Source organism: Manis pentadactyla, chromosome 3, assembly GCF_030020395.1.
Source record: "Manis pentadactyla isolate mManPen7 chromosome 3, mManPen7.hap1, whole genome shotgun sequence".
Lineage (NCBI taxonomy): Eukaryota > Metazoa > Chordata > Mammalia > Pholidota > Manidae > Manis > Manis pentadactyla.
Genome location: NC_080021.1, coordinates 209,372,847 through 209,444,935, shown reverse-complemented (window position 1 = coordinate 209,444,935; position 72,089 = coordinate 209,372,847). Strand labels below are relative to the sequence as shown.

The following is a 72,089-nucleotide window of genomic DNA, read 5'->3' as shown; positions in this document are numbered from 1 at the left end:
GGCAGTCTGAGAGACTTCCTAACAGCAAGAGGGTTGCTAAAGAAACAAGGATTGCACAGAACTTACCACACAGGAGAAAGGACATGTGGGCAAAATTTTCTGGGCACACTCTGCCCAGCAGGGTGGGAACTTTCAGGAGCTTCAGGCACTCCATTCCCCTGGGTGGCTATGCAGCTCCAAGGTCCCCCACCATGATACACAGCCTGCTGCACCTTCCTTTCAGCCAGCCCACACCAGCTCACAAACTGGTAGCCCCTGCCCCGGAGTCAAGCCAACCAAAGGGAAGCCCTGCCTACAACAGGTATAAACGGAAAGCATAGAGGCTTACATCTGTGTGTTTGGCCCACTGGTTCTGGCAGTAGAGAGAGGCATAGCAGCCAGGAGGCAGGAAACAGCACTTGACTCCCCCCAGGCACCAGCACCGCTCCCCTGTGATCCCCGACATCACTCCAGGGGCTGAGCAGCTCCAGAGAGTAGAGCTTATAGGCACTAGAGGGTGCCACATACAAATATGAAATGTCAAAGAACTTAGTTGAAACCAAAATCCCACAAACACCAGAACAAGGGTCAAGTGAAACTGAACTCATCAATCTTCCTGAAAGATATTTCCAAATAAAAATCATAAATATGCTCATGGAGGTGGAAAAATATTCAAGAGCTCAGGGAAGAATTCTGGATAGAGATTCAGTGATTACAGAATACAATATCAGAAACGAAACATGCAATGGAGGGATTCAAAAGCAGATTGGATATAGTGGAGGAGATGGTAAATGGAACTGAAATTAGAGAAGAGGAATACAAAGAAACTGAGACGCAGAGAGAAAAAAGGATCTCTAGGAATGAAAGAATATTGAGAGAACTGTGCAACAAATCCAAACAGAACAATATTTGCATTATAGGGGTACCAGAAGAAGAAGAGAGAGAAAAGGGATAGAAAGTGTCTTTGAGGAGGTAATTGCTGAAAACTTCCCCAATCTGGGGAAGGAGACTCCCAGGCCATGGAGGCTCACAGATCTTCCAACACAAGGAACCCAAGGAGGACAACACCAAGACATATAATAATTAAAATGGCAAAGATCAAGGATAAGGACAGACTATTAAAAGCAGCCAGAGAGAGAAAAAAGATCACATACAAAGGACAACCCACCAAGCTATCACCAGACTTCTAAATAGAAACCTTACAGGCCAGAAGAGAATGGCACGATATATTTAATGCAATGAAGCAGGAGGGCCTCTAACCAAGAATACTCTACCCGGTAAGATTACCATTTAAATTTGAAGGAGGGATTACACAATTTCCAGGTAAGCAAAAGCTGAGAGAATTTGCAAACCAACTCTACAGTATATTTTGGAGGGACTGCTATAGATGGAAGTGTTCCTAAGGCTAAACAGCTGCCACCACGTAAAATAACACCACAGTAAAGAAAGTAGAATAATTAATTATTAAGCAGATGCAAAATGAAATCATCTACCCCCAAAGTCAGTTAAGGGATAGACAAAAAGTACACAATATGATACCTAATACGTAAAGAATGGAGGAGGAAGAAAAAGGAGGGGAAAAAGGGAACCTTTAAATTGTGTTTGTAACAGCATACTAAGTGAGTTAAGTTAGACTCTTAGATAGTAAGGAAATTAACCTTGAACTGTTGGTAACCATGAATCTAAAGCCTGCAATGGCAATAAGCACATACCTATGGATAATCACCCTAAATGTAAGTGGTCTTAATGCACCAATCAAAAGATATAGAGTCACTGAATGGAAAAAAAAAAAAGACTTGTCGATATGCCACCTACAAGAGACTCACTTCAAACTCAAAGACATACACAGAGTAAAAGTGAAGGGATGGAAAAAGATATTTCATGCAACTAATAGGGAGAAACAAGCAGGAGTTGCACTACTTGTATCAGACAAAATAGACTTCAAAACAAAGAAAGTAACAAGAGACAAAGAAGGACATTACATAATGATAAAGGGTTCGGGCCAACAAAAGGATATAACCATTATAAATATCTATGCACCCAACACAGCAGTACCAACATATATGAAACAAATACTAACAGAATCAAAGGGTGAAATAAAATGCAGTGCATTCATTTCAGGAGACTTCAACACTCCACTCACTCCAAAGGACATATCAACCACACAGAAAATAAGAAAGGGGACAGAGGTAATGAACAACACAATAGAACAGATGGACCTAACAGACATCGACAGAACAGTCCACCCAAAAGCAGCAGGATACAGATTCTTCTCAAGTGCACATGGAACATTTTCAAGAATAGATCATATACTAGGCCACAAAAAGAGCCTCAGTAAATTCAAAAAGATTGAAATTGTACCAACCAGCTTCTCAGGCAACAAGGGTATGAAACTAGAAATAAATTACACAAAGAAAATGAAAAATCCCACAAACACGTGGAGGCTTCACAACATGCTCCTAAATAACCAATGGATCAATGACCAAATAAAAACAGAGATCAAGCAATATATGGAGACAAATGACAACAATAATTCAACACCGCAAAATCTGTGGGATGCAGCGAAGGCAGTGCTAAGAGGGAAGTATATTGCAATACAGGCCTATCTCAGGAAAGAAGAACAATCCCATATGAACAGTGTAAACTCACAATTAATGAAACTACAAAAAGAAGAATAAATGAGGCCCAAAGTCAATAAAAGGAGGAATATAATAAAGATTAGAGCAGGAATAAATAAAATCAAGAAGAATAAAACAATAAAAGAATCGATGAAAGCAGGAGCTGCTTCTTTGAGAAAATAAAGAAAATAGATAAACCCCTAGACAGACTTATCAAGAAAAAAGAGAGTCTAAACACATAAAATCATAAATGAGAAAGGACAAACCACAGAAATACAAAGAATTATTGGAGAATACTATGATAAATTCTATGCTGACAAACTGGATAACCTAGAAGAAATGGACAACTTTCTAAAAAAATACAACCTTCCAAGGCTGACCCAGGAAGAAACAGAAAATCTGAACAGAACAATTACCAGCACAAAATTGAACTGAAAATCAAGAAACTACCTAAGACAAAAATCCCTAAACCAGATGGCTTTACCACTGAATTTTATCAAACATTAAGTGAAGACCTAATCCCATCCTCCTTGAAGTTTTCCAAAACGTAGAAGAGGAGGGAATACTTCCAAACTCATTCTATGAGGCCATCATCACTCTAATACCAAAACTAGGCAAAGACACCACAAAAAAAGAAAATTACAGGCCAATATCCCTGATGAACAGAGATACTCAACAAAATATTAGCAAACCAAAGTCAAAAATACATCAAAAAGATCATCCATTATGATCAAGTAGGATTTATTCCAGAGATGCAAGGATGGTACAACATTTGAAAATCCATCAATATCATCTACAACATCAACAAAAAGAAGGATGAAAACCTCATGATCATCTCCATAGATGCTGAAAAAGCATTCGACAAAATTCAACGTCCATTCATGATAAAAACTCTCAACAAAATGGGCGTAGAGGGCAAGTACCTCAACATAATAAAGGCCATATATGACAAACCCACAGCAAACATCATACTTAACAGTGAGAAGCTGAAAGTTTTTCCTTTAAGATTGGGAACAAGACAAAGTTGCCCACTTTCACCACTGTTATTCAACATAGTACTGGAGGTCCTAGCCACAGCAATCAGACAACACAAAGAAATAAAAGGCATCCAGATTGGTAAGGAAGAAGTTAAACTGTCACTGTTTGCAGATGACATGATATTGTACATAAAAAAACCCTAAAGAATCCACTCCAAAACTACTAGAACTAATATCTGAATACAGCAAAGTTGCAGGATACAAAATTAATACATAGTAAGCTATGAAACCCATAAAACTCTTAGACAAAAACATAGGCAAAAATCTCTTGGACATAAACATGAGCGACTTCTTCATGAACATATCTTCCCAGGCAAGGGAAACAAAAGCAGAAATGAACAACTGGGACTATATCAAACTGAAAAGCTTCTGTACAGCAAAGGTCACCACCAATAGAACAAAAAGGCATCCTACAGTATGGGAGAATATATTCATAAATGACAGATCTGATAAATGGCTGACATCCAAAATATATAAAGAGCTCATGCACCTCAACAAACAAAAAACAAATAATCCAATTAAAAAATGGGCAGAGGAGCTGAATAGACAGTTCTCTAAAGAAGAAATTCAGATGGCCAACAGACACATGAAAAGATGCTCCACATCACTAGTCATCAGAGAAATGCGAATTAAAACCACAGTGAGATATCACCTCACACCAGTAAGGATTGCCACCATCCAAAAGACAGACAACAAATGTTGGCGAGGATGCGGAGAAAAGGGAACCCTTCTACACTGGGTGGGAACATAAATTAGTTCAACCATTGTGGAAAGCAGTATGGAGATTTTTTAACAAACTCAAAATAGAAATACCATTTGACCCAGGAATTCCACTCTGAGGAATTTACCCTAAGAATGCAGCAGCCCAGTTTGAAAAAGACACATGAACCCCTATCGCAGCACTATTTACAACAGCCAAGAAATGGAAGCAACCTAAGTGTCCATCAGTAGATGAATGGATAAAGAAGAGGTGGTACATATACACAATGGAATATTATTCAGCCATAAGAAGAAAATAAATCCTACCATTTGCAACAACATGGATGAAGCTAGAGAGTATTGTGCTCAGTGAAATAAGCCAGGCAGAGAAAGACAAGTATCAAATGATTTCACTCATCAATGGAGTATAAGAGCAAAGAAAAAACTGAAGGAGCAAAACAGCAGCAGAATCAGAACCCAAGAATGGAGGGAGGGATAAGGGGTGGGGGAAGAAAGGGGGCATTATGATTAGCATGCGTAATTTGGGGGGTAGCACACAGAAGGCTGTACAGCATGGAGAGGACAGGTAGTGATTCTATAGCATTTTACTACGCTGATGGACAGTGACTGCACTGGAGTATGTAAGGGGAACTTGGTGATGGGGGGAGTCTAGCAAACATAATGTTCCTCATGTAATTGTAGATTAATGATACCAAAAAAAATTAATACACAGAAATCTGTTGCATTCCTGTATACTAATAATGAACTAGTAGAAAGAGACATAAGGAAAACACTTCCATTCACAACTGCATCAAAAAGAATAAAATACTTAGGAATAAACCTAAGCAAGGAAGTGAAAGACCTATACCCTGAAAACTGCAAGACACTAATGAGAGAAATTAAAGACGATACCAATAAATGGAAATACATCCTATGCTCATGGATAGGAATAATTAATATTGTCAAAATGGCCATCCAGCCTAAAGCAATCTACAGATTCAGTGCAATCCCTATCAAAATACCAAAAGCATTCTTCAATAAACTACAGCAAATAGTAAGAAAATTCATATGGAACCGCAAAAGACCCCAAATAGTCAAAGCAATCCTGAGAAGGAAGAATAATGCAGGCAGGATCAAGCTCCCTGACTTCAAGCTCTACTACAAAGCCACAGTAATCAAGATAATTTGGTACTCGCACAAGAACAAAGCCAAGGACCAATAGAACAGACTAAAGAGCCCAGATATAAACCCAAGCATGTGTAGTCAATTAATATATGATAAAGGAGCCAAGGATATACAATGGGGAAATGACAGCCTCTTCCACAACTGGTGTTGGCAAAACTGGACAGCTACATGTAGGAGAATGAGACTGGATTATTGTCTATCCCCATACACAAAAGTGAACTCCAAATGGATCAAAGACCTGAATGTAAGTCATGGAACCATAAAACTCTTAGAAAAGAACCTAGATAAAAATCTCTTGAATATAAACATGAGCAACTTTTTCCTGAACACATCTCCTCGGGCAAGGGAAACAAAAGCAAAAATGAACAAATGGGACTCCATCAAGCTAAAAAGCTTCTGTACAGCAAAGGACACCATCAGCAGAAGAAAACGGCATCCTACAGTATGGGAGAACATATTCGTAAACAACACATCCAACAAGGGGTTAACATCCAAAATATATATAAAGAACCCACACACCTCAACACCCAAAAAGCAAATAACCCAATTAAAAAATGGGCAGAGGAGCTGAACAGACAGTTCTCCAAAGAAGAAATTCAGATGGCCAACAGGCATATGAAAAGATGCTCCACATCGCTTGTCATCAGAGAAATGCAAATTAAAACCAGAATGAGATATCACCTCACACCAGTTAGGATGGCCAGCATTGAAAAGACTAAGAACAACAAATGCTGCTGAGGATGTGGAGAAAGGGGAACCCTTCAACACTGCTGGTGGAAATGTAAACTAGTTCAACCATTGTGGAAAGCAATATGGAGGTTCCTCAAAAAACTCAAAATAGAAATAGCATTTGACCCAGGAATTCCACTCCTAGGAATTTACCCAAAGAATACAACTTCTCAGATTCAAAAAGACATACACACCCCTATGTTTGTTGCAGCACTATTTATAGTAGCCAAGATATGGAAGCAATCTAAGTGTCCATCAGTAGATGAATGGTTAAAGAAGATGTGGTACATAGACACAATGGGATACTATTCAGCCATAAGAAGAAAATAAATCCTACCATTTGCAACAACATGGGTGGAGCTGGAGGTTATTATGCTCAGTGAAATAAGCCAGGCGGAGAAAGACAAATACCAAATGATTTCCCTCATCTGTGGAGTATAAGAACAAAGCAAAACTGAAGGAACAAAACAGCAGCAGATTCACAGACTCCAAGAGGGAACTAGCAGTTACCAAAGGGGAGGGGTGTGGGAGGGTGGGTGGGGAGGGAGGGAGAAGGGGACTGAAGGGTATTATGTTTAGTACACATGGTGGGGGGGGATAATGGGGAAGACAGTGTAGCACAGAGAAGACAGGTAGTGACTCTGTGGCATCTTACTACACTCATGGACAGTGACTGCAATGGGGTATGGGAGGGGACTTGATGTTATGGGTGAATGTAGTGACCACATTGTTTTTCATGTGAAACCTTCATAAGAGTGTATATCAATAATACCTTAATAAAAAAATGATTTTAATTGTCAAATCACTGTTGTATTTATACAACCCATATATGTGTGTGTGTGTATATATATATATGAAGCCAATATAATATTGTGCATCAACTATATTTCAATAACATTTTTTAAAAGACGCGATGCATATATACAATGGAATACTATTCAGTCATAATAATGAAATCATGCCTCTTACAACATGGAAACACCTTGAAGGCATTATGTCCATTGAAATAAGTCATACAGAGAATGGCAAGTACAGTATGATCTCACTTATATGTGGAATTTAAAAAAAAATACCCAAACTCATAGACAAAGAGGTTAGATTTATGGTTACCAGAAGCAGGGGATGGGAGTAGGGGAATTGGATAAAGGTGGTCAAAACATACAAACTTCCAGTTGTAAGATAAACAAGTACTGGGGGTGTAATGTACAGCATAATGACTATTGTTAACACTGCTATATAGTGTATTTGAAAGTTGCTGAGAGTAGATCCTAACTGTAAACCCTAACTGTTTTCATCACAAGAAAAAAATCATTTGGGACTAATTGTATGACATGACGGATGTTAACTAAATTTACTATGTAGTTATTTCACAAAATATGTAAGTCAAGTCATTATGCTGTATACCTCAAACATCTTAAACAGTGCCATATGCCAATTCTATCTCAATAAAACTGGGAGGAACTATTACTGAATTAAGGGAGAAAGATCAGACTCAACTTTGCTGAAACAAAAGGCAGGGGGAATTGAGTGCTGGGATGAGCCAGCAGAAAAGCTTGGGGGACGTTAGGGAGGCTGCTCACCGTGATCAGGCCATCTGCCTCTGCTAGGTGGCACCCAGCAGAGTCAGGCTCCTGCCCTCGCAAGGAGAGGGGGACATAGGTGATGATTATATTGCAAAGGGATGGCTCCCAGATCCGTGCAAGGACAGTCCTAGGATGTAAAATGGGCAGGAGCTGGAGAGACTTACATCTCACAGAGGCTGAGAAAAAAATTAACATTGTAAGTTTTCTAAAGTAAAGCCCCAAGAAATTATAGGTCAGGGGGCCCATAGCAAGAAGTTATCTAAACGTTAGTCAAGTTGAGGGCAATATTAAGAACACCTTGATCTCCACTCCCTCATCCATGATTCCAAATTCCAAAATTGTGTTACTATCGTTTGCTTTCTATTCTTTTTCCTTGCAGATTTTATGTTTGTTTTAATCACTCTAGTTTTAGTGGGAATTTAGGAGGGAGTGAAACTAGGTACATGACTTTCATATAATATCTTTACTCAGAAGCAAGAAAATTCTTTAAGAAAGATACAGTCATATACTGCTAAACTATTTGTAGGTGTGAATATTAGCAGCTTCCAGATTTCTTTAAAGGAGGAATTTAGGGACAGGAATCTTGCTGCAAGGAGACAGGTTTATTTACATAGAAGGTGCATTTTTTCCATGGACTGTGGTTACAAATTGATACAAGTAACATAACCCCTTAATGCTGCCACTTAACACAGCGAAGGAAGTAAAGCTCCCAAGTTGTTTTAACAAAGCTACTATCATGCTAATTTGGTATCTTACAAGAGATACAGAGAGGAAATTGGGCGATTATGAGTGTTAGCTCTAACAGGCCTCCAGGGACCTCTGTCCCATGACTCCCTATTTATTAATGCCCAAAGTAGGCCCTGTTCAGCCCCCTCCTGGTATTATTAGCCTGATGAACCAGCTGCCTGTTTCCGTGTCTCTCAGTTCAGTTTTCAAAACACAAATATAAAATAATTCCAAATTCCCAAAGACCTAGTTCAGTGGGATCAGAGTACCCAGAGCATCTTGAATTCTCAATATAGACCATCTTCTTTGTGGTCTTCTCTGTTCCGGCTGATGACAGCTCCAAACTACCCTTCAGATCTGGCCTTACCTCAGCTTTGCGATCCCCTGTTGCTCTCTTGGGCTCCTCATCTGGAACCCTAGTCTTCCTCTCTCCCCTTTCTGCCCTAAACTTGTTTTTAACTTCAGTATAGCAATTTGACTTTTGCTTCTGGCTATCTGCCATCTGCATCCATTATTCTTGATCTTGAACCCTGATTCTAGATAATCCCATCACAAACCTGTCAGGAAGAATCTGAGCCCTTCCCTCCTTCCTCCCAAATTAGGGACACCTACAGTGCCTTCTTCTCAGGGTAGTAGTAAGAAGAGAAACTTGAGACAGTTGCAGGCTAGCAGGTCCTGCTTCTGGAATACTCTCTGCATCATGTCCAAGCCAGCTCTGACCTTTTGACAGATGCAGTAGATGGAGAAGCACTGGAGGTAAGCAAGGGGACCTCATTGCCCTGGGATGATGGAGGTTGCCCCAAGATTCTGGAAGCACTCATTGTTTTTAGGGTCTACAGAGTTTTCTGAGGCTGTAGACAGGATGAAGAATGAGAAACCCCAGAAAGGACAAATCAAAGGATAGGACAAGAGATATTGGCACAATGCCCTTGGGTAGAGAAGAAGAGGACAAAAGGTAAGAAGCTGGGCTTGCAATGAAGAGCTCTGGGCCGTTTATGGAGGACTTGGGGGACTTTTGGATGTTAACTGGTGGGTGCCATAGACTGGGGAACCTTTATAGGAATAGTCCAGTCAAGGCATTATAGGCCCACAGAGATAATGAACGAGATGCAGCTCTGCCCTAAAGCACGTGCAGCCTCTGGAAGCCTCAGCGGGAACAGACTCACTTACTAAAGGCAGGATCTGGACGTCGGGGGACCCAGAGTTGTCTGCCAGCTCTGCATTACCCTCCTCGTGACGAGATACCCAATTGGTTGACTCTTAAGAGATTCTCTTACCTCCAGGATGTGGTTATTAGAATGTCAGAGGAGTCTAAACTTTGTGAGGCGTCCTATTTCCCATCAAGCCATGGAGAAGGGGAGAAAATCCCAGCTGTCGGAAGAAGTGATACAGGCTGAGACACACTCTTGTGAGTGTAGAGTTCAGGGGCAGATAAACCCGCAGTAGCTCTCAGACATCAACTCCTGTTTAGGTCTGAAGTATTAACTTCAAAATGTGAACAGCGCTTCAGTAAATCTTTTATTGATTTAGAGGTAAGTTTTTCTTTAGGTGTGGACTTTGAATAGACATGAGGAATAGGAACATGTTTAGGATCTGTAAGAGATTGATAACAAAAAAGAATGAAAAGGGGAAGGATAGCTGAGCTCACACAAAGGGCACTGGCCTGAGGGCCTGGGCACTGTGCTGCCTCTTCATCCATATCTCATTCTAACCCACCCTGTCCACTTTGTGAGCCTTAGCTTATTCATCTGTGAATCAGATGAAGGAGAGGAACTCAACGAATTTTTCTTAATCCCTATTAAGACCGAGCATCAAAATACCTGAGGAGAGTGTATTTTTAGTCTTAGTTTTTAAACACAGGCACCCAAACTGTATTCTAGAAAATTTAACTCAGTAGGTCCGAGGATTCTGTGTTTCTAACAAGTGTCTCCCTTGCTTATGATGTTTGGGGACCTCGGGCCAGAAGATGCTCTGCTTCTGTCTAGTGCTTAAACTTCTTGGTTCCTCTATAAAAGACAAGTATGCAAGATAGGAAGGGCAAATGAGACTGAATATATTAAACTGGGAATACTGAGAATATAAATGTGGTGATAGAAAATCTTTGTGTGTTGATTGGTGATACAATCTCAGGTGTCCAGGGCTATGGGTTTGAATCCTGTCTCAAATATTTATGAGCTGTGGGTCCTTGTGCAAATGACTCAAAACATCTTTGGCCTCCGTTTTCTTCTCTGTACAATGGGAAGAGTAATGACCTCTGCTTCCAAGTGTTGTTTAAGGATTAAGGGAGACAACTTGAATGAAGGGCTTAGCAGAGAGCCTGACACATAACCCATGGCTAGTAAATGTAGCTACAGGATGATGAGGTCAAGGACAAAAACTCAAACACAGGGAAAAAATGCAGAACTCTGTATTTCATATTTCAGAAGAAATGATAAGGAAATAAAGACTCATGAGTCTTTCATAGGCCCTTTGCTCTACATGAGATACTGTGAGAGTTTTAAAAAGAATTTTGTATGGATTCAGGGACTACCAAGAGAATGTAAGATTCAGCCCTCCTCAGCCTATTCCCGTGTCCTTGCTACTGCAGTTATGAACCTGATACGGGTCTGTAGCCCTGGTAAGGCTCGGTCATGCCAGCACTAAACATGCCCAGAGCCTCCTTGGAAGACTGCCTTTGGCATAAAGATTGGCCAGAGGGAAAGAGAGAGGAAAGGAAAAATCCGTAAGATTCCTAAGAAGAAGAAAGAGGAAGGAAATGGGGTCAGATTAGAGGAGAAGCCAGGATTGGGGATGGTAATTTAAAGGGAGATTTGGGAGCTGAAAGATTTGGGGATCAGCACATGTAAAGTTCTAGAAGAAATCTAGCATTCTACCTGTGCTTCCAGCTCCCAGATGCTGCAGAGTCATGGAGAACCAATCCAGCATCTCTGAATTTTTCCTCCGAGGAGTATCTGCATTACCAGAGCAACAACAGTTGTTCTTCAGAATTTTCCTGTGTATGTACCTTGTCACCTTGACTGGGAACCTGCTCATCATCCTGGCCATCAGCTCTGACCCACAGCTCCACACCCCCATGTACTTCTTTTTGGCCAACCTGTCTTTCGTTGACATGGGTTTGACATCCTCCACAGTTCCCAAGATGCTGGTAAACGTGCACACTGAGCATCACACCATCTCCTATGCTGGGTGCCTTGCACAGATGTATTTCTTTCTGATGTTTGGTGATCTGGACAGCTTCTTCCTAGCTGTGATGGCCTATGACCGCTATGTGGCCATTTGCCACCCTCTCCACTACCCCACAGTCATGAGCCCCCGCGTCTGCGTCCTGCTGCTTGCCCTGTGCTGGGCCCTCACCCACATTGTTGCCCTGACTCACACACTACTCGTGGCTCGGTTGTCCTTCTGTGTTGTCGGGGAAATTGCTCACTTCTTCTGTGACATAACGCCTGTCCTGAAGCTGTCATGCTCTGACACCCACATCAACGAGCTGATGGTGTTTGCCTTAGGAGGCACTGTCCTCATCGTCCCCTTTATTTGCATTGTCGTCTCCTACATCCACATTGTAGGGGCCATCCTGAGGGTCCGAACTCCTGGCGGTAGGGGCAAGGCCTTTTCCACCTGCAGTTCTCATGTCTGTGTTGTCTGCGTGTTCTATGGGACCCTCTTCAGTGCCTACCTGTGTCCCCCCTCTGCTACCTCGGCAGAGAAGGACATTGCAGCAGCTGTGATGTACACCGTGGTCACCCCCATGTTGAACCCCTTTATCTACAGCCTCAGGAACAAGGACATGAAGGAGGCCATTAATAGGCTCCTCAGCAGCAGAACTTTGTTCCTCTTAGATAGAGTGATAGGCAACTTCTAATGAAAAGACATAGGCATGTGTCAGACAAACATACCTTCAGCTTCGGGTCTGCCACACACTAGCCATGAGATTGTAGTCCTGTTACCTAACCTCTCCGAACCTTAGCCTTCTCATCTATAAAGAAGATGTTTTGGAGGATTAACTGAGATAAACCAAAATGCATCTGGTAGAGTGGCTAGTCATGCTAGGTTTGCAATAAATGACTGCTATTATTATTATTATTGGTGGTGTCACTTTCATCCCTCCCCAACTCAAAAAGTCAAAAAAATCTTTTCTCTGAGATTCATTCATTCAACAAATAAATATCAGACACGTACTATGTTCTACGAGCTGTAAAAGTGCCTGGGATGTAGCAGTGAGCAACACAAAGTCCCAGCTTTCATGACCCTTTCATTCTAGGTTATTAATTTGCCAACCACAAAACATTGGGGGGCATCGGTCTTGTTTATAGTGATAAATAGAGGTTAAGACAAAAGAAATGGAGGACGGAGCCTACATTTCAGGAAATGCAGAATAAGTAGAGGTCCCCATCAGGAGATTGAAATTCAGCGTTTAGATTTGCATGCTGGTTGCCTCACTTCCCATGGATTGCCAAGATTTCGCATCAGAGCACCTTGTGCTGCCTCTTCTCCCGTTAGGAATATTCAGTTGTCATTGTTACTGCAACCCTCTTTCCTTATTCACCTTCAGATCTAAAAGGGGCATCCACAGCTTAAATTAGTTGCAGAACTAGGGAAAAAAAATTATGCTTATAGGCATATATGTTATCTTCTGCCTCCAAAAATCTTAGCTATATTAAAAATATTATTCTTAAAATAAAAGGGCTGTAGAATTTTGATTCCTTTCATCTAGTGTGACAAAGTGTCCACTGCTGCCTAGACGCCCCTCCCCATCGCATTTATTTCTCATGCCCAATCTGCCTTAAAATGTTTCATTATCCCTATGATTATTGAGCATCTTTCATGGGATCGAACTGTCCCAGGCTTCAGCATTTGTTGAGTACAGATGTGGATCATTTTGAGTGGCACACCTCAAGTTAGTACTCAAGAGTTCGTTGGTTTGATGACCTGGGCTGGAACTTCTGTGCTTCTCTCTAAATGTCCTCTCCAGATGCACGCTCTGAGTCCTTGGATGGGGTGAAGAGGGCCTGCTCATAGAATCGGAGCTGGAGCTGGAGCCGGTGCACCCCTAGGATCTGTCCACCCTCCCCTCACCCTGTTGACATCTGTTCTTCCACAGACTATGTGCCACACACAGTGTCCTCTGAGCCACTGGCCTCTAGCTTTCTTTTGTCCTTTGAACTGGTGAGAAAATACCCTCGAACTCTCATAATCAGCTTTTTCAGGAGAGGATGCCCCGGTAAAGTTCTGAGGCCCCTGATGACACAGCTGATGAGATGTGACACCTCTGGAGACACCCTCACACTCTCCCTGTAGCCCATGTCCCCTGTGAGATCCTCAACCTGCCGCTCAAACTGGCCCAGCCAACCCCACCTTCTTTACATGGCGGCTTCCCTAGTTTCTCCATCCTGACACTTAGGGAACCTTAATCCATTAAGAGCATGGGTCGTGTCTGAACCCTGTTTAGGGCTGGATTGAAGTTCTTTCCCACAGCCATCGAGCAAACTAGGTGAGCCTGGGTGTCCATTTTGGTTTCCCCCAGCTTGGCTGTGCAGCGGTCAGCAATTAGTCACCGGGCGCACACAGGGACACTGTTGCCTATTACAGTTGAGTAGGTAGCCAACATTCTTAGGTCCCACCTGGCCAAAATAGCTACCACTATATTCAAAGCTCCAAACTAGCTCCTCCCTTGATACATGCTAGTACACCCATTCCCAGGCCCTATACTCAAACTTCTATTCCTGTAAGGTGACTCATTTCAGATAGGGTTAATGTGATGTTGACATTCAAATGATTCATACTGGAGCACAAATTATTTATAAGTCTTTGCATTTTGATAGGGTGATGTGAGTAGGATGTGCTTTTGGGATTGGTTGGGGTGGGTGATGACGATTGCTGGTGCCCCTTGCCCTCTTAGGGTGTTTGCCTTCCTCTTGTTTGGAACACTTTTTTAAAAAGCAGGTGATCATAAATTTGTTTCCTCAGTTCCTTAAGATTTTTAGAAATTGAAATGCAGCTAATACACAATATTATATTGGTTTCAGGTATACAGCATAGTGATTTGACCATTATATACATTACTAAATGCTCACCACAATAAGCATAGTTACCATCTGTCAGCATACAAAGACATTACAATATTATTGACTATATTCCCTGTGCTGTACTTTCATCCCCCGACTAATTATTTTATAACTAGAAGTTTGCACCCCCTTATCTTCTTCAGCCATCATCTCGCCCATCCCCCCTCCCTCTCCCCTATGGCAACCCCAAGTTTGTTCTGTATTTATGAGTCTATTTCTGTTTTATTTGCTTGTTCATTGTTTTATTTATTTTTTAGATTCCACATGTAAATCAAATCATCTGACTTATTTCACCAAGCATAATACCTCCTAGGTCCATCCGTGTTGTTGGAAATGACAGGATTGCAAATTAAGTCTTCTCCCCACACACACAAAAATCAAATAAAACGGTAACTGTTTGAAGGTGATGGATATATTAACTAGCTTGACTGTTGTGGTCATTTCACAGTATATACATATCAAAACATCAAGTTGTTCACTCTAAGTATATCCAATGTTTATACACCAATTATGCCTCAATAAAGCTGTTCAATAAAAAGAACTAAAAAATTCCCAAGAAATAAACAGGAGACACACATGTTCCACTAGCTATGTAATTTCTCAACCTAATAGACAGGAGCAATAATCAATAATATCAACTCAGAATTTACAATCTATACTAAAGAATTACAGGGAAAAGACAGAATAACTATAAGAGAATGCAACTCAAAGTTGTCAGATGTTTACCAAGCACTTACTCCAGGCTGGGCTCAAGATTAGGCATCTAGCATCTGAAGTTATGTGAGTACTTGCATCATCATAAAGATGAGTAGACGTCATTGAGACAAGACAGTTGCCCTGCTGAAGAGTTTCTCCAGGGCGTCCTTCATGTCCCTGTTCCTTAAGCTATAAATGAAAGGGTTCAGCAGTGGGGTGACCACTGTGTACATCATAGACGCAATTATGTCCTTGTCACTGGAGGTGCCGGATGAGGGGAGAAAATACAGCCCGATAATTGTTCCATAGTACAGAGACACCACGGAGAGGTGGGAGCCACAGGTCGACAAGGCCTTGCAGATCCTCTTGGTAGATGGAACCTTCAGGATGGTGGCCCCAATGTGGCCATAAGAGATCAAGATGCATATTAGTGGTATAGTAATAACTGCCACACCTACTGTGAAAATGACCAGCTCATTGAGGGAGGTGTCTGAGCAGGAGAGCTTTAGCAGGGCAGCAAGGTCACAGAAGAAATGGGGAATGGTGTTGTCAGCACAAAAGGACAGCTGGGCCAGGAAGAGGGTGTGAGAGAGGGCACTGGCACAGGAGAGGGTCCAGGATCCAGCTACTAGGAAGATGCACAGCCCCTCTCTCATGATGGTGGAGTAGTGGAGGGGGTGACAGATGGCCACATACCTGTCATAGGCCATTGAGGTGAGAAGGAAATTGTCCAGATCAGTAAAAAATATGAAAAAATATGTTTGTGTTATGCACTCTGCATAGGGCATGGATTGATCCTGAGTTTGCATGCTCATTAACATCTTAGGAACAGTGACAGATGTGAAGGAGACATCAGTGAGGGCCAGGTGGCTGAGGAAGAAGTACATGGGGGTGTGGAGGTGCGAGTCCAGCCTGATGAGCAGGATGATGAGCAGGTTCCCCAGCACCGTGGTCAGGTACATGCCCAGGAACAGGGCGAAGAGCACGCCCTGCTGCTCCGGGGGGATGGGGAGCCCCAGGAGGAGGAACTCGGACACGCTGCTCTGGTTCCCAGGCCTCATGCAGCTCTTCTGTCTGCTGGGGGTGAAGGGGAGAGAAAGAAACACAAACCAACAAATCTTGACTTGCAGCAGGCAGATAAAAATGAGATCCTTTCTACTGGTGAATATGCCAATGTCTGTCTGCCTTACCATCTTGCTGCAAAAAACCTTCATGGTGGGTGGGATTCTCATGTAAATGAGAGCATTTGCAAACCAAAGAGAGTCTGATTTAGTAGAGGAATTGGCTCAGTTGGCATTTTTCCACCATGTAGGGAGAGACAGCCCCTGAGTCATAATTTGCAGAAATGTCTAGTCAGTAAAGAGAAAGTCACTGACTTAGCAGAGGGGTATTAAACTAAAATTTCTTTAATTCCTCTTCTGTTTGTGTATGTTTAAAAACAGTCTTAAGGCTTGACCTTCAAATTGTAACATACTGAAATTTTGAAATCTGACTTCAAAATCCATTAATAAGTAAAGTACAGGGAGGAAACGTCAGCATTTACTCAAGGGGAAGTGGATCAGAAATAAGCAGCCAAAGTTCCCATTATGTGTAAAAGTCAAAGAGAAGATAAATATAACTGTCGATAAAACCCAGAGTTTTGCAGAGCTCAGTCTTGCAATACCACCACTTTAAAAAGTAAAAAAATATTACTGGCAGTTATGTATTTATTAATAGTAATCACGTTTATCAGGCTTTTTAAAATTACACTCCAGTCTCCTCCTGATTCACTGAGCTCTCATGACACCATGAAAACCCACAATCCAGGAAAGAAAGAACTGTTATCAAAAGAGGTCAGAGAGAACAATGGAGTATTACTCAGCCATAAGAAGAAAACAAATCCTACCATTTGCAACAACATGGGTGGAGCTAGAGGGTATTATGCTCAGTGAAATAAGCCAGGCAGAGAAAGACAAGTACCAAATGATTTCACTTATGTGGAGTATAAGAACAAAGAAAACAATTGAAAGAGCAAAACAGCAGCAGAATCACAGAAACCAAGAAGGGACTAACAGTTACCAAAGGGAAAGGAACTGGGGAAGTTGGGTGGGAAGAGAGGGATAAGGGAGAAAATGGGGCATTATGATTAGCACACATAACATAGCCGGGGGCGGAGGGAGGTGGCATGGGGAAGGCAGTATAGCACAGAGAAGACAAGTAGTGACTCTATAGCATCTTACTACACTGATGGACAGTGACTGTAATGGGGTATGTGGGGGGGACTTGATAGTAGGGGGAGTCTAGTAAACATAATACTGCTCATGTAATTGTACATTAATAATAGAAAAAAAAAGAGGTCAGAGAGAAAGGCCATGATATGCGCCCCCTCCCCTGCCTTATGGGCTCCTGGCTTCCTGAACTACATCTTGATAAATTAACCAGCCCCACAAAAATTCCAGATACATAGAGATCTCCCTGTAAACTGTTGTATCTTACAAAATCTATTGGTGTCCTCCCCCAGCAGCACCTTTCTATCTATTAAAATATTCTAAAGCCTAAGTACCAAATCCTGTAAGGCAAGTAGGAAGTTTATGATCTCACTGTATCTAAATTTAAAAGTTCCCTTAAAGCCAAAAAAAAATCCGTGTCAAATGCCTACATACAGTAAGTAAGTGAGGGCTTAAGACTTCAATATACTACCTCTTAATCAAGAAAGATTCAGAAGAGCTCTAGCCAGGTTAATGGTAGGCTTAGTCGATTGCTTCTTTAAGCTGGTAAGTGGAGCACATTCCTATTCCATATGATATCACCACCCTCCTTTTTAAACTTACAGAAGAGCAGCCAACACAACAGGGCTCTGGACAGACCAGAAAGCAGCACGTGCACATAAGCCTGGCCCAGGTTTGCAGTCTGTGCCTGCTCACTCAGGCATTTTGTGGCTCCTGGCTGTGACCTTAAGGATAGAGCCCCATGTCCAGGGGCTGTTTGGTGTGTTGGGAAAAGCATTACAATTAGAAGTAGATTCAAATTCTGGCAATACCACTTCATATTTATGAGTTCTGGACAAGAGGGCCAGTTTGTCTGAGCCTCAATTTTCTCATTTCTAAACTGGAGATAAGACTATGAGCCTCGGTCATGAGAAAACTGGGAATATTAATAAGATTACATTAGTGGAGTGCCACTGCAGAGAGGCGGCACCAATTAATGTTAGTTTCCTGCCCTCCACTTCACGGAGCCATCTTTATTTCTCCCTTCCCGACTGTTCAGTGCTCTCGACAGGCAGATAGGAGAGATCAGGTGCCACAAGGCCACTTCATGGTGGGGCTACAATGTGATGGAGGCAAAGGCCTTGGACAGTCATGATGACACTGGAGCTCAGGCAGGTGCCACCACACCCTGCCTGGTAGCGAACGAGGACTCCAACACCCAGCGTTCTGGACCTCTCCCTCCTTTTCTCCACTCTCTCTGGTTTCTCTCATGCTTCACAAAAAGGATTACCCCTTCCCGCATGTGTAAACTTATCTAGTCTGAGATTTAGGTCTTTAACAAAAACCCCTGGACCCAATTTGACCATACCTCTTCATTTTCTCCACATAAGCCTTATATATGGACCATATACAGACTCTCCACCACATCCAACCTTCTGGTCAGTCATACCTCAGCCACTGCTTCCTGGTGACTGATAGCTCATTGACAGGGGGGCTGTGGACTATAGAAGGCAAAGCCTGGGCTTGGGAGCCAGACAGGACAGCTTCGAATCTCTTCTCCAACACTCGTGAGATCTGTCCTCGGGCAAGGTGTGGCACCTCTTGGAGCCTCTGGTTTCCTCTGTAGAATGGGGATAATAGTCCCTGAATCATAATAAGATTTGAATAAGCTAGTGTATGTAAAACACCTCATTCCCAGCAGGTGTCCTGTATGAGATGACATTGTTTCCGTTAACTATAAAATGCAAAGATCTATTGAGAAGGAACTCGGTGTCTTATCTTCAGTGGAACCCAGGCAAATGTAACTGGGGGAGGAGATCTTCCCTGGGCCCAAGGTTTGATACCTCTGATGAAGGTGTGGACTACTCTAGGGATTGCAGGCAGGAAATTGTTGATCAGATTCTAACAAGCAGCTGTAGTTAGGTGCTCATACAAGAGAAGAGGCACCAAAGCTCTCTGGATTGAAGTTGTCTTTCAAATATACTTTCAGGAGAAAAAGCAGCAGCACTGTGCAAGGGGAGGGACTCAGGGACTCTGTGTCAGGGACTCAGGAGAGCAGCCCAGAGAGGGCTGGTTGACACTGCATGCGCCGAGCAAGCACACGTTCTGACACCCAGAGCTTGAATGATGGCATGGGGCACCCAGCCTGGATTAGGGTTTGTGCCCCTAATTAACGCAGCCAGCTGACTCGATGCCTCATCTCCCAATCTCCCAAGGCTCAGGGTTAAAGGCCAGTGGAAACTGTAGTAAATCCCTGTCTTTAGGAGCTGGTAGTAAAAAGTGACTTCAGCAAGAGCACAAGAAGTGATGAGCACCTGTGTACACACACACACACACACACATCTCCTCCTGATGAAGGATACCCAGGTCTACTTCAAACTTTGTGCTTAAGTCATCTCATTCCCAGGAATATAGACTGGTTTCTCAGCTTCTCTGTAGGTCATGCAGAGGACAGATTGAGCCTAGGACTTCTCTAGCCCTAAACCTCTCACTGACATCAGAGAGAAAAGTCATGAGCCTGGGACTTGCCTCAGTTAACCAGCTTCAGAAATGGAGATGTGAAGACTCCACTGTCCCCACCAGGGAGAGGACCCAAGGGGACAGAGCACATGCTCCTCCTTAGACACATGCATTACACATACAGTAATTGCTCAGTTTTCTTACTCCCTCCAGGACAGATGCCCCAGGGCAGTGGTCCCTAAACTTTGAAGTTGAGCAGAATCACTGGGGGAGCTCATTTAAGATGCACACCCCAGGTGCTCCACAGATGCTCGTTCATGAGGTCCAGGGCCTGGTCCTTCTGGGGCAGGTGGCTCTCAGGGTGGACACCTGTCCTGGGGAGGAACATCGGAGTGGATGCCCTGTGAAAGTGAGCCCAAAGGACATGAGGAGAGCCCTCCTCCAGACCCTTCCCTACCAGATGCGTGTTTCCCCTAGTTAGGTCGTAGTGTGGGATGCAAAGGTGGACTTTTCTCCCCAGTGGAAATTCCTTTTTGGTTTGCTGCTTATAAAATTAATTATGCTTCATAATGGAAATCCACATAATATAGACATGAAAACAAAGGATAAAATCAAAATAATTGGCCCTTCCATTTTTTTATCCTTCTGAAATGGTTTTTTTTATTTGTAAAATATGCAGTTTACATAAGTGGGATTTAGTTTATGCAGCACTTTATAGCTTCCTTTTCCTATAATAATTTATTGTAGTAATATTTTCATTTCTACTTCGATGCATAACCATATATAGAATACATACAATATCAATACAGCAATCTGTTAAACAATTTTAAGTTTTAATCAATCTCTTATTGAATGAACAGAAAGGTTCACTGTGAAACTTTCCTAAAGATTCCATTGTGCCTTAAAATCTTCTCTTGTCAAGGCTGCTTTAATATCTCCAAAAGCAGCAATGTTCCTGGGCTCCCTTGTTCCGGGTCCACGGTGCCTGTGGCTCACTCTTTTGAAAAGAGAGGGTAACTGAAAATGCCCATAAAATACAAGAAGAATGAAATTCCAGGTTGAACTCTGTGGAAGGAGGCAACAAAGCTGGATTGTTTTTATTCACCTGTTGCCTAAGTCAAAATTTGAATGAAATAAGTGAATAATGAAGGAAAGTTGCTGCTGTGATATGCTGCACATGTATCAAACAACAGGCTCCTTCAAAATGCTTTGATTTGCATCTTCACACCCCAAAGAGCCTAGAGTTCAGGGCACCATAACTTTAAATGCCACTCCAGTTGCTGGTTCCCTACTAATTAGTCTTATATTTATCTATACAGTTGGGTAAACATATTGCATTTTGAGTAGGCAAATGCAAAAAAAAAAGTAGATGAAAAGACAAAGATTTAAAAACCTGATGCCCGTAGTAACAATACTATGGACTGGATTATAGACAAATGCTATTTTATGGGCTACGTCAAGAAACACGGTGAGGTAAATGAGGACTCCCAGCCGCAAATGACATCCTAGAACATAAAATTGTACAGTGTCCTGTCAGGAACTCAAATGTCCCTTTGTGGAGGTACAGCTACTCTGAAATCAACTTGTGCTTTATAACAAATGTGTACATTTGATTGTGCGCTATACTGTGAAATACTTGTTAGTTAAAACCATTTTTGAGTGACATGAGCAAAGTGACAAGTTGCCCTGAAATCCCACAAGGCTTAATGGAAACAGGAAGCAACCAATGGACATAAGATGTAACTTTTATTTCAAAGTTTAGGTTTCATATTCATTGAACATTTAGTCTGGTGTGATGACACAAAGCATGATGTTTAGTATCTGAGATGTAGAAATATATGATCTTTTCACATGATGTAGGAAAAATAAAAAATAGGATACCTGAGAGAAAAACCTCTTATATTAAGAGGTTGAGAAAAGGAATTTGCTGCAGCCAGAACGAATCAGAAAATATCAACATGAACCACAGATTTCTCTACTACTAAAATCATTTAAGCATTCTCTTGTTTCACTCTACCCACCAGAATTCATGTGAGGTGTTATCAACGTGCATCCCCCAACATCCATGATCAGATTCTTTACACCAGTGCCCTTCGCACTGTAGTTCACAGATCTGCAGCATCAGGGTCATGTGGACGCTAGTGAGAAAGGCAAATTTGGGGGTTCTGTCCCAGATATACTGAATCCAGTTTCATGGTGGTAGATTCCAGACATCTATGTTTTATTTGTATGCACACTAAAGTGTGGAAGCATTGCTTTTCATTCCTCATTTGGGAAGGCAGGATGCCCATGAAAGACAGTCAGTGATGAATCTGGAGTGGCATTTGTAGGAAAGCAATGGCACTTTCAAAGAGTATGCACTATAATGTGGTTATGTTTACAAAGGACAGCAAGAAGCATGCTTACGTCATGACTGTGTATGGGGGCTCACCACAGTGTCGGCAAGGAGGAATCCCAGAGAGTCTTGATCTTTTCCAGGACCTTCAGCTTTAGAGCTGCTGTAACATTTTACACCATGGCCAGAAATTACTGTGTTTCCTCTAGGCTAAGTGCCAAGTAGTTTGAGTTCTTTGAAGCAGACCCGTAAAAATTAAAAGAAAACCCATTTAGTCTGCATAAGTGTGTAGTGAATCCTATAGGTAATCCTTTAGATTACCAGGTGTTAAATCCTGAGATTATGGGCCCAAAGTATAAGGGTTTCCAAAGATCTCCTCAGGTAACGGATAAGCAAACTGTGTGTTACTGTATTATTTATGCCTCAAATTGCAGAACTAAGAAATTAAAACTTAACATTTACTGATCAAAAGTTATTTATAAAGGAGAGCACTGTTAATAATAGAATTCTGGTCAACAGGTATTTACCAAGTACACCCAACATGGCATCTTTTGTCTTAGGGCTTGGAGACATTAAAGTTTTGAGACATACTCAAATGGAAAATCAAATACACAAGATCAACCAAAATGAGGTTCTGATTTAAATAAAAGGCACAGATATCACCGTGAGAAAACTGTCACTCTAGTGAGGAGTTTCCCAAAGGCCCCTTTCATGTCCCTGTTCCTCAGGCTGTAGATGAAGGGGTTCAGCATGGGGGTGACCACCATGTACATGAGAGCCACAATGATGTCCTTGTCAATGACATTGCCTATTGTTGGGAAAAGGTACTGCCCAACTATCGCCCCATAATACAGAGACACCACCGAGAGGTGGGAGCCACATGTGGACAATGCTTTGCAGATCCCCTTGGTAGAAGGAACTTTCAGGACGGTGGCCCCAATGTAGCCGTAAGATACCAGGATACATATGAATGGCAGGGTAATGACCACCATGCCTACTGTGAACATGACCAGCTCATTGAGGAAGGTGTCTGAGCAGGACAGTTTGAGCAAGGCAGCAGGGTCGCAGAAGAAATGGGGGACAGTGTTTGCAGCACAGAAGGATAACCGGGTGAGGAGGAGGGTGTGACAGAGGGAGTTAGCACAGGACAGGACCCAGGATACAGCCACTAGTAAGGCACACAGCTCTTCCCTCATGATGGTGGTGTAGTGAAGAGGGTGGCATATGGCTACATAGCGGTCATATGCCATTGATGTAATAAGGAAGCTGTCCAGGTCAGTAAAAAATATGAAAAAGTATACCTGTGAAATACACCCTACATAGGGGATAGATTTGTACTTAGTCTGAATGTCCATCAGCATCTTTGGGACGGTGACAGAGGAGAAAGAGACGTCAGTGAAGGCCAGGTGGCTGAGGAAGAAGTACATGGGGGTGTGGAGGCGTGAGTCCAGCCTGATGAGCAGGATGATGAGCAGGTTCCCCAGCACCGTTGTCAGGTACATGCCCAGGAACAGGGCGAAGAGCATGCCCTGCTGCTCCGGGGGGACGGGGAGCCCCAGGAGGAGGAACTCGGACACGCTGCTCTGGTTCCCAGGCCTCATAGTGTTCTTTCCTCTTCTGGAAATGAAGAATGGTTGAGAATATGAAGGACTCTGAAATAATCCTGTTTAGTAGCCCTAAGAAAAATATGTGTTTAATTTTGGAAAGTGGGAAACTTAACCTGCTTCTTGTATGTTCCTTATATGTTGGCATGTAAAGGAATCAGAAAAATTGTCAATTAGGTTCATTTCCGCCCCAAGAATGCTCTGTGGTGAGTATCCCAGATCATCAACCATGGCACAGCAATTTTTGGAAGATTTGACTTCAACACCCATTATTAAATTTCAGATGGGAGGTGGACTTTTCAAATAAAAGGATGCAAAGAATAATATTGTACTGGTACAATGCACTCATCACTGAATATGTGTATCATGTCATTGTAGACACACATTTCGTCTATTTCAGTTCAGTAGCAAGCCGTTAAGAAACTCTGGATTGTATTCACACATTTTTCCTACAGCAGCCAAAGAGAGAAGTTTTTTTAAAACCTGTATTTCTTTAAAACCTAGATGACTTCCCCTATTTAAAAACACTCAAAGGATTCCCATGGGGCTCAAGATGAAGTAGAACCTTAATGTGGCCTAGAGAACCTGAAAGATCTGTCTCTCTCCTACACGTCCACCATTTCCGGCTCACCCCCACCTCTTATCCTTCCGAACTTCTCTCTTTCAACTTCCCTGGAAAGACACATTTCCATGTGATGTCATTTAGACTCTACCCCCTTGGTGTCTGTGGGTTTCCTGGAAGCCCACGTCACGGTGAGAAAGCAAAGGCTAGTCTGACTCCCAGAAAGCATATTATGCAAATTTATTTATAGTGTATTTTCTACTGTCAGCATATAGATGGCTAAGTGACAGTGCAACATCTTATATAGAAATATGTTTTTTTTTGTTTGTTTGTTTTTTGTAGATAATTATTTTTTTATTGAAGGGTAGTTGACACACAGTATTACATTACATTAGTTTCAGGTGTACAACATAGTGATTCAACATTTATATACATGACACTTCTAGGTACCAGCTATCACCATACCAAGCTGTTACAATACCTTGACTATATTCATTACATCCCGGTTACTTATTATTTTACCATTGGAAGTGTATACTTTTTTTTTTTTTTTTGTGAGGGCATCTCTCATATTTATTGATCAAATGGTTGTTAACAACAATAAAATTCTGTATAGGGGAGTCAATGCTCAATGCACAATCATTAATCCACCCCAAGCCTAATTTTCGTCAGTCTCCAATCTTCTGAGGCATAACAAACAAGTTCTTAGATGGAGAACAAATTCTTACATAGTGAATAAGTTCTTACATGGTGAACAGTACAAGGGCAGCCATCACAGAAACCTTCGGTTTTGCTCATGCATTATGAACTATAAACAGTCAGTTCAAATATGAATACTCATTTGATTTTTATACTTGATTTATATGTGGATACCACATTTCTCTCTTTATTATTATTCTTTTTAATAAAATGCTGAAGTGGTAGGTAGATACAAGATAAAGGAGAAAACATAGTTTAGTGTTGTAAGAGAGCAAATGTAGATGATCAAGTGTGTGCCTGTAGACTAAGTGTTAATCCAAGCTAGACAAGGGCAATAAAACATCCACGTATGCAGAAGATTTCTCTCAGAACAGGGGGGGTGAGGTTCTAAGCCTCACCTCTGTTGATCCCCAATTTCTCACCTGATGGCCCCCCTGCGACTGTGCCTGTCTTAGGTTGTTCCTCCCTTGAGGAATCTTACCCGTCTCTGGCTAACCAGTCATCTTCCGGGGCCATACAGGGAAATGTAAAGTTGGTAAGTGAGAGAGAAGCCTTATTGTTTGAAATGGTTAGCTTTTTATTTCTTTGCATATTTATGCCCTGTAGCTTCTATGCCCAGCCAAATATGTTTTTTTAAATACGTTTCCTTTCCTCCCTCTGCAGCATCACATCTCATAATTAAAAATGAGGCCTGTTTTCAAAAGATGCCAAAGAAGTGAGATTTTTAGGTGTCTCCCAAGTTTTTATCTCCCTCTTGGTGTTCTTGCCATCTGAAAACACCACTGCTACGTGGCAGTGATGAGCAGAAATAAAAACCCCTGAAGAGGTCCACTTCCTAATGCTCAGAACCGATGGCTGTGGTATGATACGTGACAAGGTGAATCAATGTGCAGATGGAATTAGGGTTGCTGATCAGCTGACTTTAAGATGAGATTATCCTGGGTTATCTGGGTACCCCCAGTGTAGTAACAGGTGTCCTTAAGTGTAGAAGAGGGCAGAGGAAGTCAGGCACTGAGAGATTTTAAGATGTTATGTTGCTGGCATAGAAGGGGGAGGAGGCCTCAAGCTAAAGTAAGGGAGGCAAGTGGCCTCTAGAAACTGGGAAAGGCCAGGAAACAGATTTTCCCTTAGAGCATCATAATAATCTGTATTTTTTTAAGCCACTGTGTTTGTGGATAACTTGTTAGAGCAGGAATAGGAAACTGATACACCAATATTGTAAAGATTTCTGGTATATCCAAAGCTTCTGGTTGTCTGGGTACCAGTCTGCAACAAAATCCATGCGTCCTTTCTCAGCTCCCACCTTGAATACAACAAAACAAAGCCGTAGCTTCCCAGAGCTTATTTCTACCTAACACATTGGGAAATGCGATGACTGTCTCATTGGAAGCGTTTGACTTTAAACACAATGGTGCCCTAACACCCGCCTCCTACACTGAGCACCTGGACGATGTCAGGATCTAAAGCCAATGGACATTCCTCCTGAAAGGCTCTGCTTCCTGCATCTGTCTTTCTTTCTTGGTTCACTTTCTCTCTTGTTTTGCTGTTGGTCTCTTCCTGTCTGTCCCTTCACTTAGTCTTTCTCCCTCTCATTTCCTCCTTCCTTCCCTCTGCTTGCAATCTCCCCACCCCTGTATCTCCCTGCTTCCGTCACTTCGTGCCTCTGTTCCTTCCCCCCACCCTCTCTCACTCTCTTTTCTCACTCTCTCTTCTCCCCCATGGCAAAATCAGCTTTCCGATTCTCCCTTTTCTATCCCCATATAAAAACCGGTACATTGCTGAAAAACAATACCCATTCCATCCCCAGTACTGACCTTGACTGCATTTACGATCCAGTGCTTTGTGGGTAAATGTGTCCTGAGAGTCTCTTTATGGGGCCTCCAGCTCAGCCTCCAAGGTCCTAGGCATTCCTTGGGCATCAAAAGGAACACAAGCCGCAGTCGTCGTCCTGTCTGCCAGCCCCACATCTGTGAACTGAAGAGGGTGACCCGGAGAGAGCTCTAGCGGGTAGGGAGCGGAACTTGTCATTTCCAGGTAGAAACATCCATCCAACCTGCATTAGTTGCCCAGTTTACCCCTTGATTCCCCTTAGGAAAGATGTCCTCTGGGAGGGATGTTTGTGCTGGAGACCTCAGAGAACAAGTCCAGAGAGAAGGGCTCTCAAGACGCCCTCAGTCTCCTCTCTGTTCCAGACTCTGCTCTCCCAGCCTTAATCACACTTTTGCTTAAGATAAACTCCAGAGAGTTTAAGTCCAGACAGGAAGGTCCAAATGACTGGATGGCCTCTGAGAATTCGGGTAGACCCACATCCCACTCAAAGGGATCTTACTAGGCCCCACCCACAGGTGACCCAAAAGACAGGACTGTGTCTCTTCTCTCTGATGCTCATTAGGAAATGCAAAGGGAGAATGACCACTTGTTCTGATGTTTTGTTGCCTTCTTGACAAACAGGTTTGGTTACATCAAATAAAAATAGTTATCAAGAAAGAAGAAAAAAAAAGAACGACGGAAGGAGAAACAGTCAAAAAATAACCCACAAAGAAAGAAAACTTGCAAACAGGAAAACATGTTGACACATACATTCCAGAAAAACTGACTCAAAATTTGGCCCTAAACCTAAAGCTTCAAGTTCTTTGAAATGGACCTTTAGAAGAAAACAATCACTTATTGGGGCACTAGTGATTCTTAAATGTAAATATGTAGGACAAACAAAGAAGTACGTAGACCCTGAGATAACAATTTTTGAGAGTTTATTTTGGCCTTTCTGATATCTGGATTTACCACCACCGGTACCTGGGCAGCTTCTTTCTAACGGTGATGATCGTGTATTGCTGCCCCAGGCTCGTGTGCCTTGCAGCAGAGGGACTTGGGGTACAATCAGTTCAGAATTGTAGAAGTCCAACAACATTCTAGGCAAGAGCCAGAGAAGAAAACTACCAGAATATTGGCCAAGTAGCAGCTTATCAAAAGCAACATGGGCTCTAAGCTAGACTGTCTACGGACTCTGGATTTCCTGGGAGGGACACACCAGACCCTTGGTGCAGTGGGAGGGAAGCTCATGGTGAGTCAAGTAAGCAGACTGAACAGAAAAAAAGACCTGATGACAGGGTGTAGGGAGCTCAGATAGTGGATGCAGGAAACTATGTAAGCAAGCAGTACAAATAGGAGCAGACTGCAAGGCCCGGACAAAGGTGTGTGTGGTGGATGTGGACAGTGAGTAGGGAAGAGACACCTTGGGTTAAGACCTGATGCTGTGAACAGAAAAAAAGACCTGTGGCAGACAGCATGGGAGAGGTCACAGAGGAGCTCACAGTTGGATGGGTGCAAGGCAGGACTCCACCTGGAAAGCAAAAGACAAGTGATTGCATTTCTCACAGAGCTCTGTAGACCTCTTCTGATTTTGGAGACAGTGCATACAACACCAGGAGTTCTGCTCTGACCAGTCCATCAGATGACTTGATAGGCAGCTGGTTTGAGGTAGGAGTGAGAGCAATAGAGGTCTCTGGCTGATTTGGGCTATGGGATGAGACCCCTACTGACTGTATCATCTAAATCAGAAGAACCCACATGCTGGGGGTATACATGGTAGATAATGGCACCATGTGGAACCTCTGGCAAATTCTACTAAAAGTTTTGTGATGCAGTGTTTCTGGAGCCAGGAGTTGCTGGCAAGCTACTGGGCCTTAGTAGAAGCTGAGTGCCCAACCAGAGGTCTCCAGGGGACTGGAGCTGGGCATTGCCAGGCGCAGAAACTCATAAGGTCAGGTAGACACAACAGCAAATTTGGCATTAAGCTTTAAAAGTAGTAGCAGTAAGTCTGGAGATAAAAGTAAATTTCAGAAGCAAGGGGCCTGAACCCTCATATCATCCAAGTGATGCTGGGGTTTTTGTTCGCAGAGTTGAAGAATGAACTTCGCAAACACTCAAGGTAGCAGAGCAAGTGAGTGCTTTTTATTTAGAGATAAAGCGAGAGGACAGAGCTCTTGGCTTATAGCAGGAGGGGACAAGAGAATCCCGGGGTGGTGCGTTGTCTAGGGGTTTTATAGGTGGTTGAAAGACAAAGGGCTAGGGATGTACACCTGCTAATGGTCCCAAAATGTTTATATTTGAAGATACATTAACTTTCTTATTAGTCTTCCTGGTTATTAACAAGAAATTTACTGCTCTGATTTCCTCCCAGGATAGCAGTTTCCTGATAGCATATCAATCAAGACTGCCTACTTTGCTCCCAAGGTGGGCTGAGTTATTGTCTGTTTGTTAAAGGGTATGTTAAGAAACTTACTTTTTAACTAATTGGGTTTTAAAATGCAATCTTAATTTCAAGATGGAATCCTTCCTGTTTGTTTTGGGTTTGCTTGTTAAATTGCCCAGGTGGCAAATCACTTGATTAGGGCTGGAGGAAGAAAAGTGGCACCTGGGTAAAGTCAGAAAAATAAGCTGGGTCCCCCAGCAGGCCAAAGCAAGGCCCGCAATGGATTATCTTGCTTTGTTTTTTCCAGAGGCCCTCACCCTACTCTGTCTAAGCCCATGGTCCCTGTCTCACAAGTATGTTGCCTGATGTCTCTTCCTCAGCTCACACCTAAGGCCACATCCTAAGGGTTCCATAGCAAGATGTGAATGGACCTGAACAGTGTCAGGAGCAAATGTAGGAGACTGTCTATTCCCCACTCAGCTGTTTACCTTCTATTTCAATGTATTCTAGATAGAACCTCAATTACCAGTGTTCTTATTTCTTTTAGGGCTTTCTCTGGCCACTGACACCCAATCTGCCAATAATGTAGCAGGTCAACAGTGCTAGAAAATCAACACCCTCCATCCCCACAACCACCCCCACCAGTCCTCAGTTATAGTTATATACAGACAGGAGTTGGTACATAAATACGCCAGCTCACTCATCCCTAGTGTGGAAAAATCTGAGTTGTGTTGGATTCTAGTGTTTCTCCCGTGAAATTAGTTTCCATTACAGGGTAATTTTGTTGATATATGTCCTGCATGTATAGCCTTACTTTCCCTGCCTACTTCCCTACTCTCCTATTGCTGTTTCCTTTTATCCCCAAATAAACTACTTGCCCTTAATTCTTACTTCTGAGTTGACTTCTGGAGGAATGCAAGCTAATCTGTCTTCTATAATCTTATAGTGATTTTCTACTGTTAACTATTTGGAAACAACATTCTTACCTTCACTATGATTCAGGGAGCATTCTTTAAGTGGATCTCTACGTGCCCAATGCTAAGGGATAAAAATTCAGGGATAAATCAAAGATCTTGCTTTCTTCTCTCTCTGCATATACATTTAGAAAGGCTGAGGCCCCATAGAGCAGTGAGCTATCAGCTGTTTGCTAGTGTCAGTGCTTGTTGGCTGCACCACCCCACCCATCTAGCTAAGCTTCAGTCTTGGCTCAGGCCAACTAGCCGCCTTCTGCCCTTCCATGTCTTCCAGTTATTCCTCAATCCCTGTAGTCTAGATTCTGTTCCCACCACTCACTGATACTGCTCCCGGTGACGTCAACAAAATCCTCCTAATCACTAAATTCAGTGGGTGGATTTCAACACTTAACCTTCTTGTCTCTCAGCTCCCTTGGTCTCACATTTTCCTATTTTTTCTTCTGTGTCTCTAGTTGTTCTTTGATGTCTTTGGGGGACACACTTTCTGTCATTTCCTTAGTTGTCAGTGTTCCCTGTGGTCTGTTCCCTTCCCTTCCCTCCCCCTTCATCCCCCTCTTTCTCTCCTCTCCATTCTTGTCCTCTTTTCTCAACTTTTCTTATTCATCTTGTTAAGGAAAAACTGGAAAACCTGGACTGGATCGCCGATGGAAGAACCCCCGAGGCACTGGAGGTCTTGGAGTGTTGAGGTTTTACTTTTACACCGGCGGGCCCAGAAGTGAGTGATCCCCCAGGGTCTGAGCCCTGAGCACAAGCAAAGGGAGAAATTTATTTATTTTGATATGTGGCATTTTGGTGTGTGCAGGGCAAAGGAGGAGCCCGGAGGAGGTGGGGAGGGAGCTGGGGGGGATCTGCTGACTCTGCCAACCAGAGGAAAAAGCAGTTTGCTGACCTTGACGGCTGTGCCGAACGTTTTCCTTATCCATCTCATTTCTTTTAAGGCAGTGTCATCCTCTTCGCCTGGTGGTCCATGAATTTCCATCTCTATCACCTGCCTTTCCTGACCCTCCTTGTAGTGCCCACAGGTACTTCACACTCAGTGTATTACAAGCTCCTCAGATGTGTTCCTCCTCCTGTGTCTTCTGTCTCAGTATGCAGCAAAACAAGCCACCAATTTAGAGAGGTTTTTAATTCCTTTATTTTTCTCATTTTCCAATAGTCTTATCAAAATTCAGCTCACATCAAAACTACCACCTCCTTTAGATCGACTCTGAAGGAGACTGAAATCCATGCGGTTCTCTCCGGCTCCACCGGCTCTTAGACAGACCTCCGTAATCTCCTGCCTGACTAGCTGTGACCACTTCCCAACCAGTCCTCTTGCTTCTGGTCTTGCATCCCATCACCCATCCTTGCCCTGCCCTCCCTCCACCCTCTGCACACACATGCCCATTATCCACTCTTCACCTAGAGTGATAGCTTTTAGCATGACCCTCTTAATCTTCCGATCACATCTTTCTGTGGTTCTCCCCATCCTTTTGGATACAATGCAAATTTTCCAGCATAGCTTCCAAGCCTCTCCGTGGTTCATTCCTGTGACTTTCTCTGGCCTCATCCTGAACCCCCTCCCCTGCTGAAGGGTACATTTCAGCCATTCTTGTTTTCCCTGTAATAGTTCCCCAAATTTGTCGTCCTTCCTTCACTCCAGGTCTGTTCCCGTTCCTCTGTGTTTCTGCCTTCCAAGTGCTCTGCCTCTACATGGTCCACATCACCCTTTCCTTGTTCAGGTTATCTTGGGGCTCTACTTTCTTGTACCTTCCTAAAGCCCACCTTGCATGACGCCTTAAATCTGGGTTGGATGCACCTTCCCTGTGTTTGCACAGCCCTCGGCACTCGCCCTCATCACAGCATTTGGCACACATGGTTTTGCCTCTCCAGCTCCCTAGGTTGGGGCTCCTTTAGAGGAAAAAACAGTCTTTTCAAATCAGTACTCACAGTACCTCAGAAAATTCCTGCCACCTAGTAGTTATGCAATACTTGTATGAATAAGTGAATGAATTCTTGAAAAAAAGTAATGAATAAAATGCTATATCCTCCACTTGATTCTGTGTTTATTCCCTGTTTTTGCCAATCTGAATGGAGTAGGTTTCTAAAGGTAGGTTTCTGTCACATTCATTCTTATGGTTAAAGAATATATTTGGGGCCCTGTGGATGTACCAACTATTACGTGACTCAATTAACCCTGCCTCCCCCTCAAAAAAAAACCTGCATACTTTCAGGTGTCTCTATAGGAAGAAAAAAGTCTCTGTTTCTGAGAAACAGAAGCCCAACTTCCCTTGGTGAATTTATTCCCCAGGGAAAGGTAACAACTCTTCCCCTAGTTCCAGATTGGGAAGAGAGAAGCCCGTTTGGATACAGGGCCCACCATTACAAGGGAGGCATCACGCTGTCATAGAACCAGGCTTTAGGTCTGAAGTTAATGTATTTGGATTTCAATTCTCATTTGGCCATTTTCCTTTGAGGTGCTCTCAAGTGCAATAAAATGGGAAAAAAATACTATCTACCTCAAGAATTACTGGGTGAGTTAAATGAGCTCATAGATGTGAAAAATTCCTTAATAAATCAATCTGCAAATAGTGAGTCCTCATTTATATTCCCAAAGGAATTGACTATCTTTAGTATCTGACAAAGGCACATCTCCACTGAGAATGGATAAGGGAAATGCAGTAATTACTCCCAAATTGTCCCTGCCCATAATTTATGGTCTTGATCCCCTGAGTCCCAACATGGCTGGTAAAAATCGATCTGGTAGAAAAGAGAGCATGTGTACTTCCTCCCCACTTGAAGGCTGAGCTTTTGACTTTTTTCCCTGTCGCAGATCTAAGATGTTTGGAGAGAAAAGGAAAATTAGTTCATTCCCTGGAGCTGACAGTATTTGACTTTATCACTCCTGAGCTAGGTAAGGTCAGTACTTAGCAATAAACATGTGTGTGTGTGTGTAAATGATCTACTAGAGAATCTTGCAGATAGATACACTTGTTCTAAGCACTTCTATAATTTTTTGTGTCATCTCAAATAGCTTAGATGGACATATTAGAATTCCTTTGGGTTTGTACTCTCATCTCTAGGAAAATGTTCTCTCTTGCACAGTTTTGCTGAGTATCTAGCATGCATCCAAGCTGTGAGCAAAATCTTCCAGGTTTAAAAATAATAACATAATACGCTGATGGACAGTGACTGTAATGGGGTACATGGTGGGGACTTGATAATAGCAGGAGTCTAGTAACCATAATGTTATTTAAGTAATTGTACATTAACAATACCAAAATAAAAAATTAAAAAAATAACGTAATATAATCTGCATTATGTTTGCAAATAATTGTAAACATGTCTATATATAATTTTCATATTATGTTCCTTCAAAAATTGTAAGATTTTCATGACCTCATGTTACTGGCTACATGATATGACTTGCAACGGATTGTACCACAGCTGCCTAAATCTTTACCTTATTGATAGAAATTAGAGTCTAACATTGACTAGGGCCTGGCTTGCTTTTGTCCAGGAGCATGAGAAATTCACTTTATGAGCAGCTGTCTTTGCAAAGCTGGTAGCTGGTATCCTGGCCTCTCTATTCACTTCTGATCATCTGGTTAATATCTGAGACAACACGTCCATCCAAAGGCTGGGGGGAAATTATCCATCCCATCTTCTCTGTAATGAGGAGCACATATGCAGATGTCCCTTTTTCATCAAATAATGCTCTGCCGGAGGCAATATAGCATGGTGATAAGGAACATGGGTGTGAAATCAGATAAATCTGGGATTGAATGATCCGCCCATCATTTTTATGCTGACGGATTTCAGGTCAATTACTTACATTCTCAAAGCCCGTTTCCAACTGGTGAAATGAGAATAATGCCTTTTTTTGTGGTCCTGTTAGGCTGCTATGATATAAAGTACGTGTCCCAGCAGCTGCCCTGCATTACCCACACATTAAATACAGATCAGTGAATGATTGTTAATATAATTTACTGTTATCATTATTATGGACGTTCCATTTAGGTGCATATCTTCAAACTATACATTTTCATTCATCCTTGAACTTCCTGATATACTTCCTAAAATTCTGGACTGCTCTCAGGCAGAAAATACTATGTTACTTGAGGATATAGTTGAAGGCACGAACTATAGTAAGGATACAGTCTTTGAAGGCAGATGGACCTGGGATCAAACCCCAGGCTCACCCGATGCTAGTGCTATATGACACTGGGCAAGTTTCCTCACTGAGTGCCAGAGTTCTCTCTAAAATGAGGCTCAGGATGCCTATGTTAAACGGTTGTGGGAAGAAGTGAACAGTATTTGAAAAGCACCTGGTGCAAATTATTGCTCAATCAGATTTTATTGACGATGTGTCTACTTCTAGCCCTACAGTAGTCATCTTAGCCAAAATGCAAAGACAGCACATTTGTTCTCTGTGTCTGCAGCCTCTGCTTTCATTCTGCCTGTAATCCCCAGCCCTCTGTCTTCCTCATTTGTCTGAGGAGGTCAACACCCTCGTTCTGCCATCCAAACCTGGTCCCTGCCTGTGAACAGGGACCAGCCATTCCATCTCAGAGTGCTGGCATAGGGCTCTCTCTCCCAAGGATATTCGGTTTTAAACTTAATCTATAGTTGGGACCTTAAAGTCTTTTTCTCTTGCTGAAAGAATTTCCATACCAGCAGCCTATTGCAGGTGCTGTTTTGGGTAGGGATAGGGAAGGCACAGTGCTGTTCTGGAAGTCACACTACACAGGCAAAGTTCTGCATGCCCCCCACCCACGAAAACTGACCCAGACAATCTGAAGACTCTCAAGAAAATTAGAGGGCTCCATCACTGATTTTCCACAAGCCATGAAGTCTTCGGGGCAGGGCTGGGTCCAAGGTGCTGGAATCCTTGCAGAAAGCCTTCTGCCTCTGGGACTAAGTAGCAAACTATCTTTCACCTGTTTCTGGGAAACCCAATGGTAAAGGATTCATAAATATTCTGATTTGGTATCTGGTTTCAGACATTGTAGGGAGCCAGTAGGCTACTTTGCTATAGGTACTGAAAGTTATCTTTTGACATGAATTTTCATCTACTGGAATTAACTGGTTCATAGTCACACCCAGTTGCTGGTGGGGGAACCAGGATGGGTGGCCCACGGTTGCCCTCTGAATCAGCTTGACAAAGGGATAGTGACGCCAAGTCCTTGTTATAAACATGTCCATTTCTAGGCCATTTTTCTCCATTGTTTTATTGATTTATCTTTGCAAAAATACATTATTTGTTATAATCAATATAACTTTGTAATAAGCTTTGAAATATTATAGTGAATTTTTACCTTCTTTTAAAAATGTATAGATATTTTGATAAATATTGATTTGAGTTAGAAAATAAATTTCTTACAGGTTAGAGACTTAAAGACATGGAAAAGATTAGAATTCCTTTTAAAAATTATGTTCTGCTGTTACATTGTACTTCTTTGATGCCCTATGGCAACTAAATAACACAAGGATTATTAGGTTTAAGTCTGAGTCTTAAACAAGGTCTGATGAAAGGTTCTTAAAGAGGCTGCCATGATTAATTTAACTGGATGTGACATCTTCTATTTGATGACAAATTTATACTGTGTATTCATTCATTGTCTATGATAGATTCTGGGTCTACAGCCAATGAACACATTAGAAATAATCATGGAGTGTGTAGAGAAGAGGATGCATAATTAAACAGATGATTACACACAGCATTAGGAAGGGCAATGAGATTTCTGATGTCAAGTAATTTGTTCTACTTCCAGAGAGTAAACTCTGGAGGCAAAATTCTGGGTCCAAATTTCAGTGTGTCCTCTTCCCTCAGTGACTGTGAGACCGTCTGCTTCAGCTGTCTCACCTGAAAAGAAGAAATGACAGTGCATACCCAGCTCAGATACGTAAGACTATTGAATCTGTTCCTATATGTAAAGCTATTCGAGCAGTGCATAAGGACTACATTTAATAAACATTAAACAGTTAGTGTTATCATATATAGTAACTGGCATCAGATTGAGAAAGTGGGTGTGTACCTAAACCTATGTTTTTCTACATTTATCCAGCAAAATATGCACCAACTGTAAGAAAATATGAAGACATTACCTAAAACAAAAGAATATCTCTAGGATGCTATGTCACAATGGTCACTTTTTTAAAATCCTGAGACATTCCCTTCACCTTTCCTCACCAGCCCCTCCAGCTGATATACCAGCATGAGACCTGAGAACCAGAGCAGCGTGTCCGAGTTCCTCCTCCTGGGGCTCCCCGTCCCCCCGGAGCAGCAGGGCGTGCTCTTCACCCTGTTCCTGGGCATGTACCTGACCACCGTGCTGGGGAACCTGCTCATCATCCTGCTCATCAGGCTGGACTCGCACCTCCACACCCCCATGTACTTCTTCCTCAGCCACCTGGCCCTCACTGATATTACTTTCTCATCTGTCACCGTTCCTAGGATGCTGATAAACATACAGACGAAGTACAAGGCCATCCCCTATGCAGGGTGCATTTCACAGACATATTTTTTCATACTGTTTGCTGATTTGAACAGTTTCCTGATCACATCAATGGCCTATGACAGGTGTGTGGCCATCTGTTACCCTCTGCATTATACCACCATCATGAGTCAGAGCATTTGTGTCATGCTGGTGGCTGGGTCATGGGTCATTGCATGTGTTTGTGCTCTTTTGCACACCCTCCTTCTAGCCCGGCTGTCCTTCTGTGCTGACCACACTATCCCCCACTTCTTCTGTGACCTTGCTGCCCTGCTCAAATTGTCCTGCTCAGACACCTCCCTCAACCACTTGGTAATCTTTACTGTGGGATTAACGGCCATTCTGCTTCCATTCTTATGCATCCTGGTTTCTTATGGCCGTATTGGGGCCACCATCCTCCGGACTCCCTCTACCAGGGGCATCTGCAAAGCCTTGTCCACCTGTGGATCACACCTCTCAGTAGTGGCTCTCTACTACGGGGCAATTATTGGTCTATATTTTCTTCCTCCATCGAGCACCACCAATGGCAAGAACATCATTGCTTCAGTGATGTACACGGTGGTGACCCCCATGCTGAACCCCTTCATCTACAGCCTGAGGAACAGGGACATGAAGGCAGCCTTGAGAAAACTCTTGAGTAAGAAGACATATTCTACCAACTGATACTTACTGTTCTTTTAAAACACCTGTATGCTCTTATTTCCTCATTACATGTTAATGCAAATTATTTTAAACATAGCTTATTTGTCTTCCTTCCACAGCTGTCACTCAGAAACGCTTTACTGACATTATTCTTGCACCTGTTAGGGAGAATAATATAATGGGACTGGCTTTATAGGACTGGATAATAAGATTAGAAATTACTTTGAAGATGCCCTGTCACTCTGGCTGGTATCACCACATGGGAGCCCCCAGGGCTGGCCTTTCCCCCAATTTTAAAGTTGTCATATAATGTATGTGGCCTGTCACACCTGCATTTCTAAGGAATTTTCCACTTTCATGGTGATGTGGCTCCTCCTTCACCCAAGCACCCAGGCATCCAGGGACCCTGAGCTTTTCTAGAACTTCCAGGGAGAACATGCTAAATTTTATTCTCCTTATGTAATAATTAACACACTGCTTTCTTCTCCTTCAGGAATTCACCCACACTTGCTTCCTTCCCAAACACAGATATTTAGCAACAAAATAAGTATCACCTCAGTTATCGCAGATACTGGCCTAAGAGCCTACTGTGCATTACAATCATCTAATTTAATCCTAACAACAACTGTAAGAGATATTTTAGGGGAACTCAGGGTCAAAGAGGTGAAAAACACCTTAAGATCATAGTTAGTGAAAGGAAGACTTGGATTTTGGCTGTGTGACTCCAGAGACATTCAGGGCAGCAAGGACTGTAATCATTTCTGCGGAGCACCGTGTCCTGGGGAGGAAGGATTGGCTCAGCCTAGTGGCGGAGGATAGGCAAGACTTCCCAGAGAAGGTGTGCCTTACCTGAGACCTAACAAACAGAAGTATCCAGGCACACAAAGTCCCCGCTTGTCCTGACGATCAAAGGAAGAGGGGGAAGCCCCTGTCAAGATGTTAAACTGAAGTTTCAACTGGGGTATGAAGACTGGTAGACACCGGATACCAAAGTGAGATGTGAGACACAAATGAAGACGTTTACATGAAATGCCCAGTCATCAATTTTTTAACTCTGGAGCCTTTGACCTAGATGTGGATCTGAAAAGTACAAAGAGTTGGAGATGAGAAGTTCTTGTAAAGGGGTGGGGGTTTTTGAGAACATTGCACAGCGAACCCCAAATCTGCTCAACAGAGGGGGACGCTTTCCTACCACTTTGAGCTTAGTGGGAGAAGCTTCGAAAGAACCATTAAGAGACTCTGATATATATCCCTGGCTGTGGTAAAGCAAAAGCAGTAGGAAAGATGAAATGGGAGACAGAGGATTGGAAGTAGGGAATAGAATTATGTTTTGGAAATACCTCCATTTCTTTCCATGGTGGAGCAATAAAGGCAAAAAATGTTTCCTGTGGTCCACAGGCAGGTTATGTGAGAGACCTGATCATGGAGCCATTTTCAGTTCTTCCTAAGGAGACCACTTAGAAATTCTAGGAAGCTCCAAGAGAGAATGAGACCTGCAGGGAATGTACCACCACAAAACCAGGGGCTTTTCCTGAGGAGCACTTGTATATAAGTGTGCAGCACTTGCTGAAAAATCGACATTCCAGGTATTAACTGTGGTGTATCGGACTACTGTTTAAAAAACTTCCTCTTTACTTCCATGGCAGGAAGACACTTCCCCACTCCACTGATGCTCCACTGGCCTTTGTGACAAAGGACTTTTTTGTACCCCTGTGTATCAGCCAGCTCTTGCCACAAAAATGCCAGGTAACAAATGGCCACAAAGTCCCAGCAGCATTCGGCAATAACATTTATATTACTTATGATTCTGAGGGTCGGTTGAGGCTTGGCTGATCTAGCTTGGGATGGTGGTTTTCCTGGACTTGGCGAATCTGCCTCACGCTCCTGTGGCCAGCTGCAGGTGAGCTGACCTACGGTGGGCTCCTCCCAGGGGGTTCTGTCCCGGGCATCCTTCATCCTGTTCCTTGGACGTGCGTATGGGCACTCAGCCTCCTGTCCAACCCCCCTTTCTTGTCCTTGTGCCCTACGCTGGACTGTCTGTTGTTAGCATCATCATCACCCACTTCTAAGGCTTCCCTGCACTGTAGTGATGAGGCTGGCAACTACATTTTCCAGATTCTTCTTGGCTGTATTGTTCATGTTTAATGTTTTCCAACAAGAGGAACTCATAACCAATTTGGAAAGCAGAAGGGAAGCCATTACTCTTTGGTAAGTAATTATAGGCAGGTGTGAGATTCCAGTACTTTCCCACTGAGCCTCTAAGAGCCTTCTGAATTACTGAGACAGACCCAGATATTTGGGAGGTTTTCAGTGATTCTTGAAATTTGCAACTACAACCCATTAACCTTTCGAAGCCATCTATTTTACACTTTGGGTTGAATTGTTTAGTTTTAGTGTTTTTAGCCCTCAAGGGCAGCTTCCCTGACCTCTGTTTCCCAGCTCTTAAAATCGTTGTACAAGAAAGCACTTCTGCTCCACCCTCCTGAACAAATCCTTACTGATATACTTCCACTTGATAATTATCCATGAATTATCTACATCTCTTTTTTGGAGATGAAATTACCTAATTCTTTCATTTTTAGTCAGGGACTTCTACCGCAAAATAATGGGAAAACAACGAACTTTTTAAAAATGACTTATTCTTTAAAACTTCATTTTTAGTATGAATAAACATTAAAATGAATCTCTACCTCACACTGCATTAAAAACAATCAACTCCATGTACTTCAAGGACCAAAGACAAAGTTTTAAAATTTTACATGAAAATATAAGACACTAGGTAGGGGGCTGGGTGAAATAGGAGAAGGTAATAAAGAGGGTCAAACTTCCAATTATAAAAAAATTGGTCATGGGGATGAAAAGCATAGCATATGGAACATACCCAATAATTTTGTAGTATCTTTGAATGGTGACAGTGGGTAACTACACTCACCACGGTGAGCATTTCATAATGCATATAATTGTTGAATCACTAAATTGCATGCCTAAAACCAATATAACATTCTCCACTACACTGCAATAATACATACAGATATATATATATATATATATATATATATATATATATATATATTGCTATCTTCAAGTACATGAGACAGAGAAGTTCTTTTTTTTTCTTTTAAAAATTCAGATATATTTGGTGGAAAGCACATGATTTACAATCTAATGCCAGTATGAAACCTGAGGGGAGACTGAAATCTCCAAAGTGCTATGAAAGCTGGATCCTGTTGAATTGTTTCAACACATACTGTGTTTTTTTAATTCTCACTAATATTTTATCCCCTTCACCAATTTTGCTATTTCCCCAACCCCCTCTCCTGTGGCAACTACCACTCTCTTGTGTGTTAATGAGTCTGTTTTGCTGTTTTATGCATTTCTTTTGGTTTTTAGATTCCAAATGTAAGTGAAATCATATGGTATTTGCCTTTCTTTGATTTATTTCACCTAGCATAATACCTCCAGTTCCATACATGTTGTCCCAAAGGCAAGATTTCATTCTAGTTTATGGCCGAATAATATTCCATTGTTTATTCCACATGTTTATCCATTCATCTATCAAAGGACACTTAGAGGTTGCTTCTGTATCTTGGCTGTTGTAAATAATGCTGCAGTAAACATAGGAGTGTATACATCTTTTCAAATTAGTGATTTTATTTTCTTCAGGTAAATTCCCAGAAGCGAATTACTGGGTCATATGGTGGTTCTATGTTTGGTTTTTTGAGGAACCTCCATACTCCCTTTCATAGTGGATATGCCAGTTTGCATTCGCCCCAACAGTGCACAAGGGTTCCCTTTCCCCCACACTCCCTTGCTGACACTTGTTATTTTTCACCTTGTTGATATTAATTACTCTGGCTGGTGTGAGATGATAAGTTCATTGTGGTTTTGATTTGCATTTCCTTGATGATTAGTGCTGCTGAGAATCTTTTCATGTGTTTGCTGGCATATGTGTCAAAACATGTACTATCGATATTCTTTTATTCTATTCTGATGACATCTAGTTGAGCTTCTTATCACACAGTATTAATTAGGTCGGGGGCATGGGTTTCACGCCACTGATTCAATTGGCTTCTACTGTCTAAGGCCGCAAACTTCCCTGGACTCTGGGCAATGCCTTGTACATACGAGCTGTTAGTCGTAAGGGCTGTGTGTGTGCATGTGTGTGTGTTTGTGGAATTGATATTAGCATGTGTGGATTTAAAGGACATTACTCTGACACTGACACTACGGTACCACAGAAGTCTAGTTGCATGCCATTTTGCTAAACAGCTCTATTCTTTGAGCAAGAGCACAAGGAGGACCTACTTAATGCTGAATTATCTGTAGCAAATTGTTCTAGATGGGATTCCACTGGGGTGTCCTCCTATTTATGCAAATTCAGGATGGCCCTCTCCCCAGAAATCTGAGTCCACCCTTCCTCAGCATCTGTGCTTGTCTTGACACAGTAACCCCTCCTTTTGCCAGTGAAATAGAACAGTTGCCATTTTTAACGTGACTTTCTCAAGGAAGCACTTAAAGTCAAGGGCACAAGTCCTAAAATAATGCATTAATAACTTTAATCATGTTAAAATGAAGACACTGATAGTTCATTTAAAAAGGAAGTAAGTTCCCAATAATGGAAGGCATTTACAACATATATAACTGATAAAGGATTGATTTCCAAATTATATGAAGTCTGTCTTTACAATGCAATAAATGAAAGAAAAGCAAGGAAAAGACATAATCATGAATTTCACAAGAGAAATTCTCTACTGACCAGGATAAAAATGGCTGCTCTAATAACCCAGAGTGGGTCTTTTAGTAAGTTGATGGCATTTCACTATGTGGTAATTCAGGGACCAGGTTCAATGATCCTTTAAGTCAGTAGGTAATTTGCTTCAGACAATAGAGGCGAAGACACATGTGCTGTTTTAAAATTCTGGCCAGGAAATAATATGTATTCTCTTCCACTGGGGAGAACATACCACAAAGCCACACCTACATTTGTAGGAAATGGGGTAGCTGCTTCCCAGTGACAACTTCACCCTTGGGAAAGAGGTCATGACATTTTGATGGGCAGCCAACCATCTCTGCCACAAATATCCAATAAGCATAAGCTACGCTGCTCTACCTCATTAATAATCAGAAAGTAAAGCCACAATAGAATATAATCTCTTCACCAGAATTGCAAAAATTAAGAAATCCGCCAATACCAAGTATTGTTGAAGAAGTAAAGTAATAGGAACTCTCACGCTCACGTGCCAGAGATTTAAATTAGTATGACCTTTTAAAACATAATAGACTTTCTTTTTTTTTCATTTTTTCATTTATTCAGTTGCTTGATCAGAAATGGACTTGATTTCTTAGAGCAGTTTTAGGTTTACAGAAAAACTGAGCAAAAATTTCCATTTACTTCTCCTCCACTTTTACTCAGTTTCCCCTATTACTAACATCTTACATTAGCATGGTATACTTGTTATGATTGTACAGTATTAATATATTACTAACTAAAGTCCATAGTTTAGAGTTCACTCTTTGTGTTGAGTTTTGAACAAATGCATAATGACACACATATACTGTTAAAGCATCTTACAGAATAGTTTCACTGTCCAAGAAAGTCCCCTTTTGCTCTATCCATTCACCCTTCTCCCCCTCAAGCCCTGAATCCCCTGGTAACCACTGATCTTTCTGCTGTCCATATATTTTGCCTTCCACAGAATGTCATATAGCTGCAATTATACAGTATGTTGCCTTTTCAGACTGGCTTCTTGATACAGCTGTTTTACAGAAGAGCTTAGCAGTGATGGTTAAGTTAAACACACAAACACACACACACACCCCTACAACCCAGGAATTCTTCTTCCTGATGTATAATTTGCAGAATCTCTTGCATATGTGCACTAGATGATGCAGAAGAATGTTTGTAGCAGCATTGCTTGCAATAGCAAAAGGCTGGAAACAAACAAGACAGCCATAGAAAATAGAACAGGTAAGTGTGTGAAGTCTCACAGTGGAATATGATAAAATATGGATGAATTTTCCAAGGGCAATATTAGCAAAAGCAAAGCCTTGAAGAAATAATATAGTACTATTCCATTTATATGCAATTCTAGAGCAGGCAAAAATTGAAGGATCAGTATAGAAGGTGTTAAAGCGTTATAGAAAAGCAGGAAATACTGAAAATATTAAAGATACTGGAAGCTTTCAATAGCAGAGGAAAATACAGTTGAGGAGATCCAAGGGGCTTCGACAATATCGTTAGTTTTCTACTTAAGCCGAGAGACTGTTACATGAATATTTCTTTATATTAATGCTATCTTTGAAGTGTGATTATATGTCACATACGTATATAAACACATACACACATATATACATACATACAACATACTATATATGTATATACATAATTTAAACTGTATATATGTTATATATGCTTTTCATTTGTAGACTATTTCAATATATTTCAACATTTAAATAAAATTTCCAGTAAAATGGGTAAAAATATTGCTCAAGTTCAAAAAATATTCAAGTGACTTAAAGGGCTGAAAATATGACTCACACATACAATACTTTGAGTACCACCTCCACTAAACATTACTGGTTTAGTATCACTAGGCTACTTAACCAAGCCTCTCTTAATATGCTTCCCTCCTTTGTACCAACTGCCAGGAATAAGTGATACAATGGGTATGGAAATATTTGTTGCAGTTATCAACTTACAGCAATAAAGTCAGTTATATTTGCCTTAAGCAAAGGTGGTTTCTCAAGGACTGAAAATAAACCTTCACCATTTAAGATGGAAACATAGGACACTCTATTTATGTACTTGGGACAGGGTTGTACTTCAAAAAAAAAAATCTGACGTATTGGGTTCAACCACACTGAAGTCCTGAGTTCAGTTCAGGTCGCCTAGACTTCTGGATATTCTGCCTAGGCATTCGTAGTCCCATACCCTGAAAAGCTGTTACCATCACTCTCTAAACCTAACTGAAAACCAAAATTTGGACAATTGTTAAGAAACTAGAAACAAAAGTAAAACTCAATTTCTAATTAATGTCATTCATAAAAATTAATTTCAAATGTATCACAAAATATTAAACACACAAACAAAATCATGAAACTGCTGGAAGAAATATTTTTGTTACCTTGAGGAAGGAAGAACTTTACTACATAAAGGTTGTAAACTATGAAAAAAGAAAATAAATAAAAAGACTGAAGGCTCTGACTGCATAAACATTTAAGACGCTTGTTGGACAAGGGATACCACATGAAAGGGGGGAAAAGAATGGTTAGGAGAGGATAGTTCTGCAAGCCTGTTAATATACCTTTTTCATGACTCTCTAAACTGAACATGAAAACTCAACAGAGAAGAAAACTAAGTCCAAGATGAAGCACATTGAAGATTCACTAAAAAGCAGCTGTTAACACAGGCAAGTACGCTCATGTTGCATAGAGCAGGTCTTACGTCCACTTAGGGAAATCAGTGCATGTCATGGTGAAAATATTCCCCTACTGAACATGTTTTCCAGAGCTCCTTTCATGTCCCGATTCCTCAGACTGTAGATGAAGGGATTCAGCATGGGAGTGACCAGCGTGTATAATACGGCCACAATGACATCCTTGTCGTCGGAGTTACTGGATGATGGAAAAAAGTACAATCCAATAATTGCTCCATAGTACAGAGACACCACAGAGAGGTGGGAGCTGCAGGTGGACAAGGCCTTGCAGATTCCTCGGGTAGAGGGGACCCTCAGGATGGTGGCTCCAATGTGACCATAAGAGACCAGGATGCATATAAATGGAAGGGTGATGACCACAACCCCCACAGTCATGATAACCCGCTCATTGACAGTGGTGTCTGAGCTGGACAGCTTCAGTAAGGCAGAGAGGTCACAGAAGAAGTGGGGGAGAGAGTTGCCTCCATAGAAAGAGAGACGGGCCAGGAGGAGGGTGTGCAAAAGGGCACTAGCGCAGGATAGGACCCAAGACACAACTACTAGCAGGAAACACAGGCTCTGACTCATGATGGTGGTATAGTGGAGGGGGTGACAGATGGCCACATACCTGTCATAGGCCATCGAGGTGAGAAGGAAGCTGTCAAGATCCCCAAAAAATAAGAAGAAATACACCTGGGAAATGCATCCAGCATATGAGATGGATTGACTCTGTGACTGCATATTCATGAGCATCTTAGGGACGGTGACAGATGCAAAGGAGACGTCAGAGAGGGCCAGGTGGCTGAGGAAGAAGTACATGGGGGTGTGGAGGCACGAGTCCAGCCTGATGAGCAGCATGATGAGCAGGTTCCCTAGCACCGTGGTCAGGTACATGCCCAGGAACAGGGCGTAGAATATGCCTTGATTCTCCATCCAGATGGGAAGCCCCAGGAGGAGGAATTCGGACACACTGCTCTGATTATGCCTCGTCATGCCCTTCCTCTCTTTGCTGGACATGAAAAAGAGGTGTAAATGTGAAAGAATGAGAAATTGTTATGACCATCACATAATGGCACCATGGTTTTGAATTAGTACAGGAATTGTAACCTGAATAGCTCATGCTTTTTGCCCCACTAATGGGCTAGTGATGGTCTGACATCAGGATATTATGTGCCCACCAGAAACCAACACAATCTCTTTTGGAGAAACCATGAAACATCAAAATGATGATCATGTCAGATCAAGTTCAAACTTACAGAGTCCAGGAGCTCATGACAGAAATCTGAGATGAGGAAATTAGGGTGCAAGGCTAGACTGGTAACCAGTTGTTAGAGACATTAGTGAGGCTCCTCCAATTGGTCTGTTTGGCTTTTCTTAATCTTCTCCACACCTCTCACACATGCTTTGGCTCATGATTGATTTCCATGGATTGGATCAAGATAAGACCACCCAGTGGGCTGCTCTGGATCTCCCAGATATCAGGATCCAAAGATTTGGTGGAAATACCAAACAGCTGATCAAGGCAAGACCATTAAAGACAAGAATCTATGTCAATAATATAAAAGAGCTGGTGTCAGACCTTCTAATGTAGCTATTGGCCCTTCCTTTAAGAAAAGTTCTCTCTTCAGCATTGTCAGTCTACATCACTCTTGCTAAAGGAATTTTCATGGAATGTGGAGAAACAAATCTGTCTCTCTTCCAAATTCCCACCTAATTCTCTCAGTTCTAATTAGACCACTCTTCTTCTAGTTCTCAGAACAAACATCAGGAAATAGTTTGCTTTTCCTGTCATGTCCTAGATCTGCCAAAGAATAAGCTTTTTGTAAGTATATGTCCAGCTTATTTACCAAATAATCCTTCCTTTTCCCTGGTTCCTAACCCAGGTTTTACATGAGTGACTCATAGCTGATGTATTTCATGTTATATTCTAATACTTCTAATACTATCATTTCTGTCTGTCCTTTAGGTCAGTTAGTCTTAGACCTGGTCATGTGAACATTCACAAAATGGTAGGGAAAGAGAACGCAATGGCCTATCTACTAAGAAACAGAATCCACATATTATATAAACACTTATTCACTCCAAAGGTCTTTCTTTTGAGTGCTCAGCAATATCCTCCTACAAGACTCATCATTCATCATGAGGCTCAACTCAAGTTTCCATTATGTACCAATTCTCCTAACTGGATTGAAATTATCTCAATGATTCCTACATTCTTCAGTCCCCTACAATAAAAATCCTGTTAATTTAATATTGTTATCTGAGCTGAATTACACATTCAGTGTTGCTAGTCTTTCCATGTTAATAATAATCAGTTAATCACAATGAAAGTACCAACTAACTGTCTAATGGGCATTTAGATTGTTTCTTTTATTTTATTAATAATAATATTAATAATATTTTTCACATACCAGTTTTCACATTAGCATATATATCTGTAGCATAAATTCCTAGAAATAGAATTGGAGGATATATATTCACAATTTTGATAGAGATGAGGTAGGGCAGGGGAATGGAACAAGGGTCATGCCACTGTAAAATATATTTAGCCTGTGAAAAAGGCCCAGCTTTTCCTTAACTTAATCTCTAGTCTATTCTTCGTCTTCTTCCCTCCCCTTAATCAATAAGGAGATAGACCTCCAAAGTGTAAATGAACCTATGTCGATCAAGAATGCCAAGATCTGGACCAACACAGTCACCTAAATAACCCTATTCTTAAGACAAAACTTCAAAGGAATTATGAATCACCTGTATACATCATGCCATATGCTGACCCTACCCAAAAGGCTCTATAAGAACCCCAAACCCCAAGTGCCTCCTCTCTGAGGTTGCCTGCACTCCCTTTTCTTCGAGTGTCTGCTTTTTAAATAGTCTTCTCACTGCTCAACTTACTGCATGTTGTCTCCGTGCTCTTCCAGTAGTAAGTGTCTTTGTCACTTTGCTATTTGGTTCTGTTTTCCAGACTTAAGCACAAGTCTTCCTCTGTCTCTGTTCTACTCCAGATAAGTAGGGAGAGGCTATTGAGGGCTCTGATTGGGGCTTGCAAGTTCCCATTGCCTGGGCGACCCAGGCAGGACTGCAGCTGCATGATCATGCTCTTTAGTAGCTTGTCTGAAAATCTCCTTTCTTTGCCTTTGGGAAGTTCTCAGAACATAATCTCACTCCATTCAACAGCTCCCCTAGATCCTGGGGTAGTAAGGACTTAGTTCCCATGCCATGCAGATTCAAGCAGACACTAGATGCCAGGTGACCCTGGCTTTAGGAGTTGGCAAGAAATTTGCCTTATGCTGAGCAGTTCAATGAAGTTCTCTTCCTGGCTCTCTGCTGCCTGCACAACTGCTGCCATTCGCTGCTACTCTTGATTTAATGAATTCCTTCCTTACCTACATTTGTCTGACCTTCTCAAGAATTCTTCCTCATTCAGAGTCAAGAACCCTCCCCCACCCAGGTAGAAGTTTATCCTAATGTACAGGTAGAGACCTCCCCAGACGCAGCTACCTGGCAGCAGGTATTGTCAAATTACAAAAGGCTAAGGTGCTGAGGAAGCCTGTTCTTATGGGTTCTTTGAAATGAGTTCTGAATAATAAGAGCCTGCTGCGTGAAGATAATGAAAATGGACATTGTAGTTAAGGGTTTGGGAAGGACAAGGTTATGGTGTTTGAGGAGCAGAGAAAATCCAGGAACATGTTCAGCATGGGAAGGCTACACGTTGGAGAATTATCTCAGAGCCAGACTGTGTAATGTTCTCTGCTATGATGGAAAGTTTTGATTCTGGTATCAGAGCAATAGACACCCAATGAAAAGGTTTAAGTAGAGGAGTGAGAAAAAAATTAAATAGTATGTTGGCTATGGGGTGGAGAACAGATTATAACAAGGCAAGAGTGTCAACAGGAATCTCAACGGAGGGCTATTGTGGTAGTTCACGTACAAAATAACCTGCTCACACCCGGACCATGGCCGCAGAGATGAAGTTAATTACAGGTCTGGTGTAAAATTTGGAGGAAAAACCAAAAAAGGCTTAATGGAGATGAAGATAAGCAAAAGGAGATGTCTTTTTCACTATCTTTTCAAAAATTAGAGGATCAGTTTGAGATAAATTATTCTACATGATGCTGGCTGTTATATTCTGGTGTGAGGAGGAACAGAACCACGTTAAGGTTTAGTAGCACACACTGGACACACACACACACACACACACACACACACACATGCAATCACTTTACGGGCTGTAAATTCTACTGCTCTGACATTGCCTCTTAAGCGATGAGCACATATACCTTCAGCTACAAGGCTGGGGAAGGTTCTTCCATTTCTCTCTAGAAGACAGAATAGAGTGAAGCGGGTGAAGTCTCTTAAGAGTCTCAAGGATGCATTGCAGCCAGGAGAATTATCAGTTCAGAACCAAATAAGACACATGTATAGACACATACTTGTTTACAGTTCCTAAACAACGGGCATGGGTTCTAATTATATAAATCATGGCTAAGGGGGAGGGGAGCAACTTCCACCCCCAGCTCCAGATTAGAGACAGACAGGAAATAATTGTTTCATTGCCTTTATTTCCCTTGAGAGAAGAACTATTTGTTGATAGCAGGCAATGGGAGTTAACCCTTGGAGGAATAATAATAATAACCACAAAGCTGCACTAGGAATGTGGTGATTCACAAAGCTTTTAGCCTTACACACAGGCATATAAAGAGCCTCCGCCTTTCACTTCCTCTTTCCTATTTTCTTCCACAACTACACTCTGTTTCATCATGTGAATGGACCACCATGCAACTAGAGAAAATTGCATTATTCCCAATTTTTTTTTTTTACAAAGAAGACTGTAATGAGTAACACTTGTTCATATGTCAAGTGTGGATGTACTTTTATAGAATAATTTCTCTGCCCTAGGATTGCAAAATCAGAACTTAAATATATTTGTACTTTAGATATACATGTGGCCAAACTGCTTCCTTGGAAGGCACCTGGCATTACCCATCAGCAAAGAGTAAGTTTTTCTATTTCCCCAGAGCCTCAGAATGTACATTGGCTTTTATTTTTGTAATGCAAGTGCCTGACTTAAGCTTTGATTACCAAGGCATCCACTTCAAAGAAGCATATCTCCAATAAATGCATTGCCAGCCACGTAACTAGATGAAGAGCCTGGAAGCTCCCCTTCCCAACCCCAGGCTCCTTTGTTCAGAGAACTTGGTTGATTTTTGTTTATGATCTTGATTGTGGTGATGGTTTCACAGGTAAATACTTATTTTCAAATTCATCAAATTGTATGTGTTAATTATATACAGCTTTTTGTATGTCAATCATACCTCAATGAAGTAGTTAAAAAAAAAACAAAACTGTGCTAGAAATCCTAGTCAATGAAATAATCATTCTGTAACAGAATTATTCAAAATAGCTATCAACTGGAAACCACAAAAGTTTCTATCAGCAGTGAAATTCATTGTACAGCCACACAATGGAATACTATACAACCACAATAAAGAACTACTACTAAACGTAACAATGATGAATATTACTAGCTTTATATTGAGCATACACAGCCAGACAAAATAGAAACTAACTCAAGTATAAAAGCTACTAGAAGAAAGCATACAAGAATATCTTTGTGATCTTAGAATAGTAAAGATTTCCAAGAGAACACAGAAAACATGACATATAAAGAAAAAATGATAGATTAGGAATTCACCAAAATTAAAAACTTCTGTCCAGCACAAGACAGCTACAAAAAGAAACATAAGTGAACTTTTTCTTTCGTGACTAGGTGAAAATACTCCCACCGTATACATATCTGACAAATGACTGGCATCAATATGTATAAATATCCCCTACATCTCAATAAGAAAGACAAACAACTCAGTAAGATAATGAGCAGAAGACTTGAACAGACACTTCACAAAAAAAGATAAACAAATTGTCAATTAGCACATGATAAATTGCTTTAATCATCAGAGAAATGCAAAATAAAACCAAAATTAGATACTATTATGCACTCACTGCAAAGGACAAAATGAAGATTGACAACACCGGCCATTGGAACAAACGTAGAATATATTTTTATAGATATATTTTTATAGATATATTTTTTCCTGATCCCTTTATTTTTTTGTTTTGTAGATAAGAGCATATCTTAATGTTTAGGTTGCTATAACAGAATACCAAAGATTAGGTGGTTTAAACAACAAACATTTATTTGTCACAGTTGTGGAGGCTGGAAAGTCCAAGATCAAGGAACCAGCAGATTTAGAGCTGGTGAGAATGTGCTTCTAGGTTCAAAGACAGCTATCTTCTCACTGTCCTTCCACAGCTAATGGGGGTAGGGAGTTCTCTGGGATCACCTTCATATGGGCGCTAATCCCATTCCTGAGAGCTCCACCCTTGTGACCTAACCACATTGCAAATGCTCCATGTCTTAACGCCATCACATTGGGCATTAGGATTTCAACATATGAATTTGGGGGACACAACAACCTATAGCAGATCACATACATAAGATCTACCTACTTAGCAACATTTTTATATGATACAATATTGTTAATGTTATAGACACTATTCCAGCACAATTTTGAATTGAAATAATAGAACTGATACCCTTGTTCCTGATTTTAAAAGGAAAGCTTCAGGTTTTTCATAGATACCCTTTACCCATTTAAGGAAGTTTTCTCTATTCCTAGGTTTCTCAGATTTTTAAAAATCAAGAATGGATATTAATTTTATCCAGTGCTTTTTTCTTCATATATTAAGATGATAATCAAATTTTCTTCATCAGTCTATTCAAATGGTGAATTACTATAACTGACTTATGAATGCTAAACCAACACATTGTATAGTGAAACCTAGTTGGCTATGGTTTTAGCCTTTTTATATATTGTTAGATTTGATTCGATAAAATTTTGGTAATGATTTTTGCACCATTGTTTATGGGAGATATTGATTGGTGGTTTCCTTTTCTTATACTTTTATGAATTTGGTATCAGGGTTTAATGCTGGCTTTAAAAAAGTGGGTTAATAAATTCTTTCCTCTCCAACATTCTAGAAGAGAATTGGTATTTTTTCTTACTTAAATATTTGGTACAGTTCACACATGAGACCATGCTATGTATTTCTTCTTGCATGAGCTATGAGATTTTTGTTATACAAAGAATTTATTTCATCAGAGCTGTCAAATTTATTGACAAAGTTGTTCTTAACTTATTTTAATTTCTTATTTCCTTATAACTTATTATTTTCTTATTTCCTTTTTAATATCTGTAGAATCTGTAGAGATGTCACCTCCCATTCTTAATATCAGTAATTTGTATCTTCTTTCTTATCTTTCCCAATTAGTCTGGCTAAAGGCTTATTTTATTGTTCTAAAAGAACCAGTTTTGGCTTAATTAAGTTTTTTTATTTTTCTGTTCTCTATTAATTTTGTCATTATCTTCACTGTTTCTTTTGCTTATTTTGTGTTTAATTTGAACTTTTTCTTAAGTTGGATGCGGAAGTCATTCTTTTTCTCTAACATAAGTATTTATTGCTATAAATTTCCCTTTATCCACTGCTTTAGCTGCATCTCATGTATTTGGTGTTTTGTTTTTATTTTAATTCCATTCTAAATGTTTTTTAGTTCCACTTTTTATTTCTTCTTTAATCCATGGGTTATTTTTGAAATGTGTTACTGAATTTCCAAATGTTTGGAAAGTTTTCAGATGTCTTTTGTTATAAATTTTTAATTTAACTTCATTGTGGTCAGAGAACAATCTTCGTGTGATTTAAATTCTTTTAAATTCATTGAGACTTGTTAGATTGCTCAGAAGTCATTCTTTATCATGGCCTCTAATGCTACCATGCCTGATGTGAGACCTACATCTCTTGTCTATACTATTCCAATACCCTCATAATTGGTCTCCCTACTTTCACACTTACCTTCTTTCAGTCTAGTCTCAACAAAAGAGCCAGAAGACTACTTTTAAAACTTAAGATACATCATGTAACTCCTCTGCTGATGACTTTCTATTGGTTTTTCAAATCATTCAGGTAAACCAGAACCCTTATAACTGTCTACAAAGCCTTCCACAACCAGATCCCCTGTTGCCTCTAAACTTCATCTGTCAATCCCAAAATACACTGTTCACTGTCTGATAATCAACCTACCCTCCTTCCTGTTTCTTTAATATGCCAAGCAGTCTCCCATCTCAAACCCTTTTCAGTTTCTACTAACCATGCCCTGAATGTTCTTCCCCTCAGATAAAAACAGTAACTTCTTTCTCTGTTCTCCTTAAGCTGATTGCTTAAATCCCTCTTTCTTATGGAAGACCACCCTGACCACTAGACGACTTAAAACCGCAGTGCCACACCCAGCATTCTTTGTCCCCCTCACCCTGCTTTATTGTTGTCCATAATACGATACTCATTTTCTTATACCATGTGTTTTCTTGATTTTTTTAATTGACAGTGTCTCTCCTCTATAATGTGAACTTTTGCAAAGGAAGAAATTTTGAGTCATCCTAAATAGAAAAGCACCTGGCACACAGTAGCTATGGATACAACTTTAATCAATGAGTAACTTCCTGTGAATATATTTATCTTTGCTTCACTAGAAATGGGCTGTCTCAGTTTGAGCAGGAAAAAACAGTCCTTCTTCCAAACTAGAAGAAAAATAATACAGACCATCCCACCAAGAAAAGTCCTGTAGAGGAAAAAAGACTTAGAATCAGTAAGTGTGTTCATAGCTTTGATTGCCCTATGCATCTCTGTTGGGGTTTTTCCCCCGTGAGGGCAATAAAATTAAAACTTTGCATTTTGTTTAGGTTTTAGGAAGCTGTAAGAAAACACTTTATTAATCAGCCACCTCATTAGGAAAACAAGCATTTTGAACTTCCTTGCTTTGAAAACTAGGAGCTATACTATGTTTTTATAGCTCTGGGGAAAAACGGAGAAACTAAACTATACATTATTATTAATTTTTAGGCAACTGTTTCATGACACCTTAATTTCCCAAGCTACTCAATTCTGTAAACATTAAAACTGACTTAAATAAGGGGTCAAATGTACATTTCACTCTATTTAAAAATTAAAACTTTGCATTTTGTTAGGTTTTACAACACATTTGACAGTGCCAATTTTCAACTTGAAGAATTTAAAGACTGCGAAGTACCTTCTGCAGCTATATTTCACACTCTAATCCCAGGGAGTTTAGGGAACCAAAATCAGGAGAGATTATTAGAAGGAAGCAAGAACTAAGGTCAGTCGTTTACCACATATTTTTCAAGGAGATCTCTGAGAGGGCCAGTGGATCAAATAAGAGAAGAGTAGGGGACTGTCACTTGGAGAAAAAGGTCTCCCTTCTGAGAAGTTTCCCCAGTGCCCCCTTCATGTCCCTGTTCCTCAGGCTGTAAATGAAGGGGTTCAGCATGGGGGTGACCACCGTGTACATCACTGAAGCAATGATGTCCTTGTCATTGGAGTTGCTCGATGATGGGAAAAAGTACAATACCATAATCGTCCCGTAGAACAGAAATACCACAGAGAGGTGGGAACCGCAGGTAGACAAGGCTTTACAGATCCCCTTGATTGAGGGAAACCTCAGGATGGCGGCTCCAATGCGGCCATAGGAGACCAGAACACCAATAAACGACAGGAAAATGACCAACCCCCCAACAGCGAAGATAAAAATCTCATTGAGGGAGGTGTCTGAGCAGGAGAGTTTGAGCAGGGCAGCGAGGTCACAGAAGAAGTGGGGGATGGTGTTGTCAGCACAGAAGGACAGTTGAGCCAGGAGGAGGGTGTGGGACAGGGCACTGGCACAGGCGAGGAGCCAGGAGCCAGCCAGCAGAAATACACACAGCTCGCCCCTCATGATGGTGGTGTAATGGAGAGGGTGGCAGATGGCCACGTACCTGTCATACGCCATCACTGCCAGGAGAAGGTTATCAATACAACCAAAAAATATGAAAAAATACATCTGCGTTACACACCCTGCATAGGGGATGGATTGTTCCTGAGTCTGTATGTTTATCAGCATCTTAGGGACGGTGACAGATGCAAAGGAGACATCAGAGAGGGCCAGGTGGCTGAGGAAGAAGTACATGGGGGTGTGGAGGCGTGAGTCCAGCCTGACGAGCAGGATGATGAGCAGGTTCCCCAGCACGGTGGTCAGGTACATGCCCAGGAACAGGGCGAAGAGCACGCCCTGCTGCTCCGGGGGGACGGGGAGCCCCAGGAGGAGGAACTCGGACACGCTGCTCTGGTTCCCAGGTCTCATGCTGCTTTACTCTCTGCTTAGATAGAAGAAATATTGGGAATATCCCAGATGATAAATGGTGATGGTGGCAATCACAGTAGTTATTCCTTTCTACCGAGGAATTCCTCAGGGTATTTCCCACATGCTGTTGTCTGAATCCCCCCCACCCCATCCCGTCCGTCCCCTAGCGGAACAGGAGGGAGCCATCAGGGCCCCAATAGCTAACCGAATTCCCTTCAGCGTAAAGCAGGGGGATGTACTTATTCATTTAATAACATGTTAGACACTATACTCTTTCCTAAGAAAAATCCCTTCAGGGAGTTTACAGTCTAAGAAGTAGCCTCTTCAAGAACTGGTTCAAAACAGTGTATCTGCAACTAGACTTCTAGTAGGTTCTGACTCCACCACCTGCTAACTAGTCCCAACAACTAGCCTCATTTTGAACCTCCACAAAATAAGCATAATAATGCCTATTTTTTGAGGGGGGGGTATTGTGGACAAGTGAAATGATTCAATGAGAGTTATGCTCTTAGAACAGAGGTCATACAGTAAGGACACAGATATATCATCTAATATCTTCATGCCAGTGTGAGTGTCCAGACGAATCCTGGGTTGACCTTTAGGAGCCCAACATTACCTGAAATGTGAGGAGGGCATTGGAAGGAGCAGGTGGCTTCTCTCAAAGTTGTGTCAACCCCTGTGGGCTCTCAAGGAAGATGCAGGGGCACCTGTCCTAGACCCTGTGTTTAATTTCCTCATGGAACTTGATGAATTTCGTTTAATTTGGAAAAAATAAATTATGCCTCACCCATCTCCAGTGTCGTCCATTTCCCTGCATATATCTTCAGGGACTCAAACTGGCTCAGATCTGCGTATTTACATGCAGCAGGGCACCTGAACATTTCCCCGAAGACCTGAGAATGGGCAGATGCTGCAAGACTGATGGTGTCTATTAGAATTAATATTTACCTGATCAGCATGACTATTTCCCAACATCAATCTTAATATAATTGACATTTATTGAACAAGTACTCTACTGCACAACAGGCAAATTAAGGGATTTATGAGTGTGTATGAAAGAGAGAGAGAGAGAGAGAGAGAGAGAGAGAGAGAGAGAGAGAATACACTTGTGCTGAAACTAAGAGATATTAAGAAACCAGTCCATGGTCACATTACCAGTAAGTGAGAGGGTCATCATTCTTTACTCGTGTTTTCTTGATTAAGTCTCTAATCCTATTGGACATACTCTTTGCCCCCTTATTTAATTAAGCAGAAGAGCCGGGCCTTTGAGACATGTTATTTCAGTGTTTGAAAGAGTATTTCTATGCTGTTCCCTCAACCACCAGCTCAGGTATCTGCCCACCAGTCAATCCTACAGCCTCCAATTTGCACATGGCTTTCACATACTTTCAGTTACACGCAATCAATGTATGTTATGTTGGCTGAGGAGAGAAGGGACCTTTTTCTCTCATTCTACTAACGTGAGAAGTGAAGTCACTTACACAATGTATTTGGTGGTGGAACTTAATCTCAAAGATAAGCCTTCTCGTGCCCTTTTCACTGGAGACAGATGCTTCCCATGTCTTTGTGGCAGCGTGGTGAATAGAGTTACAGGAGCCATACGCCTGGGAGAGGAAGCTGACATTAGCACACGGGACTCCATGTCTGATAGTAGCTTCTTATTCTCTATCAGGCTGGTTGTCAGGGACACTAGGAGGAAGGAGGTGGCCTCACCCACCCTCACATCCCACTGAGGCCTGGCTGCTCATGGGATGATGGAGGAGTGAGAACTTCTTCAGGGGCAGAGTGAGGGAGAAGCAGAAAACCTGATATAGGCACAGCGTTGCAGTGTCAGGGGTGACCAGCAGAAAGGAAGCATTCATCTTGTGTGTGAAAGGCAGTGTGACTTCACTCCACTGTAACCTAAGGTTCGAGAATTCTTGCTTAGGCTTGCCGGTCTAGCTGACCCAACATGTCCTCCTGTGTTCGTTACCTGAATGGAGAGTCAGGTAAGTCAGCCACCACTTGGGGAGTAATTACACAGCTGGCTACTGTTTATGGGGTGTTTATGATGTGCCTGAAATGGACTAAACCATTACAGACAATACCTTGCAACAGCTGCCCTTATCCTTCTTTATATTTAAGGCTGCTGGCCTCAGAAGATCAAATGAAAGGCCACAAAACTATGGCATGGTAACCACCAAATTCTGAGGACACCCTAACCTGGACACTTAACCAGTATACCATGCCCCCCAAGTGTAAATATGGACAAGGCTGAGGGCCAGAGTGAGAAATATTTAGGGCTCTGGATGCATTATTGGAGCATCCAACTCCTAGTCTGATGGCCCCAGTTCGGCTTAAAGAAGATCCGACTGGAATGTGCCTCACTGAGTTCTGTTCTGAGTCAAGAGGAGCATCAGAAGGTGAGGCTGTTCGTACACAGGTGCACACAAACGCACACACCACACACACCTCATCTTGCTTTGTCAGAGTTTTAAACCCTCACTTTTCCTCCATCCCTACTAGGTGAATTTAGTCAAGGTATGAGTTTCTTATGTACAGTGCAGATACCACAGTTCTCTGCAGTTAGTCAATCTCTCTCTCTCACTCTGTCTCTTTGCACACATACACAACCCAACACATATTGCTGAGAGATTATTTGCTGCTCTGACACATGAATGCCCTAGATGAAAGTAGTCAGGGTACAAATCTGTCTCACAAGAAGTTTATAAATAAATATACAATTATGTGCAAAACACAATGCACAAAGAGTCATACAAAGAACTAACAACATGTAATAGGAATGCACACACACAGACACTCCCTGGCACAGATATGTGAGTCCCAGCAACACACAGAATCACACACACAACACAGACATCACCACTAAGCACATGCATTGCTCAAAGGACACTTCTAGCCTTGCTTAATCCATGCACATCCCAGGTGGAGATTTTTGTGTGTATGTCGGTGACACACATGTGTAGAAATACACAGAGCACACATACCTCACCTCATACTCACACACACCCATTTACGGGAGCAGAATCTGGTCCCCCTGGCCTATCCTAGTCTTTCATAAGCTCAAATACTTTCCACTCTGGGCTGTTACCTTAGTCCTCGCTTCCCTTCCAAGAGACCTGAGAGCCGAAGGACAAGACAGGATCCCCACGGCCAGAACGCCTTCCCAGGCTTGCATGTCCGTTCAGCAACAGAGCAATGGGTAGAAGGATTTTATTTTACAGAAGAGAGTAGACACGGGGGAAAGACACCCAGGATCCTCAATAAAAAAGTCAACATGGGCTAATTGAACAATTCCTGCTGGCCTCTTGGGGAGAAGCCTGTGCAGGGGCCAGAGGTGCTGAGCCACTAGAGTCCCTGGGGACAATCTCTCTTATGCCACTGGCACTCTGGGCTCCTTTCTCTTTTATCTGCTGGTTCCAGGTGGGGGGCAGGGGTGGCATTCTGGGCCCCTTCAGTATCCACAATGATCAAGTAAGCCTGTCCCTGTATCTCAGAGCAAGGGTCCTACACAGGCGTCCTCTAAAGCTCATAGGTGCCCCCTACCTGGAAAGGCTCTTTAGGGTGCAGGCTGTACCTGCTCATAAGGTAGAAGACCCCGTGGAGTCTTGACAAAGACATGTCTAGAACTGAGTTTGGACTCTGCCATTTACTGTTACTGTCTCCTGAATAATTCAGTTCTATAACATCCAGAGGTTTTAAGTGTAAAGTGGGGATAGTGGGGAGAGAACAGTACCTTCCTCATGAAGTTATTGGGAGGATTAAATGAGACAATCATTTAATTGCATTTTAGAGTTCTTATCACAGTGCCTGGTACATGAACACATTTAAGACATGGTAGGGTTCATCACCAATAGTGTTTTAATCTCAGGGCACTTCAGAGCATTGAGAAATTATTAAATGAATTCATTTATTCATTTGTTCATTTGTTCTTTCTGATAAATATTTACTAAAGATTTCATAAAGGTGACAATCTAGGCAGTGGAGCACAACAGTAAATAACACAGAAATATATCATCCGGCAGTGCTTGCCTTTTCAAGAAGGAAGCAAACAAAAACCACACCAAACAAATCAACATGCAGCAAAATAAGAACACGAAAATCAAAACAGTAAGACTAGGACATGGTGATCGGTGAGAAGTGTCATGGAGTAAAAGCAACAGGAGTGACAGGAAGCAGATCGGATAAATAGGAGGTCACCGTATCCTGGGAAAGGAGCTATGAATAAAAAAAGACTTCATTAGAATGGGAATGTTTTCATTAACCTCACACTCCAACAAAGAATTTAATAAATCCACAGAAAATGGACTAATACACGAAATCAACATTTTGCGCTATCATTCTCTGTTAACCCACAGTCAGAGCTGTCACCACTATAATTGCTGGGATGACTGTTTCAGACACTCTCCCCCTGTCATGGGGAGAAATGCATGATTTCTCAAGCCCAATCATCCGTCTTGAAACACATATATCTGCCCCCAAGTATGATGAGGCTCATTTACTCTACCCCAGAAAGTTGCAGGCATGCCAAAGAAAGAGACCTTTAGTGGACTTTCCTCTTTCCCAGCTGCCTTGTACAGGTCTGGACACATAGAAGGAGCTCAGTAATTATGGGGGTTAGAAGATCAGTTCCCTCCCTGTGGACAAAGGGAGAAAAAAACTAAGTCAAAACCTAAAACATTGGCAACACCAGATGCTGGTGAGGATGTGGAGCAACAGGAACGCTCATTCACTGCTGGTGGGAAAGCAAAATGGCACAGCCACTCTGGAAGACAGTTTCTAACGTACTCTTCCCATAGGATCCAGCAATTGTGCTCCGTGGTATTTACCCAAATGAATTGGAAATTTATGTCCACATGGAAATTTGCACAGATGTTTATACAACTTTTATTCATAATTGCCAAAACTTGGAAGCAACTGAGATGCCCTTCAGTAGATGAATGGGTACTTGTGGGGCATCTGGACAGAGATTCACAAAGTGCCTGTCTCAGTCCATTCAGGTGCTGTGACAAAACACCACAGACTGAGAGGCTTACACATGATAGAAATTTATTTCTCAAAGTTCTGGAGGCTGGCAGATTTGGTGTCTGTTTTGGGCCAGCTTCCTATTTCATAGACGGCCATCTTGCTGTGTCCTCACATGGTGGAGAGGGCAAGGGAGCTCTCTGGGGTCACTTACATAAGGGCACTAATCCCATTCATGGGGGCTCCACCCTTATGCCCTAACTGCCTCCCAAGGCTCCCCCCAAATACCATCACACTAGGAAATAGTTTTCAACAAATGAATTTGGGGGGGACTTAAATATTCCATCTATAACATATACTAATTATGCAGTAGATTGTGATAATTCCTTCTGAGCATTTCACTTTATTTCAATTGCTTTGAATGGTTTTCCATTTTGTGTTAGCCTATTTAATGCTGCTACCAAGATGACTTACCTCTTTTCTCTGAAATTTTAAGTATATTATTGAAGGCCGTTTCCTATATTTTTTAAAACTTTAAGAATTCTTTCACATCTTTCTCAGTGTTATTTCAACCTTAGGCTTTCTTGTTTCTAACACTCCTGGGCTTGGTTTGCTCAAAGGACACTTCTAGCCTTGCTTAATCCATGCACATCCCAGGTGGAGATTTTTGTGTGTATGTTGGTGAGCTTATGAAAGACTAGGATAGGCCAGGGGGACCAGATTCTGCTCCCGTAAATGGGTGTGTGTGAGTATGAGGTGAGGTATGTGTGTTCTGTGTATTTCTACACAGGGTAGGACTTGATTTGCCTACGTTCCTCTACCAATGGCCATAGCTCATTTTAAGTGTCCTCTTTCTCACAATTGGGATACTCATGGTGTGTGCTAACAACGCTTTGGCTTCATCTGTGTTCAGAACTCTGGATGGAACTGCTTCTCACCATCTGAGTATATAATTTTTTTTTGTTGTCAGGACCTAACATAAAAAAGCAATTGATACCAGACATTGCCCTTGATACAGACTCTCAAAATAGGATTCTGGGATGAGGTCGCTCCCATATTTGAAGAGCACTGAGTCACTGTCATGACAGCAAGAAAGGCAAAAGAAGATTGCTAATCTTTGGAATATGGTAGCATCCTGATTGCTCAAGTGATCACTGATGGTGGCTGGCTATGTACTAAAGACGGAGGGCAAAGCAAAGGAGATCAAGTGATTGTGGCTTAGAGCCACTAAGACAACACCAATAATCACATTTATGGGGTAAGACGGATGACTCTGGCTGTACAAAAAGTATGAACAAACAAAACCCAGAGTCTTTAAATAAGGACAAGTGCTATAATGCTGCTAAAGCACCCTAAACAGAAACATTTCTCTTTATCTCATATGTGCACAGGTGTAGCCATGGCTGAGAATCAGGCCAAAACCATGGTATAAGGATTATAACATTATAATAATAATTAAATGCCTGGCACCACTAGTTTTATTATACTAATACAAAGGCATTGGTTGGGAAGAAGTAGACTGAGAAACATTAATCCTTGTCTCATTAAAAGTCTTGGAAGAAGGATTTTAAATGTTACTGTGAAATAGGGTGATTTTTGAAGTTTTAAAATAGGTGTTCTTCATCAGACCTGGTTCTTTCTTTTATGGAAGTTTTTATTATGAATGGTTGTTGAATACATAAAACACTTTTTTTCCTGTATTGAGATACTATGTAATTGTAATAGTTTTATGTTAATGTAGAGAACTGTACTCTTTTTCTAATATTTAACCTTTCTTGCATATTTAGAATGCATCTCACTTGATCATGTTATATCACTTTTTATAGTTTGTTAGATTCTTTTTTTAAAATGCTTTGTTATGACATCTGTGTTCAAGAGAGAGACTTGTCTGTAATTTTCTTGTCTTGTGTTTGCCAGGTTTAGTATCAAGTTAGCCATGTTAGGTTCCTGGAACAAGTTAGAAGGTATGCTCTTTTTTCTATTACCTGGAAGAACTAACTAAAACTATTGTTATTTTCTCTTTAAACATTTGGAACTTTTCCCAGTGGAAGCATCTGGGCTTAGAGATTCTTAATAATAAATTCAAGTATTTTATTTTAATAATAAATGCAACCTGTGTAGATATTAGTGTTTCCATTTTCAATGTCTTCTGTCAGTTTTAATAAGTGGTATCCTCAAGAATTCATCCATTTGATACAAATTTTCAAATGCCTTAGCACAAAGTGGTCTGTAGTAAACTCAGAGTATAGAGAATATAGTTAGTAGTTCTGTAAAACCATTCTGCATTGACAGAGAGTGACTACACTAGTTGGGGTGAGCATTTAATAATGTAGATTACTGTCAAGTCACTATGTCGTACACTTTAAACCAATATAATATCATATATAAATTATAGCTCAATAAAATAAGTAAAATAAGATAAAATAATATCAAATTATAAAAAATAAACATTTGGCGTAGCCAACATGGCGGCGTGAGTAGGACAGTGGGAATCTCCTCCCAAAAACATATATATTTTTGAAAGTACAACAAATACAACTAATCCTAAAAGAGAGACCAGAAGACACAGGACAACAGCCTGACTACATCCACACATGCGAGAGCCCAGTGCCTGGTGAAAGGGGTAAGATACAAGCCCCAGCCCAGCGGGACCCGAGCGCCCCTCCCCCCAGCTCCCGACGGGAGGGAGAGGGAGCCCAGGACTGCTGAACACCCAGCCCCAGCCACCCGCACCAGAGCGTAGACACAGTGCAAGCGTGGAGGGCTGGAAACTAGGGAAATAGGGCAGCAAGACCTCTGAGCGGGTCCCGAAGCTGATGCCCCTGCGACAAAGAAAAGCGAGTGCTTTTTGAAAGTCTTAAAGGGACAGGGATTTAACAGCTAGACGGAAACAACACAGGTCACAGCCCAGTGCCTGGAAATTACATGGAAAACCGGGCGCACTAACACCCTGGGCAACAGCTCTGAGACCCCTCACGGAGGTAAACAGCCAAACAGCCCCCCCGTCCATTACCCCTCCGGGAGCTGGGAAAGCAGAGAAACAGCCTAAGGCAAACCACGCCCACAGAAAGGGAAATTCCTAAACTTGGGCTGGGCAAGACACAAAGACCCAGCCTACACGCAATTACCCAACAAGCCACTAGAGGTCGCAGTTGTCCCAGTAAAGAAAGGCCAGTAACAAGTGAAAAGTTTGGCCCTCCCAGCTGACAGTCAACAGCACCTGTCAACATGAAAAGGCAAAAAAATATGATCCAGACAAGACTAACCCAGACAGCTTCAGCATCTGCTACACCTTCCCCTGAGAAGGAACCTGGGGAGATAGATTTAACCAGTCTTCCTGAAAAAGAATTCAAAACAAAAGTCATAACCATGCTGATGGACTTGCAGAGAAATATGCAAGAACTAAGGAAGGAGAATACAGAAATAAAACAAGCTCTGGAAGGACTTCAAAACAGAATGGACGAGATGCAAGAGACCATTAATGGACTAGAAAACAGAGAACAGGAACGCAGAGAAGCTGATGCAGAGAGAGATAAAAGGATCTCCAGGCATGAAAGAATTCTAAGAGAGCTGAGTGACCAATCGAAACGGAAAAATATACGCATTACAGGGGTACCAGAAGAAGAAGAGAGAGAAAAAGGGATAGAAAGTGTCTTTGAAGAAATAATTGCTGAAAACTTCCCCAAACTAGGGGAAGAAATGGCCTCTCAGACCACAGAGGTACACATAACTCCCATGACAAGGGATCCAAGGAAGGCAGCACCAAGACACATAATAATTAAAATGGCAAAGATCAAAGACAAGGACAAAGTATTAAAGGCAGCCAGAGAGAAAAAAAAGGTTACCTACAAAGGAAAACCCATCAGGCTATCATCAGACTTCTCAACAGAAACCCTACAGGCCAGAAGAGAATGGCATGATATACTTAATGCAATGAAACAGAAGGGCCTTGAACCAAGACTACTGTATCCAGCACGAATAAAATTTAAATATGAAGGAGAGATTAAACAATTCCCAGACAAGGAAAAGCTGAGGGAATTTGCCTCCCACAAACCACCTCTTCAGCGCATCCTACAGGGACTGCTCTAGATGGGAGCACTCCTAAAAAGAGCACAGAACTAAACACCCAACATATGAAGAAGGGAGGAGGAGGAATAAGAAGGGAGAGAAATAAAGAATCATCAGACCGCATTTATAATAGCTCAACAAGTGAGTTAAGTTAGACAGTAAGATAGTAAAGAAACTAACCCTGAACCTTTGGTAACCACAAACTTAAAACCTACAATGGCAATAAGTTCATAGCTTTCAATAATCACCCTAAATGTGAATGGACTGAATGCACCAATCAAAAGACACAGAGTAATAGAATGGATAAAAAAGCAAGATCCATCCATATGCTGATTACAAGAGACTCACCTCAAACCCAAAGACATACACAGACTTAAAGTCAAGGGATGGACAAAGATATTTCATGCAAACAACAGAGAGAAGAAAGCAGGTGTTGCAATTCTGGTATCAGACAAAACAGACTTCAAAATAAAGAAAGTAACAAAGGACAAAGAAGGACATTACATAATGATAAAGGGCTCAGTCCAAAAAGAGGATACAACCATTATAAATATATATGCACCCAATACAGGATCACCAACATACCTGAAACATATACTAACAGAACTAAAGGAGGAAATAGAATGCAATGCATTCATTCTGGGAGACTACAACACACCACTCACTCCAAAGGACAGATCCACCAGACAGAAAATAAGTAAGGACACAGAGGCACTGAACAACACACTAGAACAGATGGACCTAATAGACATCTACAGAATGGTCCACCCAAAAGCAGCAGGATACAGATTCCTCTCAAGTGCACATGGAACTTTATCCAGAATAGACCACATACTAGGCCACAAAAAGAGCCTCAGAAAATTCCAAAAGATTGAAATCCTACCAACCAACTTTTCAGACCACAAAGGCATAAAACTAGAAATAAACTGTACAAAGAAAGCAAAAAGGCTCACAAACACATGGAGGCTTAACAACACGCTCCTAAATAATCAATGGATCAATGACCAAATCAAAATGGAGACCCAGCAATATATGGAAACAATTGACAACAACAACACTAACCCCAACTTCTCTGGGACACAGCAAAAGCAGTCTTAAGAGGAAAGTATATAGCAATCCAAGCATATTTTAAAGAGGAAGAACAATCCCAAATGAATAGTCTAATGTCACAATTATCAAAATTGGAAAAAGAAGAACAAATGAGGCCTAAGGTCAGCAGAAGGAGGGACATAATAAAGATCAGAGAAGAAATAAATAAAATTGAGAAGAATAAAACAATAGCAAAAATCAATGAAACCAAGAGCTAGTTCTTTGAGAAAATGAACAAAATAGATAAGCCTTTAGCCAGACTTATTAAGAGGAAAAGAGAGTCAACACAAATCAACAGTATCAGAAACGAGAGAGGAAAAATCACGACGGACCCCACAGAAATACAAAGAATTATTAGAGAATACTATGAAAACCTATATGCTAACAAGCTGGGAAACCTAGGAGAAATGGACAACTTCCTAGAAAAATACAACCTTCCAAGACTGACCCAGAAAGAAACAGAAAATCTAAACAGACCAATTACCAGCAACGAAATTGAAGCGGTAATCAAAAAACTACCCAGAACAAAACCCCCGGGCCAGATGGATTTACCTCGGAATTTTATCAGACATACCGGGAAGACATAATACCCATTCTCCTTAAAGCTTTCCAAAAAATAGAGGAGGAGGGGATACTCCCAAACTCATTCTATGAAGCTAACATCACCCTAATACCAAAACCAGGCAAAGACCCCACCAAAAAAGAAAACTACACACCAATATCTCTGATGAATGTAGATGCAAAAATACTCAACAAAATATTAGCAAACCAAATTCAAAAATACATCAAAAGGATCGTACACCATAACCAAGTGGGATTCATCCCAGGGATGCAAGGATGGCACAACATTCGAAAGTCCATCAACATCATCCACCACATCAACAAAAAGAAAGACAAAAACCACATGATCATCTTCATAGATGCTGAAAAAGCATTTGACAAAGTTCAACATCCATTCATGATAAAAACTCTCAGCAAAATGGGAATAGAGGGCAAGTACCTCAACATAATAAAGGACATATATCATAAACACACAGCCAACATTATATTGAACAGCGAGAAGCTGAAAGCTTTTCCTCTGAGATCGGGAACTAGACAGGGATGCCCACTCTCCCCACTGTTATTTAACATAGTACTGGAGGTCCTAGCCATGGCAATCAGGCAAAACAAAGAAATACAAGGAATCCAGATTGGTAAAGAAGAAGTTAAACTGTCACTATTTGCAGATGACATGATACTGTACATAAAAAACCCTAAAGACTCCACCCCAAAACTACTAGAACTGATATCGGAATACAGCAAAGTTGCAGGATACAAAATCAACACACAGAAATCTGTGGCTTTCCTATACACTAACAATGAACCAACAGAAAGTGAAATCAGGAAAACAACTCCATTCACAATTGCATCAAAAAAAATAAAATACCTAGGAATAAACCTAACCAAAGAAGTGAAAGACTTATACTCTGAAAACTACAAGTCACTCTTAAGAGAAATTAAAGAGGACACTAACAGATGGAAACTCATCCCATGCTCGTGGCTAGGAAGAATTAATATCGTGAAAATGGCCATCCTGCCCAAAGCAATATACAGATTTGATGCAATCCCTATGAAACTACCAGCAACATTCTTCAATGAACTGGAACAAATAATTCAAAAATTCATATGGAAACACCAAAGACCCCGAATAGCCAAAGCAATCCTGAGAAAGAAGAATAAAGTAGGGGGGATCTCACTCCCCAACTTCAAGCTCTACTATAAAGCCATAGTAATCAAGACAATTTGGTACTTGCACAAGAGCAGAGCCACAGACCAATGGAACAGACTAGAGAATCCAGACATTAACCCAGACATATATGGCCAATTAATATTTGATAAAGGAGCCATGGACATACAATGGCAAAATGACAGTCACTTCAACAGGTGGTGCTGGCAAAACTGGACAGCTACATGTAGGAGAATGAAACTGGACCATTGTCTAACCCCATATACAAAAGTAAACTCAAAATGGATCAAAGACCTGAATGTAAGTTATGAAACCATTAAACTCTTGGAAGAAAACATAGGCAAAAACCTCTTAGACATAAACATGAGTGACCTCTTCTTGAACATATCTCCCCGGGCAAGGAAAACAACAGCAAAAATGAACGAGTGGGACTATATTAAGCTAAAAAGCTTCTGTACAGCAAAAGACACCATCAATAGAACAAAAAGGAACCCTACAGTATGGGAGAATATATTTGAAAATGACACATCCGATAAAGGCTTCACGTCCAGAATATATAAAGAGCTCACATGCCTCAACAAACAAAAAACAAATAACCCAATTAAAAAATGGGCAGAGGAACTGAACAGACGTTTCTCCCAAAACAGAAATTCAGATGGCCAACAGACACAAGAAAAGATGCTGCACATTGCTAATTATCAGAGAAATGCAAATTAAAACTACAGTGAGGTATCACCTCACACCAGTAAGGATGGCTGCCATCCAAAAGACAAACAACAACAAATGTTGGCGAGGCTGTGGAGAAATGGGAACCCTCCTACACTGCTGGTGGGAATGTAAATTAGTTCAACCATTGTGGAAAGCAGTATGGAGGTACATCAAAATGCTCAAAACAGACATACCATTTGACCCAGGAATTGCACTCCTAGGAATTTCCCCTAAGAATGCAGCAATCAAGTATGTGAAAGACCAATGCACCCCTATGTTTATCACAGCACTATTTACAATAGCCAAGAATTGGAAGCAACCTAAGTGTCCATCAGTAGATGAATGGATAAAGAAGATGTGGTACATATACACAATGGAATACTACTCAGCCATAATAAAAGGGCAAATCCTACCATTTGCAGCAACATGGGTGGAGCTGGAAGGTATTATGCTCAGTGAAACAAGCCAAGTGGAGAAAGAGAAATACCAAATGATTTCACTCATCTGTGGAGTATAAGAACAAAGGGAAAACTGAAGGAGCAAAACAGCAGCAGAATCACAGAACTCAAGAATGGACTAACAGGTATCAAAGGTAAAGGGACTGGGGAGGATGGGTGGATAGGGAGGGATAAGGGGGGGAGAAAAAGGGGGGTATTAAGATTAGCATGCATGGGGGGGTGGGAGAAAAGGGAGGGCTGTACAACACAGAGAAGCAAGTAGTGATTCTACAACATTTTGCTATGCTGATGGACAGTGACTGTAAAGGGGTATATAGCGGGGGCCTGGTATAGGGGAGAGCCTAGTAAACAAAATATTCGTCATGTAAGTGTAGATTAATGATTAAAAAAATAAGCAGTTCCTGTTTTGTGACCTCCAATGTGTTCTACACAATGATATAAAGGGCATATAAAAGTGTAGGCAAAGGGTCTGTTTGTGTTTATACAGAGGATCAAAGCCTAATTGGGCTACCCTGAAAATGAACTAAGATACGATATGAAAAAGAACTTCCAACATCAGCATTCTCTGGAAGACTCATGCCAGAAGATGATCATCAAAAAACCCCAACAAAGATCCACGCACTGCTACAGCTGTAGATGCACTCATCCCACCAGTTCCTGGACTTGCCATGGGAATGAGGAAGGAGATATCTAAGCTGGCCTGTGCACACAGTAAAACAACAAATTTGACTGGATCTATACTGTTGGAACTCAACCAAGAATTAGGAGAAGTGCAAATTGTAGCGCTCCAAAATCTTACAACCACAGACTATTTACTGTTAAAAGAACATATGGGATGTGAACAGTCCCCAGGAATGGGTTGTATTAATTTGTCTGATTTTTCTCAGGCTGTTCAAGTTCAGTTGGACAATATTCACCATATCATAGATAAGTTTTCACAAATGCCTAAGGTGCCTAACTGGTTTTCTTGGTTTCACTGGAGATGGCTCGTAATTACAGGTATGCTTTGGTTATGTAACTATACTCCTATTATGTTAATGTGTGTGCGCAATTTAAGTAGTAGCTTAAAACCTATACATGCTGAAGTTACTCTACAAGAAGATATGTCAAAGAAATAATCAATCTTCCCATGTTTTCTTCTGCCTGCTACTTCTATAGCTTTTCTTCTTCCTTCCTAATTACAACCCTTAAATAGAATTCGTGCCTCATATCGAATTTACCGAGTATCATAATTCTTCCAAGTGGTAAAGATACCTCAAGACAAATGCAGGCATAGAAGCCACGGGGCATAAATATGCAAAGAAGTAAAAAGCTAACCTTTTCAAACAATAAGGCTTCTCTCTCACTTACCAACTTTACATTTCCCTGTATGGCCCCGGAAGATGACTGGTTAGCCAGAGACGGGTAAGATTCCTCAAGGGAGGAACAACCTAAGACAGGCACAGTCGCAGGGGGGCCATCAGGTGAGAAATTGGGGATCAACAGAGGTGAGGCTTAGAACCTCACCCCCCTGTTCTGAGACAAATCTTCTGCATACGTGGATGTTTTATTGCCCTTGTCTAGCTTGGATTAACACTTAGTCTACAGGCACACACCCGATCATCTACACGTGCTCTCTTACAACACTAAACTATGTTTTCTACCTTTATCTTGTATCTACCTACCACTTCAGCATTTTATTAAAAAGAATAATAATAAAGAGAGAAATGTGGTATCCACATATAAATCAAGTATAAAAATCAAATGAGTATTCATATTTGAACTGACTGTTTATAGTTCATAATGCATGAGCAAAACCAAAAGTTTCTGTGATGACTGCCCTTGTAATGTTCACCATGTAACTTATTCACTATGTAAGATTTTGTTCTCCATGTAAGAACTTGTTCATTATGCTTCAGAAGATTAGAGACTGATGAAAATTAGGCTTGGGGTGGATTAATGATTGTGCATTGAGCATTGACCCCCCTATACAGAATTTTATTATTGTTAACAACCATTTGATCAATAAATGTGAGAGATGCCCTCACAAAAAAAAAAAATACACACTTCCAATTGTAAAATAAATAAGTAACCAGGTTGTAATGTATAGCATAAGGAATATAGTCAAAATATTGTAACAACTTGGTATGGTGATAGCTGGTACCTAGAATTATCATGTATATAAATGTTGAATCACTGTGTTGTACACCTGAAACTAATGTAATACTGTGTGTCAACTACCCTTCAATAAAAAAATAATAATAAATAATAAATAAATAAATAAATAAACCCTTACCATCCTTTAAATGTCTACAGGAATGCACCATGTTTTAGTCCTGATGTTTGCATTTTCCTTTAAAAAGTATTTTACTAACATATAATTGACATATAACATTATATTAGTTTTGCATGTTCAACATAATGATTTAATGTTCATGTATATAGTGAAATGATCAACACAATAAGTTTAGTTAACATCCATCACCACGCATAGTTATACATATTTTTCTTGTGATGAAACATTTAAGATCGACTCTCAAATATGCAGTACAGGATTATTAACCATGTTACCATGCTGTACATTATATCCCCAGGACTTATATTTCACTTATCATAATGCCCGCAAGGTCCAACTATGTTATCACAGTGGCAAAACTTTTTCTTTTTTATAACTGAATAATAATTCAGTGTTTGTGTGTGTGCATGTGTGTGCATGTGCATGTGTGGGTCTGTATGTGTGTGTATCACATTTTTTAAATCCATTCATCCATTGATAGACATAGGTTGCTTCCATGTCTTGGCTATTATAAATAATGCTGCAGTGAACTTGAGGGTGCAACTATCTTTTTGAGTTACTGTTTTTATTTCCTTTGGATAAATATCCAGAAGTAGAATTCCTGTATCATATAATAGTTTTATTTTCAATTTTTTGAGAAACCTCCATACTGTTTTCCATAGTGGATATACAATTTACATTCTCACCACTGATGCACAAGGGTTCCCTTTACTCCACATCTTTGACAACACTTGTTATTTCTTGTCTTTTTGATAATAGCATTCTAGCTATTTTTTATAATACCATTTTAGTAGGTGTGAGGTGATAGCTCATTGTGGTTTTGATTTGCATCAAGACTGATGTCCGAGAGCTTACCACCTGTGTTTTCTTCTAGGAGATTCATGGTGTCAGGTCTCACGTTCAAGTCTTTAATCCATTTTGAGTTAATTTTTGTGTGTGGTATAAAATAGTGGTCTGGTTTCTTTCCTTTTTTTTTTTTTTTTTTTTTTTGCATGTGGCTGTTCTGTTTTTCTAGTACCATCTATTGAGAAGACTGTCCTTTCCCCATTCTATATTCTTGGCTCCTTTGTTGTAAATTGATGGACCATATTTGCATGGGTTTATTTCCTGGCTCTCTATTTTGTTCCATTGATCTATGTGTCTGTTTTGATGCCAATAGTAGTGTTGTAATATAGCTTGAAATCAAGGAGCATGATGCATCCAGCTTTGTTCTTTTTCAAAATTCCTTTGGCTATCTGGGGTCTTTTGTGATTCCAAACAAATTTCATGATCAGTTGCTCTATTTCTGTGAAAAATGACATTGGATTTTCATAGGGATAGCACTGAATCTGTAGATTGCTTTGGGTAATATGGATACTTTAGCAATATTAATTCTTCCAATCCATGAGTATGGAATATCTGTCCATTTATTGCGTTTTCAATTTATTTCATCAGTGTCCTACAGTTTTCAATGTACAGGTTGTTCATCTACTTGCTTAAATGTATTCCTAGATATTTTATTCCTTTTGATGAAATTCTAAATGGTATTGTTTAGTTTCGCTTTCTGATAATATGTTGTGTATAGAAATGCAACAGGCTTTTCTATATTGATTTTGCATCATAGAACTTTATTGAATTCATGTATTAGTTCTAACAGTTTTTTGGTCGAGTCTTCAGCATTTTCTATATATAATATCATGTCATCCGCAAATA

At 41.2% G+C, this 72,089-nt stretch overlaps 3 protein-coding genes across 3 annotated transcripts; 1 reads left to right on the top strand and 2 right to left on the bottom strand.

Annotated features, from left to right (window-relative positions):
* Positions 1-11,461: 11,461 nt before the first annotated feature.
* Positions 11,462-37,468, top strand: LOC118927353 (olfactory receptor 1J1-like). Its single transcript, XM_036915414.2, has 2 exons — positions 11,462-11,952; positions 36,526-37,468. The coding sequence occupies exons 1-2, from the start codon at positions 11,462-11,464 to the stop codon at positions 37,466-37,468; spliced, it is 1,434 nt and encodes a 477-aa protein (XP_036771309.2).
* Positions 15,437-23,899, bottom strand: LOC118927330 (olfactory receptor 1J4-like). Its single transcript, XM_036915393.2, has 2 exons — positions 23,406-23,899; positions 15,437-16,382 (listed from the first exon to the last, which is right to left on the bottom strand). The coding sequence occupies exons 1-2, from the start codon at positions 23,897-23,899 to the stop codon at positions 15,437-15,439; spliced, it is 1,440 nt and encodes a 479-aa protein (XP_036771288.2).
* Positions 37,469-44,916: 7,448 nt separating the features above from the next.
* On the bottom strand, positions 44,917-55,108 carry LOC118927343 (olfactory receptor 50-like). The gene is made up of 2 exons (XM_036915405.2): positions 54,612-55,108; positions 44,917-45,862 (listed from the first exon to the last, which is right to left on the bottom strand). The coding sequence occupies exons 1-2, from the start codon at positions 55,106-55,108 to the stop codon at positions 44,917-44,919; spliced, it is 1,443 nt and encodes a 480-aa protein (XP_036771300.2).
* Positions 55,109-72,089: the final 16,981 nt, after the last annotated feature.

What these genes read in the sequence shown, in the direction of transcription:
- LOC118927343 (XM_036915405.2), bottom strand. Translation starts at nt 55,108, where the DNA reads ATGAGACCTGGGAACCAGAGCAGCGTGTCCGAGTTCCTCCTCCTGGGG. An exon ending in ACCCTCCTCCTGGCTCAACT is followed by an intron (nt 45,863 to 54,611) that starts GTCCTTCTGTGC and finishes CAGCAAAGAGAG; the next exon opens with GAAGGGCATGACGAGGCATA.
- LOC118927353 (XM_036915414.2), top strand. Translation starts at nt 11,462, where the DNA reads ATGGAGAACCAATCCAGCATCTCTGAATTTTTCCTCCGAGGAGTATCT. An exon ending in ACACTACTCGTGGCTCGGTT is followed by an intron (nt 11,953 to 36,525) that starts GTCCTTCTGTGT and finishes CTGATATACCAG; the next exon opens with CATGAGACCTGAGAACCAGA.
- LOC118927330 (XM_036915393.2), bottom strand. Translation starts at nt 23,899, where the DNA reads ATGAGGCCTGGGAACCAGAGCAGCGTGTCCGAGTTCCTCCTCCTGGGG. An exon ending in CACACCCTCCTCCTCACCCG is followed by an intron (nt 16,383 to 23,405) that starts GTTATCCTTCTG and finishes CAGACAGAAGAG; the next exon opens with CTGCATGAGGCCTGGGAACC.